Genomic DNA, 72,089 nt, shown 5'->3' with positions numbered 1-72,089 from the left:
ACGATGAGGTGAATATCACTCTTCTGAGCAAAACCTGGCGGAGTTGGCATATGAATGCAACAATGACTGTAAGTGCACTCTAGAAATAGGGTGAAGAATGTAAACTGGTGGGAGTGGAGATTGGTGCAGCCACTATGAAGACCAGAATGGAGGTTCCTCAAAAAATTAAAAAATAGAACTACCATGCGATCCTGGCATACACCCAGACAAAAATTCTAATTAAAAAAGGTATATGCACTCCTGTGTTCACTGGAACATGATTCATAATAGCCAAGACATGGAATCAACCTAAATGTCTATCAACAGATGACTGTATAAAGAAGATTTGGGATATATATATATATATATAAAAAATGGAATATTACTCAGCCATAAAAAGAATGAAATAATGCCCTTTGCAGCAACATGGATGGATGTGGAGATGATCAAACTTAGTGAAATAGATCAGAAGGAGAAAGACAAATACCATATGATATCACTTGTATGTGGAACCTAATCTATTGCACAAATGAACCTGCCTGTGAAACACAGACTCAGGGACATGGAGAACAGACTTGTGCTTAACAAAGGGGGAGGGGCTTGGGGAGGGATGGAGTGGGAGCGTAGGGTTATCACGTATAAGGTGTAACATAGAGAATGGATGAACAAGGCCCCACTAACTCTCTTCAGTGTCCTGTGATAAACCATAATGGAAAAGAATATGAAAAAGAATGTGTATATATATGTGTAACTGAGTCACTTTGCTGTACAACAGAAATTACCACAATGTTGTAAATCAACTCTAGTAAAATTAAGGAAGGGAAATGGGGGAGGAAAGATGGGATAAGAGCAGTTGGGAGCTTAGTTTTCGCTCAGACAGCACCCTTGGGAGACAGGCTGAGTGGGGCAAGTCGCCTAGCTGCAGCCAGCGTTTATGCTCCAGGAAGGCGTTCAGTCCGTTAGAGCTTCCTTGCTTCTAAGGACAGATGTTACCCAGAACTGAATATGCACTCTCATTGTTGACGTGGTTCTGGTTAGAAGGTGCACGATATACTCTCATTTCTGGGAAGGGTAAAAAGATGCCTTTTTAGTGGACTAGTGCTTGTGTCTTACATATTTAAAAAGAAAAGGGAGGGAGAAAACCAAAATGTTCCACTTTTTAATAATTAAAAATCGGTGGGAAAGGCTTGGCCTCATTTCGGAGCAATGAATTTAACTCACAAAATACATAAACAACAGAGGAGAGAAACCAAAAAAATGCTAATTGATGATTCCAGGAGAGAAGTTCAATATCTTTTGGCTATATGGCAAAAGCTTACATTCTCAAGAGTCAACATTTCTAATGAAGTTTAAAGACTACAGGGCAAAAAGAAAATGGACTAGTGAAGACTTTTTAATAATCCACAGTAGCTGGGGAGAAACAAAGATGGTTTTAATGCTTGACGTATGCCATGCTGACTCCACTGGTTGAAGAATGAAAAATTCAGCCTAAATGTTAGATTGTTCTTTCTGCTCCAGAGCAAGTAACTTTCTTTAAATGATGTTTTTCTGCTCAACATTCAGTATACAGCTGTAGTTTCAGTTCGGTTCAGTTCAGTCGCTTCAGTCGTGTCCTACTTTTTGCGACCCCATGAATCGTAGCACGCCAGGCCTCCCTGTCCATCACCAACTCCTGGAGTTCACTCAAACTCATGTCCGTTGAGTTGGTGATGCCATCCAGCCATCTCATCCTCTGTCATCCCCTTCTTCTCCTGCCCCCAATCCCTCCCAGCTTCAGGGTCTTTTCCAATGAGTCAACTCTTCGCATGAGGTGGCCAAAGTATTGGAGTTTGAGCTTTAGCATCAGTCCTTCCAGTGAACACCCAGGACCCATCTCCTTGCAGTCCAAGGGACTCTCAAGAGTCTTCTCCAACACCACAATTCAAAAGCATCAATTCTTCGGCGCTCAGCCTTCTTCACAGTCCAACTCTCACATTCATACATGACCACTGGAAAAACCATACCCTTGACTAGACGGACATTTGTTGGCAAAGTAACATCTCTGCTTTTGAATATGTTATCTAAGTTGGTCATAACTTTCCTTCCAAGGAGTAAGCGTCTTTTAATTTCATGGCTTCAGTTACCATCTGCAGGGATTTTGGAGCCCCCCAAAATAAAGTCTGACACTGTTTCCACTCTTTCCCCAACTATTTCCCATGAAGTGATGGCACCAGATGCCATGAGCTTAGTTTTCTGAATGTTGAGCTTTAAGCCAACTTTTTCACTCTCTTTCACTTTCATCAAGAGGCTTTTTAGTTCCTCTTCACTTTCTGCCATAAGGGTGGTGTCATCTGCATATCTGAGGTTATTGATATTTCTCCTGGCAATCTTGGTTCCAGCTTGTGCTTCATCCAGCTCAGCATTCCTCATGATATACTTTGCATAGAAGTTAAATAAGTAGGGTGACAGTATACGGGCTTGATGTACTCCTTTTTCTATTTGGAACTGTGGTTCCGTGTCCAGTTCTAACTGTTGCTTCCTGACGTGCATATAGGTTTCCCAAGAGGCAGGTCAGGTGGTCTGGTATTCCATCTCTTTCAGAATTTTCCACAGTTTATTGTGATCCACACAGTCAAAGGCTTTGCAATAGTCAATACAGCAGAAATAGATGTTTTTCTGGAACTCTCTTGCCTTTTTGATTATCCAGTGGATGTTGGCAATTTGATCTCTGGTTCTTCTGCCTTTTCTAAAACCAGCTTGAACATCAGGAAGTTCACGGTTCACGTATTGCTGAAGCCTGGCTTGGAGAATTTTGAGTATTGCTTTACTAGCATGTGAGAGGAGTGCAATTGTGTGGTAGTTTGAGCATTCTTTGGCATTGCCTTTCTTTGGGATTGGAATGAAAACTGCCCTTTTCCAGTCCTGTGGCCACTGCTGAGTTTTCCAAATTTGCTGGCATATTGAGTGCAGCACTTTCACAGCATCATCTTTCAGGATTTGAAACAGCTCCACTGGAATTCCATCACCTCCACTAGCTTTGTTCATAGTGACGCTTTCTAAGGCCCACTTGACTTCACATTCCAGGATGTCTGGCTCTAGGTGAGTGATCACACCATCGTGATTATCTGGGTCATGAAGATCTTTTTTGTACAGTTCTTCTGTGTATTCTTGCCACGTCTTCTTAATATCTTCTGCTTCTGTTAGGTCCAGACCATTTCTGTCCTTTATCGAGCCCATCTTTGCATGAAATGTTCCCTTGGTATCTCTAATTGTCTTGAAGAGATCTTTAGTCTTTCCCATTCTGTTGTTTTCCTCTATTTCTTTGCTTTGATCACTGAGGAAAGCTTTCTTATCTCTCCTTGCTAATCTTTGGAACTGTGCATTCAGGTGCTTATATCTTTCCTTTTGTCCTTTGCTCTTCACGTCTCTTCTTTTCACAGTTATTTATAAGCCCTCCCCAGACAGCCATTTTGCTTTTTTGCATTTCTTTTCCATGGGGATGGTCTTGATCCCTGTCTCCTGTACAATGTCACAAACCTCTGTCAGTGTCTGGAAATTCATTATCAGGGAGAGGAAATCTGAAATCTCTAAGACATGAGATGGACTTCAGTGCAGGCCACAGTTGGACAAAAGAGAAGGAATCGGGTCATGTTCGTGTGTGGAACTGGAGATCGTGGAGCTCTGATGCTCAGAGCAGACACTGAGTGTCCCCAGACCCATTGAGGGACCACTGGCTGCCACCTGCAGGTGTGGCTATGGTTAGATTAATACAGGAGGAAGCAGCACAGAACATGTGCTAGGGGCTGGTGCACGGTGATGACCCAGAGAGATGTTATGGGGAGGGAGGTGGGAGGGGGGTTCATGTTTGGGAACGCATGTACACCCGTGGTGGATTCATGTCAATGTATGGCAAAACCAATACAGTATTGTAAAATAAAATAAAGTAAAAATGAAAGAAAAAAAAAATAAAAAAGAGAATGACTCAGGAACCCACTTCTAGAAAGGAGCTCGTTAAAAAGAAAAAATGCTGAATGGATATAGGAAGGAACATGGGAAGACAGAAAAGCCTTCCTTGCTCCTGTGTGTAGTTTTAGTACTGCTGGGGCCATGATGGTGAATGGGAGCAGAAGCAAAAACATCCTGGAGGTTGGATGAATGATGCCTCCCAGCAGTGCTGGAAACCTGTTAGTGTGTGAGCCCCCAAATGACAGACATATCAACAGGCACATTTGATTTTAGACAAGAAGAGTTGGAGTCTAGGAGAGAAGGAGCCATCCCCAAAACAATGGCTGACATTTACAGACTCCTTACTCTCTGCCAGGCACTTGTTCAGTGCTTTTTGATGTATCATCTCGTAATTCTCACTACAGTCTTATGAAGTAGGGGAGGTGGTACAGATGTTACCTTTAAGAGGTTCATCAATTTGCCTGTGATCCCACCAGTAAGAAGCAGACTTGGTGTGTGCTGTCTGCAGACACCACAGACTGAGTAGCGTGAACTATAGACATTTATGTCTCAGTTCTGGAGCTGAGACGTCCAAGATCAAGGTCCCTAGTGGGGGCTCCATCCTGACTTCTGGACAGATGCCTTCTTGCTGTGTGCTCACACTACCGTCCTCAGTGTGTGCACAAAGGAAGAGGTTTCTCTCTTCCTCTTCATTATAAGGACACTAATCTCCTTACAAGGGCCCCACCCTCATGACCTTGTCCAAATCTAATCACCTCCCACAGGTCCACCACAGTGAGAGTTAGGACTTCAGCACACAGATTTGGGAAACACAAGCACTCAGTCCATTACACTTGGTTTGGAACCCAGACCTTTTGAGCTTAGAGCCATGCCCTGAATCCCTCTGTTACTATTATGTGTTATTGCTGCTGCTGTTACAATAGTATAAGTAAATTTTCCATTCCATAAACAGGAATTTTACCCAGGCAAGGAGGAAGGATCTGTTTCTTTTTCACATCAACAAAATAAACTAATAAATAAAAATTAAAATAAGCCATGTAATTTCTGAGTACTTAATGAAGGCTAGGTAATGTGCTTTACATGTATCATCTCACTAAATTTTGTTATCCACCTTGGGTTGTATTAAGTAAAATGATTAAGGAGACAAGTCAGCTTCCGGCAGGCTGGGTCTCAGTCCCAGCCCTGTTGTTGACTGTCTGGGTGTACTTGGCAAGTCTTTTAATTTCACTGAAACTCAAGTTTCCCATCTGTAAAATGGCAACAGTAAACCACCGTCATCAAGTGGTGACGCTGAAGTTGCGAATCGGAATATGTCTGGAACTACTCACTGCTTAAATGTTAACGTCTAAAATTATTCCAGTTATTCCAGTCTCTAAGTGATTGCGATTACCTCTCTGAGATTCTGGTAACTTCTCTGAGAAGTTAAATAACTTACCGGGGGAGCGGTACATCTGTAGTGGAGCTGGGATTTTAATCTCTGTATGTTTCCATCTTTGGTCTTCAGCCTCCACTGTAACACTCTCCCTGGGGTTCAGGCTCATGGCTCTGTTTCTAAATGTTGTTCAGGGAGCTTTTCCCCCTAAGTTCAACTTCAGCTTGGACTGTTTGTCAACAGGTTGCCTGGAGTGCCTGGGCAGGTGAAGGTTAAGACAATGAATAAATTAGAAAGTTGACACAGTTGCCAGTGATCCATTTTAAAAGACTGAATTCCAAAGCCCTTTGCCTTCAAAGGAAACTGGATTAAGTGGAACTGCCCTGTGTTGCTAAAACACAATCTATTTGAAGGAGCGTGTAGAATATTTTCTTCCTAATGGTGACTTGTTTGTAAATGTGTAACTTTAAAGAGGGAAGCAGAGCTTTTAGTTTTATTGACTTTGAAATTAAAGCAGCACAGACAGTGCCGTAATCTATATCCAAATTGCCGAGTAGCATAAAGGCACACATAAGGCGGGTCTTGACTTGGTAGCTTCAGGGGAATCTCTTTGTAAGGTACAATTAAAAGGTGATGTAATGAGCTCATTATAGGTTAACTGTATCACCTTAGGCTTATATTATTTGCACTTAAAAAAATGTTGTGGAAAGCCATGGGCTTTCAGGACCTTGAGCTGTGTAATTGTGTGCATTTAACTCAGAGGAAAGAATCTAGCTTGTCCAGTAGCAGTGTCCCAGTTTCCAGCCCCAGACCTGCTGAAGAGCTCATTGCAGGAGGGCATGCATTTTGTGAATTTGGCACCTTCTCGACCCACTCCCAGTGGCTCAGCACATCCATTTGTCCGGGCATTGTCTGTTTCTTCTCTGGGCTAGGCTTTCACAGACTCGGACGCTAATATGTAAAACCAGAGCACCAGCTGATGAATGGACAGTGAGCCCCACCTGTCAGAGGGGTTGAAGCATGCCAACCAGCAGCCCACCAAATCCCTGAAGGAGCGGACGGCAAACTAGTCAGCTGGTTGCCCAGGAAACTGCACCAGCCAAGATGAATGAACTGCATGATTTAAATATTCAGTTGATTACATCAATTCCACGAAAGAGTGGGACCTGCCGCCAGGACCGGATACCTTACATGGTGCTTGTGTGGGCGCTGCCTGCTGCAATTGCTCCCTGTGACCCCGCGCTTGCCTCGCTGTACTCCACATTCCCTACAAATGAGAAAGGATGAGTGGATGGCTTAGCAAAGCTGCTGGCCTGTGCGAAGCCCTTGCCATTCGTACTATCCAGGCTTCAGTTGTCCAGGAGCTTGCTTCTTCACAGAAAAGTCATCCTGTTCCTTTAACGTGATCTCACTCATCTCTGGTTTTCAGTTTTACTTGCTGAGGAAAACATTCTCCTCGATTTCTAAGTTCTCGCTGGTTCCAAGTAGAGCAAGCAATGATAATGGGACTCTTTTATTTGTTTTTAAAGATGTCTGTGTAACCCAGTTTCAAATCATTTCAACTCTGTTCATGTTGATAAAGCATACAGCATTTTGCCAATGACTATAGAAAGGGGCCCTGTGAATGTAAACCATCTGTTTAACTTCCACAACACTGGAGTAGCCTCTGACATTGTGGGGTTGATTTTTCTTTTCCTTAAATATTTGTATGAAGGTAAAAACCGTAAACATCACCTTTCCTTGAGTCTGCCACAAATAGATGTCAGTTTCCTATGGAAGGGAGGATGGGACCAGCTGGCTGCTCCTCTAACGTAAATATCAGGGAACACAGGAGGGGGAGCTTCCCAGGTGGCTCAGTGGTAAAGAATCCTCCTGCCAATGCAGAAGATGCAGGGGATGCAGGTTTGATCACCAGGTCAGGAAGATCCCCTGCAGGAGGGCATGGCAACCCACTCCAGTATTCTTGCCTGGAGAATCCCCGTGGACAGAGGAGCCTGGCGGGCGACAGTCCATGGGGTCGCAGAGAGTCAGGCACGACTGAGTCACTGATGAGCAGGCACACACAGTGTGGGGTCAGCTGGCCTTGGTGACACAGGAACACCGATGCATGGTAACCACACCTGTCTGAGAAGGTCCCCCCACAGGCGCTGTTTAAAGCAGCTGCCTCTTGGCTTTAGCTTTTTATTAGAAAACATCCTTTGCATCTCTCTGCAGATCTTCTTCCTCTTTTCCCTCGTGGTCTCTGCCTTAGCATCCCTGATCCCCTATTTGGGGTCAGATGTTAGCTGGAGAAGGCTGTGATCTCATCTCTTTGAGGAATAGAAAAGCTGTTACCTACCCTGCTGTGGAGTTAGACCCAGAGTTTAGAATTTTAGTTTCCGAACCATTGGCCATCATTTCCTCGTTTTCATTCAAATCGAGGCATTTGAGTTTCAAAGGAAATAATTTTCCTGTTATGTGTCTAGACTTCCCAGTGTTTCCCAGGACGTTTCTGGAAACCTGTTATCCTGGATTAGTACAGAGTCAGGCGCCGGTGCCTTGGTATTAAATATCACACAGCTGTATTCCCTTTTTATGGCTGAAGCTGAGCTGCAAATCATCATGCATGGATTTGGAGAGGATTGTTTCTGATGGGTGGGTTCTGATGACCGGCTTTTTATCTACTTTCCTAGAGTTGGGCTGATCGGATTATGTGTTTTAGGCCTATAAACCTGAATTATAAAGAAGAGAAATGTGTTCTCATTGCCAGCAGTTCTTTGTCGGTGATGGTGTACCTGGGTGAGTTTTTAAGCTATTGAAATATGCCCTGGATGATCAGGAAGGGTGTCTCTTTCTCGAGTCCCTGGGATGCTGATATACCTATCTCTAGAAAGAAGTGGAATAGGATGGCCTTGCCAGGGCTGTCTGTAGTCGATGGGATGGCCAGTGCCATCAAATCTCAGCTGCACTGAATGTGATTAGGAGTTGTCACAATACATTTAGCCCTCATCGGTTAGAGAGGGAACTGGGTCAAAGGTCACCTCCACAGCAAAGTGGGCATTTAGTGCTTTGATTGGCACTAATGGTAAATGATAGTTAATGAAAATCATTTATAAACCTTGTCCAAACCAGTGTTTCTCTACTGAAAACGGTGGCCGGCTGCCTCTCGGAAGAGCTGTAATTGCAACACAGTTGGTGCCACAGGGTGGTAATTGGGCTTACAGCTTAATGAACTTCGTGTCGGTGACTCATTTCCCCACAGCTGGACCACCCCTGCCCCGACCCCGCCATGGGAATGCTCCTCCCGCTCAGGTGCCCTCCTTACCTTGCCCTTGGGAAACAGCACCACCTTTGAGCTGTTGTGCCCCTTGTGAGGGCTTAGAGTTTTGGATCGTGGTTGACACAGACCCTAATGATGAGAAATAGCCTTTTCAAGTCTACTCGTTGTTTTAAAGGTCATTTAATTTTCACGCAGCAGCTTAATTGAAATTTTACCCTTCTTATATACCTGACATTCATTTTGAGGGGAAAAGATATGTCATGGTGAGTTGATGAGAAATGATTTATTTGGCATTTCTTGTCTTTCCTCAGATTTCCATTTGACTCTTAAATTTTCTACTTAAACACTTCTTTCCCAATAGTGATGGTGAAATTTCTTCAGGTGAAACCCAGTGTTTGAAGTTTCTTGGGCTGATTCCATGTCATTGGTCAACTGTTGGGAAGCCATGCCTGGCCACTCTTTCTGACTTTCCTTTAAATCATGGTTGACTGAGCTAGACAACTGTTACCTACCTGAAGGATGGTATTAGAATGAAAACACCTCTGTGGAAGACTCAAAATTCTGAACAATTTATATAGAACAGCCAATAGTAACTAATATTTATTAAATACTTACTATGTGCCAAACCAGGGCCCAGGTCTCGGACATTAATGAACTCATTTAACTTTTGAAAAAATCCTGTAAGGTCCAGAGGGTTGCCCTATAATGCAGATGAGGGAAATGGAAAGAAAGTGAATTAACTCACCCAGAGACGGGCATCTGATAAGCTGGGCTGCCCCCACCTGTGTGACTCTGGGCACAAATCAGTGAAAGGCTCCCATTCTTGCGATGGCTTGGCTCCAGGACACAGCATGTATTTCGGCCTCTGCTTGGGTTCCCTGCCAGGAGTCCTTGCATTTAACACAGTCCATGCAGGCTGTGCGGCACCCGGCTGGTGAATGACAGATCTTCTGTGGCAATGGAGCAGTGCTTTCTGAAGGAAATACAATGCAATTTTAACTTTCCTGGTGGCTATGCTTAAAAAGAAACAGGCAAAAACATTTTTAAGAATGCAGTTTATTTAACCTGATAAATCCAAAAATTATTTTAACGTGTAATCAGTAGCAACATTATTGAGCTATTTTACATTCTTTGAATTTTTTGTTATCTAATCCTTGAGATCCGCCAAGCATCTGACACTCCTGCTACTTCTAACTTGGACTTGGCCGTGGTTTAAGTCCTCAGTGACCACACATGCCTTGTGGTTTGGACAGTGCAGTTCTAGAGTCCCAGTTCATAACCACCTCCCCCTGTATGGGTTCTGAAAGGGTAGACTGAATTCTCTCAGATCATCCTTGATTAAGAAAACCTCACTGGAAACAATCAGGTGGATTAGAAATTCCAAACATGGTTCTGTCTGGCTGCTCTCAGAGTAATTATGAAAGCTTCACTTCTGCATACAAAGGGCACGTCAGCATGATTACTGATATAGCCGCCTTTTGGTGATGCAGAGCCTGAATGTGTATATTAATAGATTACCAAGTTCTGTGGATTATTTAGTTGTCTTTTCACTGTTGTTGCTTCTCTCCTTAGAATTTCAGCCAAGCGTGGACAAAGACCTCGAGAGGCAATAAGACCCAAAGAGCTTTTAGAAACAGCTTCTTTGTCTGGTTGCGCTGGGTCTTAGCTGCAGCACGTGAGATCTTGGATGCAGCATGCAGACTTCTCAGCACACAGGCTTGGTTGCTCCACGGCATGTGGGATCTTAGTTCCCCTTCTAGGGACCGAATCTATGGCCCCTATGTTGGAAGGCAGATTCTTAACCACTGGACCACCAGAGAAGTCCTGCAAACCAAATACATTTTAAACTTCTCATCAGTTCTGGATAAGAGTCATGCAGTCCAGAAGCTTAGAGACATTTGTGGGTGACTGGTTCAAGGCCTTTCAATAATGTTTATGCTCTGCAGAGTTAGACCAAGTTACCAGAGGCACAAAAATACAGGCTGAGCCCAGTTTCTCATCTTCTTGCAGTGCCTGCTAGCATGCGTTAATGAATTCAATTTAATTTATATAAGTTTTTCTTAAATAATCCACTTCATTCTTTTTGGTAATAAGGTATGAATCACACTGAATGTCATCAGTCTATAACTGGTCGTATCGTTTTGGAGAACATTCAAGGTTCTTTTGAAACTCTCCGGGAAGTGATGACATCACTTGAAAGGGTTTGTAGAGCTTTAATTACCAGCTGATTATGACAATTGCCATCTGGGCAACCTGCCATGTAATTCTGCTTGGGGGGTGTGGTATAGTTTCCTTGGAGCCGGGCAGCTGTGAGTGGTACCATATTTGGGGAAGAAGACAGGCCCTCTTTAGCTCTGATTTCTCTTAGTTTTCTCATCAGTAACTTCGGCGAGTGGCCTCTGCTCTCTGTGATCATCATGGGAACTGCTGACAACCTGGGTGAAGCAGCCCGCTTTCTGCCTGGCAGAAAGGAGAGGGTCTTTCCTCTCCTCATTTGTCTTTCCTTCTTAGAAGGAAATGGATTAGGTTGGTTGGAGGTTTGGGCTTGAGGTTTTGTGATTATAAAAGTAACTCACACTTGGTCATGGTGTATGATCTTTTTAATGTGTTGTTGGATTCTGATTGCTAGAATTTTGTTAAGGATTTTTGCGTCTATGTTCATCAGTGATATTGGCCTGTAGTTTTCTTTTTTTGTGGCATCTTTGTCAGGTTTTGGTATTAGGGTGATGGTCGCCTCATAGGATGAGTTTGGAAGTTTACCTTCCTCTGCAATTTTCTGGAAGAGTTTGAGTAGGATAGGTGTTAGCTCTTCTCTAAATTTTTGGTAGAATTCAGCTGTGAAGCCATCTGGACCTGGGCTTTTGTTTGCTGGAAGAGTTCTGATTACAGTTTCAATTTCTGTGCTTGTGATGGGTCTGTTAAGATTTTCTATTTCTTCCTGGTTCCATTTTGGAAAGTTGTACTTTTCTAAGAATTTGTCCATTTCTTCTAAGTTGTCCATTTTATTGGCATATAATGGCTGATAGTATTCTCTTATGATCCTTTGTATTTCTGTGTTGTCTGTTGTGATCTTTCCATTTTCATTTCTAATTTTATTGATTGGATTTTTCTCCCTTTGTTTCTTGATGAGTCTGGCTAATGGTTTGTCAATTTTATTTATCCTCTCAAAGAACCAGCTTTTGGCTTTGTTGATTTTTACTATGGTCTCTTTTGTTTCTTTTGCATTTATTTCTGCCCTAATTTTTTTTTAAAATTTTGAATTTTACTTTATTTTACTTTACAATACTGTATTGGTTTTGCCATACATTGACATGAATCCATCACAGGTGTACATGCATTCCCAAATATGAACCCCCCTCCCGCCTCCCTCCCCATAACATCTCTCTGGGTCATCCCTGTGCACTAGCCCCAAGCATGCTGTATCCTGCATCGGACATAGACTGTATTTCTGCCCTAATTTTTAAGAGTTATTTCTTTTTACTAACCCTGGGGTTCTCCATTTCTTCCTTTTCTAGTTGCTTTAGGTGTACAGTTAGGTTGTTTATTTGACTTTTTTCTTGTTTCTTGAGGTGTGCCTGTATTGCTATGAACCTTCCCCTTAGCACTGCTTTTACAGTGTCCCACAGGTTTTGGGTTGTTATCTTTTCATTTTCATTCATTTCTATGCATATTTTGATTTCTTTTTTGATTTCTTCTGTGATTTGTTGGTTATTCAGCAGCATGTTGTTCAGCCACCATATGTTTGAACCATGACCAAGTGAGTGGGCTTTATCCCAGGGATGCAAGGATTCTTCAATATCCACAAATCAATCAATGTAATACACCACATTAACAAATTGAAAAATAAAAGCCATATGATTATCTCAATAGATGCAGAGAAAGCCTTTGACAAAATTCAACATTCATTTATGATAAAAACTCTCCAGAAAGCAGGAACAGAAGGAATATTCCTCAACATAATAAAAGCTATATATGACAAACCCACAGCAGACATTATCCTCAGTGGTGAAAAATTGTTAAAGCATTTCCCCTAAAGTCAGGAACAAGACAATGGTGCCCATTTTCACCACTACTATTCAACATAGTTTTGGAAGTTCTGGCCACAACAGTCAGAGCAGAGAAAGAAATAAAAGGAATCCAAATTGGAAAAGAAGAAGTAAAACTCTCACTGTTTGCAGATGACATGATCCTCTACATAGAAAACCCTAAAGACTCCACCAGAAAATTACTAGAGCTAATCAATGAATATAGTAAAGTTGCAGGATAGAAAATCACCACACAGAAATTCCTTGCATTCCTATACACTAATAATGAGAAAATAGAAAGAGAAATTAAGGAAACAATTCCATTCACCATTGTAATGAAAAGAATAAAATACTTAGGAATATATCTACCTAAAGAAACTAAAGACCTATATATAGAAAATTATAAAACACTGGTGAAAGAAATCAAAGAGGACACTAATAGATGGAGAAATATACCATGTTCATGGATCGGAAGAATCAATATAGTGAAAATGAGTATACTACCCAAAGCAATCTATAGATTCAATGCAATCCCTATCAAGCTACCAGCAGTATTTTTCACAGAGCTAGAACAAATAATTTTACAATTTGTATGGAAATACAAAAAACTTCGAATTGCCAAAGCAATCTTGAGAAAGAAGAATGGAACTGGAGGAATCCACCTGCCTGACTTCAGGCTCTACTACAAAGTCACAGTCATCAAGACAGTATGGTACCGGCACAAAGACAGAAAAATAGATCAATGGAACAAAATAGAAAGCCCAGAGATAAATCCACACACCTATGGACACCTTATCTTCAACAAAGGAGGCAAGAATATACAATGTAGAAAAGACAATCTCTTTGACAAGTGGTGCTGGGAAAACTGGTCAACCACTTGTAAAAGAATGAAACTAGAATACTTTCTAACACCATACACCAAAATAAACTCAAAATGGATTAAAGATCTAAATGTAAGACCAGAAACTATAAAACTCCTAGAGGAGAACATAGGCAAAACACTCTCCGACATACATCACAACAGGATCTTCTGTGATCCACCTCCCAGAATTCTGGAAATAAAAGAAAAAATAAACAAATGGGACCTAATTAAAATCTTCTGCACAACAAAGGAAACTCTAAGCAAGGTGAAAAGACAGCCTTCAGAATGGGAGAAAATAATAGCAAATGAAGCAACTGACAAAGGGCTAATCTCAAAAATATATAAGCAGCTCCTGCAGGTCAAGTCCAGAAAAATAAATGACCCAATCAAAAAATGGGCCAAAGAACTAAACAGACATTTCTCCAGAGAAGACATACAGATGCCTAACAAACACATGAAAAGATGTTCAACATCACTCGTTATCAGAGAAATGCAAATCAAAACCACAATGAGATACCATTTCACGCTAGTCAGAATGGCTGCTATCCAAAAGTCTACAAGCAGTAAATGCTGGTGAGGGTGTGGAGAAAAGGGAACCCTCTTACACTGTTGGTTGGAATGCAAACTAGTACAGCCACCATGGAGAACAGTGTGGAGATTCCTTAAAAAACTGGGAATAGAACTGCCTATGACCCAGCAATCCTACTGCTGGGCATACACACCAAGGAAACCAGAATTGAAAGAGACACGTGTACCCATGTTCATCACAGCACTGTTTATAATAGCCAGGACATGGAAGCAACCTAGATGTCCATTAGCAGATGAAGGGATAAGAAAGCTGTGGTACATATAGACAATGAAGTATTACTCAGCCATTACAAAGAATACATTTGAATCAGTTCTAATGAGGTGGATGAAACTGGAGCCTATTATACAGAGTGAAGTAAGCCAGAAAGAAAAACACCAATACTGTATACTAACACATATATATGGAGTTGAGAAAGATGGTAACGTTAACCCTGTATGTGAGGCAGCAAAAGAGACACAGATGTATAGAACAGTCTTTTGGACTCTGTGGGAGAGGGAGAGTGTGGGATGATTTGGGAGAATGGCATTGAAACATGTATAATATCATATATGAAATGAGTCTCCAGTCCAGGTTCAATGCATGATATAGGATGCTCGGGGCTGGTGCACTGGGATGACCCAGAGGGATGGTACGGGGAGGGAGGAGGGAGGGGGTTTCAGGATGGGGAACACGTGTACATCTGTGATGGATTCATGTTGATGCATGGCAAAACAAATACAATATTGTAATTAACCTCCAATTAAAATAAATAAATTTATATTAAAAAAAAGTAACTCACATACATTGCAGCCATCAGCATTAGAGATAGAATGTGTTGGCATATCTCTTTGAGTTGGGTCTACTTGTTTTTTTTTTCTCTGTCAGAATATAGCTATTAACATTTATGGTTTAATGTTAACAAAAATTAACATGACTGTTGGTTGCTCAGTCATGTCTGATTCTTTGCGTCCCCATGGAACTGTAGCCTTCCAGGCTCCTCTGTCCATGGAATTCTCCAGGCAAGAATACTGGAGCAGGTTGCCATGCCCTCCTCCAGAGGATCTTTCTGATCTGGTGATTGAACCTGCCTGACATGTGTCTCCTGCATTGGCAGGAGGATGCTTTACCACTGAGCCACCTGGGAAGCTGCCAAAACTAGGGCTGCCCTCTTAAACTCCCTGACAGAAAGTGAAAAGTGTTGGTCACTCAGTTGTGTCAGACTCCTTGCGACCCCCTGGACTGTAGCCTGCTAGGCTCCTCTGTCCATGGGGTTTTCCAGGCGGGAATACTGGAGTGGGTTTCCATTTCCTTCTCCAGGGGGTCTTCCTGACTCAGGATTGAACGGTGGTCTTCTGCATTGTAAGCAGATTCTTTACTGTCTGAGCCACCAGGAAAGCCCATTAACAAAACCTCTCTTTTAATACTCATGGTCATGATCTTACTATATAGTTTGTGCCATTAGGAACCTAATAGTGTCTTTCCCAGAAAAAAAAAAAAATGAATTGAGACGTTACCAGGATAAATGAAGATAAAGGGGACACTAATTAGTAGAATTATTTAGATAAAAAGTAGAACTTTTTGATATCACAGGACTGAAAGATTGCTAAAAATAATCAAGAACATGTATACATTGTCTCTGCAAAGTAGTATTAAAAGATACAATGATCCCTTTCCTTTCTTCCTTCTTTTGTTTCTTCCCTCCTCCTCTCCCTTTTCTGCTCTTTTTCCCTTCCCTTCCCTCTCTTAACCTTCTTTCATTTGTCTTTCCTTCTTAGAAGGAAATGGGTTAGGTTGGTTGGAGGTTTGGGCTTGAGGTTTTGTGATTATAAAAGTAACTCACAGATCATGGTGATATGTGTGGATCATGGCTATGGGAATATTTTTAGTCAAAAAACCAATTACTCTGAGCCACCAAGATCTGGATAATGGGTCCATACCCTACAAATGCTCCTAATTTTTATCATATCTGTTATTGAGCTGGCAGCAACTGTTCGGTTTGGCTACCAATTACCTTTAAAAGAATGCTTCACATCTTAGAGTAAGAGTCAAAGAAATGCAAACACTGAGGTGCAGATGGACACTTCTTCAGTTAAGAAACTTCTCAGTGAGCAACAGATTCCGATCCTGTCCAAGGTAAAGTTTGAAAAGGGCATTTAGGGGCGGGATACTGAATGGATGGCAGGATGGATGGTAGACTTGAGGGATGATGCTTGGTGACAGGTGAGGAACAGGCAGTTGCGGGCATCCAGTGGCAGGGTCTACCTCACTGGTCTGTCATTTGCCATCTTGGGCCACGTTGCTGAGATTGAGTCACAGTAAAGTGTACAGTAGCTCGGCAGTCCCCAGCCTTTCTTGGCACCAGGAGCCAGTTTCGTAGAAGACAGTTTTTCCACGGTTGGAGGTAGGTGATGGTTTGGGAATGATTCAAGTGCAGTAGGGTTTGAGCTCTGTGAGAATCTAACACTGCTGCTGACCTGACAGGAGGCAGAGCTCAGGCAGGAGTGTGAGCACGATGGGGAGTGGCTGTAAATACAGATGAGGCTTTGCTTGGTCCCTCTCATCCCTGCTGTGCAGGATGTTTCCTAATAGGCCGCGTCTGAAGACCGGCTCATGGCCTCAGGGTTGGGAACACCGTGCAATAGCTGAAGCTTGATTACGTGACTGGCTTTTGGGATGAGTTGGGGTGTGCCTGGCTTTGTCATTCTACCAAGATGGAAGAGTACATCTGGGTGCTCAGTAGCCAAAGTATCTACCGCAGATACAGTTTTCACTTAGAAACAACAGCTGCTAACAGCTGCTTCCAGTTGTCCTGATTTTCTTTGGATTCTCAATAATCCTGATAGTCTCATTCAGTGTGCTTCCTTCCATGGAGTTGGAACTTCCTCAGTGGCACAGCCAACTGCCATGTCTCTGGTGCTTTGGTGTTCCAAAGCTTGACCTCCTTATGGTGGGCTATAATCTCAGCAGCTGTTGAAAATTTCTCAGTGGAATGGTGATCTTTTTCCTTACAGTGTTTCTGCTCTCTGCCTCTTATATGCCCCCAGAGCAAGAAGAGAGACAAGAAAGAACAAATCACAGTCATTCCTAGGTATCTGCAGGGCCAGTACTAACCTCCAGGGACCCTGGGTGGGTACTAACATCCAAAGATGCCCAAGTGTCATGTTAAATGGCTAGGTATTTGCATACAACCTATACACATCTGCTTAAATGTGTTAAATCATCTACAGGTTACTTATAACACCTAGCATAATGTAAGTGTAATGTAAACAGTTGCTGGTGCACAGCTTAGTCAAGTTTTGCTTTTTGAAACTTTCTGGAATTATTCTTTTCAAATATTTTCAATCTGTACTTGGTTGAATCTGCAGATGCAGAGCCATTGGGTATGGAGGATGCCGCAGTTTAAGTCTAAATCTGTAAAAAAGAATAAAACATGGTTCATAATGGTCTGTATACACTGTTAGTATCTTAATCTTAGCCCTCTTTTCTTATTTTTTGCATTTGACAGTTACCTGTAATACAGACACACATATATATACAGTGACACAATTATAAAACTGTCACTGTTATTCAGTCGCTAAGTCGTGTTCCACTCTTTGAGACCCTATGGACAGCAGCATACCAGGCTTCCCTGTCCGTCACTATCCCCTGGAATTTACCCAAGTTAATGTCCATTGAGTTGGTGATTCTATCCAACCACCTCATCCTCTGTCATCCCCTTCTTCTGCCCTCATTATTTCCCAGCACCAGAGTCTTTTCCAGTCAATCAACTCTTTGCATCAGCTGGCCAAAGTATTGAAGCTTCAGCATCAGTCCTTCCAATGAATATTCAGGGTTGATTTCCTTTAGGATGGACTGGTTGGATCTCCTTGCAGTCCAAGGGACTCCCAAGAGTCCTCTCCAGCACCACAATTTGAAGGCATCAGTTCTTCAGCGCTCAGCTTAATGGTCCAACTCCCACATCCATACATGACTACTGGAAGAACCATAGCTTTGACTGTAAAGCTGTCATGGAGGTGTTTTTTTTTCTTTCTAACAACGGAATCTGATTGCTGCCTGTGTAAGTCAGTGCCCATGGCTGGTGTTGCACACGACTGTGCGGTCTGTGGACATGGTGGAGCCTGGCATGGTTTCCCACATGTCATTTTGGGCTGCAGAGATAGCTTTGACATTTCAGTACAGTGTCAATACACTTGATAATTCAGAGAGCACTTTGCATGATGCTAGGCATGAACTAGAAGGTCAGTAAATCTGTGTTGCCAATGGATGGGTAAGGCGCCTTAGAGTATAATTATTCATCCTTCAAGGCAGTGATTGGGCTCCAGTTGGTCACAGGAGCTTTGAAATCCCTTAATGTGGTGAGAGCTGTTCCTTTGTTTCTTTTCCTCTGGAAGAGAGTGCCGTTTTTAGACTCATTTAGCCAGAGCAGTGCGCATAGGAGAGTCTGAGGAGAATATGAGGCAAACCTGTGTCTTCTGACACAGGTTCTGTTACACGGTCAGGTCCAAACAGTACCACCGTCCAAGGAAAACAGGCCAGACCCTCCACTACAGCAGGAATTCCTGCGCACATTCCCAGACTTTGGTTAGGAACTGTGGAGCATTACTGTGGTTTTCTAGTCCATCAGCTGTTTACCTTTCCTCATGATTTTTCTTTAGGAACTCTTGTGCTAATTTTCAGGCAATACTGTGTGAATCCACATCTCCAGAAATGGGTCCCTCATAGGTTCAAGCTAAGAAAATGGAAACTACTAGTGAAAAAGAGATACTGATTACTGGAAAACTAACTGCATGGAGGTTATTTTTAATTTTTTAAAATCTATTGAAGTGGAGTTGACTTACCATCTTGTGTCAGTTTCAGGTATACAGCAAAGTGATTAATAATTATGATCAATTATTAATATAATTAATATGATACTAATAAGTGATACAGAATTATAATTATATAAGATTATATACATATATAATCTTATATAAATATAATCTTATTAATAGAGAGTCCCTTGGACTGCAAGGAGATCCAACCAGTCCATCCTAATGGAGATCAGTCCTGGGTGTTCATTGGAAGGACTGATGCTGAAGCTGAAACTCCGATACTTTGGCCACCTCATGCGAAGAGTTGACTCATTGGCAAAGACCCTGATGCTGGGAGGGATTGGGGGCAGGAGGAGAAGGGGACGACAGAGGATGAGATGGCTGGATGGCATCACCAGCTCGATGGACATGAGTTTGGGTGAACTCCAAGAGTTGGTGATGGACAGGGAGGCCTGGCGTACTGTGATTCATGGGGTCGCAAAGAGTCGAATACGACTGAGTGACTGAACTGAACTGAATCTTTTATATGTATATATAACCTTCTTCAGATTCTTTTCCCATATAGGTTATTATAAGACATTGAGTATAGTTTCCTGTGCTATACAGTAGGACCTTGTTGTTTATCTACTTTATATATAGTGGTGTGTATCTGTTAATCCCCAATTCCTAATTTATCTCTCTACCTCACTGTCCCCTTTGGTAACATAAGTTTGTTTTTGAAGTCTGTGACTCTGTTTATGTTTTAAAAATAAGTTGATTTTAATCACATTTTTAGATTCCACATATGTGGTATCATACAACATTTGTCTTTCTCTTTCTAACTTCCTTCACTCAGTATGATAATCTCCAAGTCCTGCAAATGGCATTATTTCATTCTTTTTATGGCTGAGTGATATTCCATTGTGTATCTGTACCACATCTTTATCCATTCATCTGTTGATGGGCATTTAGGTTGCTTCCATGTCTTGGTTATTGTGAATAGTGCTGCTGTGAACACTGGGGTGCATGTATCTTATCAAATTATGGTTTTATCCACATATATGCCCAGGAGTGGGATTGCTGGATCGTGTGGTAGCTCTATTTTTAGTTTTTAAGGAACATCCAAACTGTTCTCCATAGTGGCTGTTACCAATTTACTTTCCCACCAGCCCTGTAGGAGGGTTCCCTTTTCTTTATGAAGGTTATTTTCATCCCTTGCCCGCAAACGAATCTGGGAGTGCTTTCAGATGCTAATGTTGGAAAACCCAACATGATCAATTCAAGAGGAATGAAGTACATTGGCTCACGTAGCTCGGCACTTCTGGGGCAAGACTGGCTTCAGGCTCGATTGGCTTCAGTCTCAAATTAGAATTGAGTTTCTCCTTATTTCTTGGCTCTGCTTCTAGCGCCTCTGCTCTGTTCTCACAGAGTCTCCCTTCCTGGCCACGGATGGCTGCCAAGTGTGGCCCTGAGCCAGTCAGGAGGAGTGAGCTTCCGTTTTTGGAAGTCCCGGCAGTCTAACTGGCTCTGCATGGGCCATGTGCCCTTCCCTGGGTGATTCGCTGTGGCCACCGAGCAGGTCAGATTAATTGGCTTGGATCTAGGTTGTGTGCCTCATGCCTGGGGTCTGGAGGTGTATTCACTCCCAGACTACCCAAAGCATATTCCTATTGGCCCAGTGTACATACAGTATTCTTTTTTTAAAAAAAGATAGTTGTTTTGATTTATTTTTTATTGAAGTATATTTGATATATAATATTGTGCTTGTTTCAGGAAGTATAGCAAAGTGATGTAGCATTTTTTGCAGATTATATTCCATTAAAGGTTATTAGAAGATCATGGGTATAATTCTTTGTGCTATATAGTATATCCTTGTTGTTTATCTATTTTGCATATGGCAGTTTGTATCTCTTAATCTTATACCCTTAATTTGTCCCTCTCTTTTTAATATAAAATATTAAATAGATAAATAAAAGGACATAAGAAAACATGAATGATAGCCATCTCTGGCACTGGTATTGTAAGTGATTTCAGCATTTTTTCTTTTGTTTTTACTCCTTTTGTGGCTTCTGAATTTTTAGATGTGAGGGTGTAAAATTTTTATAAGTAGAAAAATTATAATTGCATTTATACCTGAGTCATAAAAGAACTTTAGAACTACATTCTTTAAGAAAATAATTTAAGATCTTTTTCCTCCTACCTTTTCCTTTGTATATTTTCTTAGAAAATCTTTCTCTGAAATAAGTTAAATATTTGCCTATGCTCTATCATTTATACATTATTTCTTCAATCTATTTGGAATTTCTTTGGGTCTGTGGTATAAGGTGAGATTCTAATTTGATTTTCTTTTACCAAATTAATGAATTTTTAGGCAATGTTGGTTGAAATTTTAATTTCTTCTCATTGATTTGGAAGGTTTGTTTTCTTGTGCTTTAAAAAAAAAAAGACATCCTTGCCAAATTTCTTCTAGGCAAATTTTCTGTTGTTAATTTGTCAGCTAACTGCACGTGGGTAATAGAGAGAGAAAGAGAATGTGAAGACTAGGAGAACAGGAAAGAAAGCAAATGCTCCTGTGTGGAGAGCTACATGGTTCTTGGAGGCGTACCATTTCCAAAAACGAAAGCTCTATAATCATGTGACAGTCCTGTTGTTTTTCTTTCCCAAATCTCTCCTACTGTCACACCTGTTAATGTAGGAAGAATTGGCTAATCAAACAGGAGAAGTTATTTGCAAGCCCTCTGGAATAATCAGCAAACAGCCCAGCCAAATTCACTTCTTGTCCCACATGGCAAACTTTACAGACAGAGAATATTTCCGAGGGAAATATTCATTATTGTACAAAGTGGCCCTCATTTGTGCATAAACAAGACATTTATTGGAAATGTGTTTTAATCATACATATATTTGCAGAGTACCTGTTTTAATTTTACCAATAAAATTTTATGTTTCAACAACTGTCAGTTGGCACAGGTTTTTATATAGTCTTAAAATGAAAGGTTTAAATATGATACAGATATGAAATTGTATGAATGATTGAAAAGAAACTTTCCTAGCATCTCCCATAATAGTGATCCCTGAGAGAAAATTGCAATGAATATATACTGCTGTTCAGGGAAAATTTTTTAAAGGCATGACTGTCTTTTGGTGAGTTTGTTAAAATCATACATGAATGCATCCCTGAGGTTATTTCAAATTTAGAAGTTCCATGGAAGTCAATGGGAGTCTTGCTTGGGAAAGATTACATTTTCAGAGATAATGATGGATATTTTGTACTCACACAAGTCAAGAATACTATGATTTTGGCAATAAAAGATTGTAGAATTTTGTATATTTCAAAATCTTATTGCCACAGCTGCATTCAGACTAGCTTCTAACACAGCTTCCTTTAGCCGCTTCACACGAATATCGGTGCTGCTCCTTTTAAAAGCCCGGCTGCATTCAGTGCCATGTCCCCATCCCTTGGTAGGAGACACAGTTTCCTGAATGGGCTTGAGTTTTCTCTCTTGAGAGTTTTGGACTGAATGAGACCATCTGTGTAGATATGTTTAGCATTGATTTGGATGTTTTTAGAGTCTCTTTAATTGATAATCTGGTCTCAAGCCTGTTGATTCACAACTTTGTTTCTCTTTTAGGGAACTGTGTTTCCCATGCTAAAAAGCAAAATTCCCAATGCCAAATCTCAGAACTCTTTGTAAATTGTATACTTAAAGTCAGTTGTCATATTTAGTTTGAGTCTTTGTGATAAAATCAGATGCTGACTCCCCACAAGAACTGGAAATTTCAGATCTTAGATAAAACACTGGAGTGAATTCATGGTCATGGACCAAGTGGGCTTCATGGTTATGAACCTGAAGATGAGTCAGTGTATAGGGCTGTTAAAATTATTTTAAAAATACACCACCCTTCTTTGTTTTTGGGGCTCAGCCATGCTACCATGGTTGTTACCTCCATGTTGAATTTTCTTCTTGCTCTCCTATTGTTTCAAGTGGGAACAGTGAAAACACTTTGGATTCTGCTAATTCTCAAATTATTTTTTATTTGGCATAAGGTGCTATATGCTTATAAAAACAAAGTCACTGTATTATAATGAAAGATTGCTTGTTATAAGCACTTAATAAAAATGCCACAAAATGCATTATTTGGGTCAAAATTATTTAATGTATATTAATGTATATCTTTTGGAGAAGAAAATGACAACCCACTCCACTATTCTTGCCTGGAGAATCTCATGGACAAAGGAGCTGGGTGGGCTACAGTCCATGGGGTCGCAAAGAGTCGGACACGACTGGGCGACTAACACACACACAATATATATCTCTGCCCGTCAGTAACAACATTCATTTCTTTGTTTTCTCCTTGTGAGTCAGAATTGTCATAATTTCTGTAACCCCAGTACAATACTCAGGACATTTAAGTACTTGTTATTGGAGCAGCAGGTGAATAAGAGGGCAATTAAGAGGTGGGACAAAGCACGATAATGAAGGGAGAATCTTTGGGTGGAGAAGGGAAGAAGATGTGATCATTTGGGTGGGAAGATATTTTTCACTCTTAGGATATGTCATGGTTGACTTTGTTTTTAAAGCTGTCTGCTACATTTAAAAAGTCTCAAAGGGAGTCATCCATCTGACTGGGTTGATGGGGAAGAGTTGCCACAAATCCAAACTCTTCAGGGGCTGCTGTTATCAGAGACCCCTGAGAGCTGGGGTCAAGGGGCACTGTTTTAGGAAACTCAAGGAGGCAGAGCACTACAGAAAGAAGCTTATTCTAGAATGGAGGCCTGACCTCAGTGACAGGAAGCTTTCCAAAATAATTATACAAGTGAATTTTGCAGAAGCGATATAAAGAACAAATTCCTATTAATATGGAACTTCAGCTATCTATATATATATTTTTCCTAAATGTCTTAGGCTTGTCATGTTAAGAAACAGGATATGTCCCTAGTACAAAAATGACTATGCCACATTTATTTATATATTAAACTAAATGCAAATCTGCTTTTTTTTTGTTAAAATAAGTATGTATCCTGGACTTGGATCAAGATGGTGGAGTAGGAGGACACAAAGCTCACCTCCCTCCACAAATGCACCAAAAATACATCTACGTGAAGAACAGTTCTCACTGAAAACTAACTGGAGACAGGCAGAGGGACTCCTGCACAACCGAGGCTGTGAAAAGATACACGTGTAATCAGTTAGAAAGGGACAAAGAGCAGTTGGGTCAGGACCTGTGCCCCCAGGAGGGGACTGAGAGGAGAAGGGAGATGATACAGGTAGAGACCTTCCCTTAGGAGTGAGTGGTTTGAGTCACATGTCAGGCATCCCAGTCTTGGGTCTGAAACAGGGAAGACAAACCCCCCTTGGCTGATAGGACTGACAGGAGGGCTGTGGGAAGCCTGAATTCTACTGAGAGGACCCCACAAATGCTGGTTCACTCCTGCAGCAGAATGGAGATGGTGGACTGACCAGAAGGGTGGTTCGCTGGTTTCCTACAGCCACCCTGGTGTGCACCCCGGCCTGAACCAAGTGGGCATTCTTAACTCTGACTCCTTGTCTCACGTCACAGTTCCACATAGGAGCGAGGGCTGCCAGGGAAAGAGTGTGGACGTGAGCTGCCATGGTGGCTCAAACCCTCATGGGTGTCTGAGCAGAGAGGGGGCAACCTTTACTGAGGATTTCACTGACGGTGCATCAGAGGTGGATTGCCTCTCTGACTGTGGACACTTTGCCACATCCAGTAGCCTGACCCGCACCAAATACCCACGCCAGCACCACTCCCCTCTGGGAATGAGAGTAAGGGTGCTGGGAGGGGAAGAGCACACACTTAAAGAGAACTGTGCCAGCTTGCACCCAACCCTCAGGGCTTCTATTCTAGCAATTTGACACTTGCCCCTGCCTTCAGTAGAGTGATGTTGGCTACTGAACACAGGAGATTAAAAGATGCTTGCTCCTTGGAAGAAAAGCTATGACCAACCTAGATAGCATATTTAAAAGCAGAGACATTACTTTGCCAACAAAGGTCCATATAGTCAAACCTGTGGCTTTTCCAGTGGTCATATACAGATGTGAAAGAAGTGAAAGCTGAGCACCGAAGAACTGATGCTTTTGAATTGTGGTGTTGGAGAAGACTCGTAAGAGTCCCTTGGACTGCAAGGAGATCCAACCAGTCCATCCTAAAGGAAGTCAGTCCTGAGTATTCATTGGAAGGACTGATACTGACGCTGAAACTCCAATCCTCTGGCAACCTGATATGAAGGACTGACTCATTTGAAAAGACCCTGATCCTGGGAAAGATTGAAAGCAGGAGGAGAAGGAGTTGACAGAGGATGAGATGGTTGGACGGCATCACCGACTTGATGGACATGAGTTTGAGCAAGCTCCAGGTGTTGGTGATAGACAGGGAAGCCTGACTTGCTGCAGTCCATGGGGTCACAAAGAGTCGGACACAACTGAGTGATTGAACTGAACTGAACACAGAGGAAGCCCTGACTTACACCTGGCTCCAGCCCCTCTGTCTCCAGTTCCACCTGCTACTGAGGTAGGAGCACACCTGATATGACTTGTGTTCACGTTAGATCCAGCCCTCCCACCAAAGCCACTGGGTTCATGCAGACTGCATAGAGATGCTCCCACACAAGGGCATACCTTAACAACCAGAAGCGGTCTGTTTTCCCTTGATTTTATAGAGACAGGGAAAGATAAGCAAATGAGGAGACAGAGGAATTTGCCCCAATTGAAAGGGCAAGAGAAAACTTCTGAATAAACAACTAATGAAACAAAAGCCAACAATTTACTAGCTAAAGAATTCAAAGAATTAATAATAAGGATGCCAACCTAGTTAGGTCAAAGAATAGATGAACACAGTGAGAATATTAGCAAGGAACTAGAAAATATAAAAAAGAGCCAGTCAGAACTGAATAATGCAATAACTAAAATGAAAAATACACTAGAAGAAGTGAACAGCAGATTAAGTGAAGCAGAAGAATGCATACATGATATGGAAGATAGAGTAATGGAAATCACCCAATCAGAACAGCAGAAAGAAAAAAAAAGAAATTTAAGGATTCTCTAGGGTAGCATTGTATATACCAACAGTCATAGGGATTCCAGAGGGAGAGGAGAGAGAGAGGAGGTGGAAAATGTATTTAATGAAATTCTGACTGAAAAAAATCCTGAACCTGAAGAAGGAGATAGACATGCAGTTACAGGAAGTACAGAGAACCCCAGACAAGATGAACCCAAACAGACCCACACCAAGACATATTATAATTAAAACAGCAAAAGTTAAAGAGGATTCTAAAGGCAGCAGTAGAAACACAGAGTCATATACAAGGGAACCCTTATAAAGCTATCAGCTGACTTTGCAGAAACCCTGAAGGCCAGAAGGGAGTAGTGATATGATATATTTAAAGTGCTGAAAGGGAAACACTGTCAACCTAGGATACTCTACCCAGCAAGGTTATCACTTAGAATAGAAGGAAAGAGAAAGAACTTCTCAGGCAGGCAAAAACTAAGAGTTCATCAATGCTAAATAAATCCTAAAAGAAAAACTGAAGGGTCTTCTCTAAGTGGAAAGAAAAGGAAAAATCATACCAGTAAAGGAAAAATATATAAATATGTATAAAATATTTTATAAATATATAAAAAATACTTTATAAATATATAAAAGTATGTAAAGCCTGAAGATCAACTGCTTAAAGAAGCTAATATGAAGTTTAAAAGACAAAAAATTTATAAATCAAGTATAACTAAAATAATCTGTGAAAGGGTAAACATGAAGATGTAAAACATGACATCAAAAACACAAATTATGTGGGAAGGGAGTAAAAATGTAGATCTTTTGGAATTTGCTTGAACTTAAAGGACTCCCTATTTAAAACATAGATAAATTTACAGGTCAGCAAACAAACAATAGAGACCAAAGAAACCAAGAGCTTTTTTGTTGGAAATATTTTTAAAAGTTAATAAGCCTTTAGCTAGGCTTCTTAAGATAAAAAAGAGAGAGACCCAAATAAATAAGAAATAAGAAGAAATTACAATCGATATCATAGATAATCATCAGAGAATACTGTTAACCATTTTATGCCACAGATTGTACAGCCCCAAAGAAATGGGAAAATGTCTGGGAAAAAATAACCTTTTAAGACTGAATTAGGAAGAAGTAGGCAACCCGAACAGACCAATCACTAGTAGTGCACTTGTATTAGTAATTAAAAAAAAATAATTCTGTCCAAGACCAGTTTCACAGGGGAATTTTACCGAAGATTTAAAGAAGAGCTAATACCTGTTCTTTGCAAACTATTCCAAATAATTGAGGAGGGGGGAAAGATTTGTTTTAGGAGACTGCTATCTCCCTGATACCAAAGCCAGACAAAGACACTACAAAAACTAGAGAGGAATATCTCTGATGACTATATATGCAAAAATTCCTCAACAAAATATTAGCAAATCAAACTCAACAGTATATAGAAGGATCATACACCATGATCAAGAAGGATTTTTCTATTCCAGTGATGAAAGGATGGTTCAGTATTCTCAAACCAACCCACATAAGACAGCACATCAATAAATGGAAAAATAAAAATCATGTGATTATCTCCAAAGACACAGAAAGAGCGTTTAACAAAATTAAATACTCATCTATGACAAACCCACAGCTAGCATCATAGTTGGTGGAGAAAAGCTGAAAGCCTTTTTCCTAAAATCTGGAACAAGACGTGGATGCCACAACAGAACAGCATTGCATCGTTAACTTAGGGTCTACAGCTCAGACTTTTCCATCTCTATAGGACAGTGGTGTAACTGGCCAGTGCCATCAGAGGAAAAATCAGGACCTTGAGTGCAGTTTGGAGGAGGCTGTTAGCAGCTTACTGGTCAGACAGGGCTCTGGCATGGACCCACTCAAACAGCCAGCCCTTCTGTGTCAAGTGCTTGTGGGGTCCCAGCAGCATGAAAAAATGCATGGAAAAATCTGAAGAATATTGTTATGGTGTGTGAAAGCGGCGTGACACTAACGTTTCCGTGTCTGTAGGTAAAGTCTCGTCTATATACTTTCGGCCATGGCTGCTTTCTACCCTGAGACAGCAGAACTGGGAGAAACCCTTTGGCCCAAAAAACCTATAGCATCTGCTATCTGACCCATTATTGAGAAAAAAGGCTGATCCCTCGCTTTCACCCCAAGATTCCTTGCCCTCTTGTTCTTGTTGAGCATGGCCAATGGGGAGCAGCTGCTGGAGGCCAGGGGCAGAGGAGGGTGGGCTTTGGGGCATTACTCCCTGCCTGTCCCTCCTTGAATCTCTGTGGGTAGGCTGAACCAGCTTCTGAAGGTCACAGCTCCTGCCAGGTGGTCCTCAGAATGCAAAACCCTTTTCTCTTCCAAGAGCCACCATCTGCGCCCCCCTGTCACCCAGGCTTCACACCCTCCTGTCCCTTGGCCTGGGGACCGCGCCATGCTGCGGTTTCCCACAGTCTGCCTCTGCCTGTGGAAGAAGCCCCTTTGGTAACTGACGCTTCAGCTCCCTGATTTGTTTTGTAGTATCTGTCTCCTGCTTGGACCCAAATGGATAAAACAAAGAAAGCAATAGATGGTGAAAATAAAATACTAAAAAGAAAACAGTCAGTTGATAACAGATTGGAGGAGAAGTTTGAATGCTAAGAAGAAAAGAACAAGGAAGTGATGCAGGGAAATGCCTTTTCGTGAGGAAGAGTAAGCTGGTGCAGACTTCCTGTGCACCAGTGTTTGCATCACAGAAGGGTCCCTGCAGGCTGACTGGCAGGGATAAGGTGAGGGGTTTATATGTGGCCTTGTAGACACGTGGTAATGGTTTCATTACAGATGCAACAGGAATGTTTAAACAAGGATGCTGTAATCTAATGTGTGATTTTAAAAAATCACTCTGGCCATTGTTTGCAGAGGGAGTAGCTTGGCAGTGGGTATTGCAGTGATGGTGCAGAAAACTGTGGCTGAGTGCTGTTCTGGTATCTTCCAGTGGAACTCTGAGGAAGTCACTGGACTCAGGTCTGGTTTGAAGCCATGCTAGAGTTGGCAGGGGAGCCCATGAAGATTGGAATTAGGTTTCATGAAACCTCTGGTGTATCAGCTGGATTTGACACCAAGAGCACATTGCATTTCTTTAGGGGTTAATGTCTCATTTTCTGCATTTTAAACTTTAGAAAGTTTTACAGGTTTAAAAGCTATAATCTACCCTCTCTTCAGACAGTCAAGGATAAACCCTAGTTTGGGGGTATATTTTTCTATCAGGCTTCTAAGAGATTTGAACAGGGAAAATCAGGCGTAAGTCTAAGCAGCTTGTGATTGCGCTGTGACTGGCTAATTGCTGTTGACTGTGTTCTCTGTATGGCTCTGGATTGTTCCTTTGGGTTTCTTGGTCCAGGCACCATGGTTAACTTTCATGTTCTATTTGTAGTGTTTTAGCCACATTGATTTACAGCCCACATTTTATAAAGGCTGATATTCATTTTCCCTGCCTCCACCTCCCCACCTCTAAACACACACACACTCTCTCTCTCTCTCTCTTTCTCTCTGTCTCTCAAAGCAGTTGTAAAGTCAGATCCTTTCTCGCCTCTTATGATCTCATTCCCAGTGTCCTAGGAGATGTTTTTGGCTGCTCAGGAAATCTTGACAGAACTCTTCAGCCACCTGCCTTTGAGCATTTCGGATTTCCTTTTCTCCCAGCTTCTGTGTTTCGTTTAGGCTTGCCTGTCTCCCACGATATGTGTGGTTAACCTCTTTTGGTAGGGGCTGTGCGGAGCTTAAGACAGAACCGTAAGCATATGTATGTGTTATTGATTTATTTAGCAAACATTTGCTGGCAGGCCCTGTGCAAGTGAGTGGAGAGTCTTTGTCTTCAAGGAACACATGGCGCCCTGGGGAGCTTACGCATCTAAGCCGGTCTTTATAATTCAGTATGGCAAGTGAAATAGAAAGGTGACGGCTATCACAGGAGGAGTGAAGCACAGTGGTTGACAGTCCAGATGCTGGAGCCGGACAGCCTTGGTTCATATCCCAGGCACACTGCTAATTATCTTTGTGTCTCTGGGCAAATTACTTACACAGTTTGTATCTTATTTTCCTTATGAGGGAAAATGAAATGTTGCAAGGGTTAGGAGAGTTAATATGTCCAAACAGCCATAGAGTGCTGGGCATATAGTAAGGGACAACTATTGTATACTGTTATTAAGGGGCTTCCCTGGTGGCTCAGATTGTAAAGAAGCTGCCTGCAATGTGGGAGACCTGGGTTCGATCCCTGGGTTGGGAAGATCCCTTGGAAAAGGGAATGGCTACCAATTCCAGTATTCTTTTCTGGAGAATCCCATGGACAGAGGAGCCCAGCAGGTTGCAGTCCGTGGGGTTGCAGAGAGTTGGGCATGACTGAGTGACTAAGCGCACACGCATTGTTAATAATATCCCTCAGAATCCTCACAGGATTATACTTTGAAAAGGAGTATAGAACTTAATTTGGGCTGGTGACCACTTGAAAACTGAAGGATTTTTCAAAGCAGTTAACAGGAAGCCAGTTTCTTGTTCATGAGATTACCTTCAGTAAGTAGAAATACAGCACTTTTGGTTATACTCAGAGATATCCTTGCAAAATGTTTCTACCTTTGCATTCACACTTTCAAGTTAAGCCATCCTTACCTGGCTTGCTATGTTGCATGAAGACATGAACATTTTCTGTTTATTAATAGAGCCAGGTGTGCACTAATTGTAGGGAACATTTTTCATCATGCAAATTTGGACTCTGATGCCTATCACTTTTCTTCCTCTGGGCTTTCTAAGGAAATGGGTGACTGCAAAAGTGGGTCCGTTTATTTTAATTCCCGTTTTTCAGTGTTGCTCCTTCCAAGGGTAAAATATAGATAGGGCCTTCAGACATGCCTGTGAGTATGAGGTCAAGAATTCATAGGCCTAGCTATCAGTAGCCTTCCCACCCACCAGTAATCTCAACCTTCTGGCATTCTTCTGAAATCATTTCACCTGCTAAGTGCTTGTTGGCACATCCTTCTCCTTGGCACCTTGAGGCACTGTTTTCTGAGATGCCCTTGAATCCTCATTAACTGGCACATATTAACTGCTCAATCATTTTTGAATAAACAAATGAGTAAATGACTTTAGTGTCTGAGTCTGTCATAAAATACATTTAACTTCTACTCACTTAAGCACTGATTTCTCTCTCTGACATAAATTGCATCAATGTTTTCTTAGGTCAATCTCCCAAAGCAATAAAAATAAAAGCAAAAATAAACAAATGGGACCTAATCAAACTTATAAGCTTTTGCACAGTAAAGAAAACCATAAACAAAATGAAAGGATGACCTATGGACTGGGAGAAAATGTTGCAAATGATACAGCCAACAAGGGCTTAGTCTCCAAAATATACGAACATTTCATACAATTCAGTAACAGAAAACCCAACAATCTAGTCAAAAAAGGGGCAGAAGACCTAAACAGACATTTCTCCAAAGAAGACATATAGATGACCAATAAGCATATGAAAAGATATTCAAGATCACTAATTATTAGAGGAATGCAAATCAAAACTCCAATGAAGTACAACCTCACACTGGTCAGACTGGTCATCATTAAAAAGTCTACAAATCATAAATGTTGGAGAGGGTGTGGAGAAAAGGGAACCTTCTTACCCTGTTGGTGGGAATATAAATTGGTGCAGCCACTCAATAAAACAGTATTGAGGTTCCTCAAAAAACTACAGAGTTACATATGATCCTGCAATCCCACTCCCAGACAAAACTATAATTCAAAAAGATACATGCACCCCTATGTGCATAGCAGCACTATTTAGAATTGCCAAGACATGGAAACAACCTAAATGTCAATCAACAGATGAGTGGATAAAGAAGATGTTACAAACATATATACCATGGAATAGTACTCAGCCATGAAAAAGAATGAAAGAATGCTATGTGAAGCAAGAAGAATGCAACTGGAGATGATCGTACTAAGCGAAGTAAGAAAGAGAAAGACAGACACCATATGTGTCACGTATGTGTGGAGCCTAAAATAAGACACAAAGCGAACATGTCCACCACACAGAAGCAGACTCACAAACGTAGGGAACAGACTTGTGACTGCCCAGGGGGAGGAGTATAGGGGAGGGGTGGATCGGGAGTTTGGGATTAGCAGAGGCAAACTAGTTTATATAGGATGGATAAACAACAAGGTCCTACTGTATAGCACAGGAAACTATATTCCACATCCTGTGATTAAACCATGACGGAAAAGAATATTTATTTGTATAGCTGAGTCACATTGCTGTACAGCAGAAAGAAACACAACTTTGTAAATCAATTTGTACTTCAGTGCAATTAAGAAAAAAATTAAGAAGAACTGACATCTCCCTCTCCTTCCTTTTCCTTTATTTTATTTGTAGACAAGAAACTATAACATTTGATCCCCCAGGCATGACTGCTGAAGACACGGGTGCAGGTTTACTTTTGCACATTTTGCATAGATTCATCCAGATGAGGACGGCTTGGCCCCGAGTTTCAGTCTGACTCACTAAGCCATGGCAGGGAGCTCTGTTTAATCAGAGGTGGGGCTGCCTTTTCTGGGCACTCCCAGTGTCTGTGGGGCTTTACTCCGCTGTGTATGAACCCCCAGCAGCCCCCTCCCCCTGCCAACAGCTTCCTCGCGCCTCACTTTTCTGCTCAGGGGCCAGTTGTGGGGGGATGCTGTGTCTAATTTGTGAACAGGCACCACATACATAGTCTGCTAGTGGCCATGGTAGTAAATTCAGGATTTCATCACCCTGCCTCATGACTACCAACAGCTGAAGCAGTGTAAGAAGAACAAATGAATTCCTTGTTTCATTAAGCCTGTTGTCCCAAATAACGATCTGTCATAGTACAAATAGCAGCTTCCTCTTGTCACCCACCCCCCAGTGCAGTCTACATTTCAGAGTGGTTGGCTGTTATTTTCAAGTGGCTTCATAATCATATAGATAACTCATGACAGTCCTTTCCTCTCTACCAGAATATTAACTTTAAAGCATCTCCTACTAATGATGACTTTATTAGCTCCTACTGTACATAGGTGAGCTGGAAGAAATTGAAAAGTGAAGGCCTCACATAATCCTGAATTGCCAAGATCTTTCAATTCCTGAGCCATGGAATCTGTTTTGAGAACTGCTGATAGAAAGCATGAAGAGTTTGTTTGTATTTTTTCCCTGTAACTCCACTTTGGCTTTAGTGACGAGTGTCTGGGCTGGAGAGCAGGAGGGTGAACATCGGCCAGGCCCTCGGTCAGCTCCTGCCTCCTCGGGGCCCACCCAGCCTGTGGCCGAGAGCTTCACACAACTATCCTTACTTCTCTCGTGGCTGGTGGTGGGATTTCAAAGCCACTTTTAAAATCCCTTAACACAAGAAGGAAGCTGGTGCAATAAAGGATGTGGTGCAGATGAGGACAGGTGGACACTCGCTTCTAAAAGAAGCAGTAGCCAGCCCCGCTTCTGGGGTGCTGCTGCTGCTGCTGCTAAGTCGCTCAGTCATGTCCAACTCTGTGCGACCCCACAGATGGCAGCCCAGGCTCCTCCGTCCCTGGAATTCTCCAGGAAAGAACACTGGAGTGGGTTGCCATTTCCTTCTCCAATACCTCTGGGGTGTTTCTGGATATTTCAGTATTTTCAGAGGAAACTGGAAGAGCTAGTTTTTGATGTGAAATGTAATGAATTTTTAAATGTTGTCATGTGAATGTGAAAGTGTTAGCTGCTCAGTCGAGTCTGACTCTTTGCAACCCCATGGTCTGTAGCCTACCAGGCTCTTCTGTCCTAGGAATTCCCCAGGCAAGAATGCTGGAGTAGGTAGCCAGGCCCTCCTCCAGGGGAATCTTCCTGACCCAGGAATTGAACTTTTGTCTCCTGCATTGAAGGCAGATTCTTTACTGTCTGAGCCACCAGGGAAGCTCCTAAATGTTGGCTTGAATTCCTTTAAAGAAATATAGGACAAATAAAGCACTTTCACAATGGGATCCAGCTCCCGCTGAGAGTTCCAGACCTCTGGATTACTGGAAGGTGTGCAAGGCAATGACCCAGATCATTGTATTTTACGATAAGTCCCACCAGGCCCTCCGCATACGCTCTGTTGGGTGAGTGCAGTCATAGTCTTGGGAGACTGGGAATCATAAGGCTAAGGGTTGATGGAGGGGACTCTCCCATGAGAAAAGGTGTAATGAGAAAGGACCAGGGATACTTGCTCATAGAACAGAACCCCAGAATCTCTTCCAGGAGCTGGCCCCATGCTGTGCTGTGTATCACCCCAAACTGCAGAGCAGTGAAGAGTTGACTAGACCCACGCCATGAGGAGGAGGGACCCAGGGTAAGAGGCAGGGTTCTCCAGGGAGACAGGGGCAAGGAGGTGTACCTATGTATGCGCATGTATATGTGTGTGTATACTGAATGTTTTTTTATTATTATTATCTTTTAAAATTTAAATGTATTTATTTTAATTGGAGGCTAATTACTTTACAATATTGTATTGGTTTTGCCATACATCAACATGAATCTGCCACGGGTGTACATGTGTTGCCCATCCTGAACCCCCCTCCCTCCTCCCTCCCCGTACCATCCCTCTGGGTCATCTCAGTGCACCAGCCCCGAGCATCCTGTATCATGCATTGAACCTGGACTGGAGATTCATTTCATATATGATATTATACATGTTTCAATGCCATTCTCCCAAATCATCCCACCCTCTCCGTCTCCCACAGAGTCCAAATGATTGTTCTATACATCTGTGTCTCTTTTGCTATCTCTCATACAGGGTTATTGTTACCATCTTTCTAAATTCCATATATATGTGTTAGTATACTGTATTGGTGTTTTTCTTTCTGGCTTACTTCACTCTGTATAATAGGCTCCAGTTTCATCCACCTTATTAGAACTGATTCAAATGTATTCTTTTTAATGGCTTACACTGAATATTTATGTAACATTTATAAGTACATACATTTGTGCATATGGGAAAGATTATATACACACACGTGTATAAATACACAGATATATGATTTATTTTAAGGAATTGGGTCATGCAGTTGTGGGGCTGGAAAGTGTGAGATCCATTGAGCAGGCCTGCAGGTTGCAAATTCAGGCAGGATTTCTGTGTTACAGTTTTGAGGCAGAATTGATGTCTAGAGAGTCCCCATTTCTGCTCCTAAGTCCTTCAACTGATTGGATGAGGTCCGTCTGCATCATGGGGCTTCCCTGGTGGGTCAGACGGTAAAGAGTCCACCTACAATGCAGGAGACCCAAGTTCGATCCCTGGGTTGGGAAGATCCTCTGGAGAAGGGAATGGCAACCCACTCCAGCATTCTTGCCTGGAGAATTCCTTGGACAAAGGAAGCTGGTGGGCTACAGTTCACGGGGTCGCAAAAAGTTGGACAGGACTGGGTGACTAACACACACACATCGAGGGTGATACCCTCTAAGCTCACCACATCTACTTAATACCTCCCCAGCAACACCAAAATAAAGTACAGTTTGATTCAGTGACTGAGTACGGGAGCCCAGACAAGTTGACATATAAAACTGACCATCAGGGCTCCTGGTGTTGGGAGACTGGGAGCATGAGGGTGGGTGGATATTTCCAGAATCATGGTCTGTAGGCATGGAGCACAGGCCACACACACTTCACAACATGGTATTTGAATGGTGTGTGCTGTGCTCACTGCCTCAGTCCTGTCCCACTCTTTTGTGATTCCATGGACTATAGCCCACCACGCTCCTCTGTCCATTGAGTTTTCCAGGCAAGAATACTGGAATGGGTTGCCAGGAATCGAACTTGCGTCTCTTGCATCTCCTGCTTTGGCAGGAGCATTCTTTACCACTGTACCACGTGGAAAGCCCTTGAATGCAGTAGGTCACATCTAATCCCAGCCAAAGGAGGAGCAGTCTTACAGGGAATAAAGTTAAAGCTTCAAATCTGCTCACATGCAAGAGTCCTGTCCTTCCAACATACTATACCTCCTTCTGTGTTCGAAACATTGAATTCTTGTTCTTGGTTGTCACTTACTATATGAGCTCCAGATTCCTCAATACCTGACTTGCTTCAGTCGGCTCTACTACTATTTCTGCGTGCCCTGCAGCCAGCCTCTCTGTCTTTCTGAGCCTCAGTTGCTCCATTTGTAAGTTGAGCAAAGGAATCCTAACCATCTTCTGGAATCCTTCTCAAGGATAAGAGGCTGTGCCATTGTGAACATACATAAGATTGAAATGCTTTCTCCTAGTTTCTGCTCCTCAAAAATGTTCTAATATTAGTGTCTATTAGCTAAAAACGTAGCACCAACTTCCTGTACTTGATAAAACAGGTCATTTAAAGTGTGAGAATGTACAATGCTCCATCTCCAAGGAGCATAAAGAGCTATTTTCATTTCAAACAGCTAGCTTTCCAAATGCCTCATATCGGAAATGCAGGGAACATCGTCAGCCGTGTCTGTGGTACTCAGAGCCCCTTCCTGGGTGTTGCGGGGCCTGGCCTGGGCTGAGGGTCTCAGAGCCTGCATCTCAGCCTGTTCCCTGTGGCAGCAGTGTGGTGCGTGTCAGCATTCCATTTTTCCAGGTGAGGGAACCAAAGCACAGAGAGGTTAGGTTCCACTTACTCCAGGTCACATAAGCAGCACAGTTGAGATTCAAACCCTCTGGGGTACTGCTCTGTTAGCTGGTCTGGAGGCAGAGAGGAAGCCTGGAACCTTGAGGAGAGTATTTGCTGATGGCAGCAGGCAATTTACCAGGGAGACTCAGGTCCTGAGTCTTCCCTGCTGGGAAGATGAAATCCTCTTCTGCCTCTCAGGGAACCACCTCAGGGCCACTCTGGATGGCTGTGTAGGGTGCGAACTGCCCAAGGCTCTTGATCCTAAGCAAGGGAAGGCTGTTGTCTACAGAGGCCCAGAGAGGAGCCTTTTTTCCCCACTCACAGGTCATCCTGTAGGGCTGGGGCCCTGGCTGGCCTGCATGGAATTCTTCCCATTCTTTGTACAAGTCCCTCCCTCACATCATTTAACATGCTCGTCCCTGGTCCTTTCTACACGTTTGAGTCTTGCTGATTTCATGGGCCATCTGCTTTGTGCAAATCCTTCCAACCTTCGGGCTCACTCTGCAGCTACACTTCGTTTGTTCATTCATCTACACACATGTATGAATTATTTACTAGGCACCCAGAACTGTTCCAGGAGTTAGAGAAATGGGTAAACTCAGAAGTGAGTGAGAAAGAGGCCTCTCCATAGGAAGTTCAAATTCATGGAGGGACATGAGTTTCAGAAAATGTTCATGATGATAATAAATTTGTATTGCATGATTTAAGTGTTTGACTTTCATTAATTCATTTGAACCTTCCAGTGATCCTGGAAATGTTGATATGACCATGTCCCCATTATTTATTAAATGTGAGGTTGCTGTAATGATTGCTGTAGGTCAGAGTAGCCATAAACCGGCTGTTTAATAAGGCTCAGTCTAAGAGACATGTGGTAACACACCCAGCGCGCTCCATAGTCAATGATGGAGCCAAGGTCTGGACCAGGAGCCCACACACCCTGCCTAGTGTCGAGCTGTCTGGACGTTCCTGCTCAGAGGAGGGGCTCTGTGTGGAGCATGGGGATGGCTCCGCTGAGGTACCCCTGTGCTTATTTCCAGCATCTGACATTTTGAATGAACCTACATTCCAGGCTTTAGGGCAGAACCTCCGTATCTGCTCACCTCCTACATCACAGCACCTGGTATGGGGCTGTGCTCTCAGGATGGACTCCATAAAAAATGTTTGCTTGAGGAGTGCTTTTACTGCAAGTGTGTCTAAGTTTTCTGAGAGAGGAACGTGTGGAAAAAGAGGAGCACAGGGTGTGACGAAATTCCCTTGCAGAGCAGGAATACTTGCAGAGCAGGAATAGAGGCGCAGACGCAGAGAACAGGTTTGTGAATATGGGGGTGGGGGTGAGTTGGGAGAGTAGCACTCACATACACACACCCGTGTGTAAACTAGAAGCTAGGGGGAGGCGGCTGCCAGCACGGGGGCTCAGCTGAGTGCTCTGCGATGACCTCGAGGGGTGGGATGGGGGCAGTGAGAGGGGACTCCTCCCAAGGGAGGGCATATATGCATACATACAGCTGATTTACACTGTTGTGTGGCCGAAACGGACACAACATTGTCAATCAGTTATGCTTCCTTTAAAAGATAAGCCGCGCTCTGTGGCCACCTGCAGCGAGGGAGTTGGGAGGGCGGTGGGAGGGGGTTTCAGGAGGGGAGGACGCAAGTATGCCTGTGGCGGGTTCATGGTGATGTATGGCAGAGGCCATCACAATAGTGTAAAGTAATTATCCTCCGGTTAAAATAAATTACATTTATTACTTTATTAGTTAATTTATAAATAAATAAAATAAACCCTCCAATTCAATAAATTTTTAAAATAAATGAAAAGATAATAAATTTGAAAAAGTCAAATAAACTTGAAAAAAAGAAGAGTACAGGGTGGAAAATAAAAATTCAGGCTTTAGAAAGAGGGAGAGAAAAAAATTTGACAAGTAACCCAAATAGCTAAAAGTTTCTCTGCTGCTGCTGCTGCTGCTAAGTCGCTTCAGTCGTGTCCGACTCTATGCGACCCCATAGACGGCAGCCCACCAGGCTCCCCTGTCCCTGGGATTCTCTAGGCAAGAACACTGGAATGGGTTGCCATTTCCTTCTCCAGTGCATGAAAGTGAAAAGTGAAAGTGAAGTTGCTCAGTTGTGTCCAACTCTTAGCAACCTCATGGACTGCAGCCTACCAGGCTCCTCCGTCCATTGGATTTTCCAGGCAAGAGTACTGGAGTGGGTTGCCATTGCCTTCTCCAACGTTTCTCTGAATCAATAGTAATTAATAATAACTGATGATGAATATTATAATAATTTAAACTGAAAAGTTTTGATAGGTGAGGATTAGATGTTTAGCATATAAAAATCAAGGGAACATGATTTGTGAAGGAATACAATTTTTTAGCATCTTGAAAGATGCCCCTGAATGATGTAAAGGTCTGAAGGCAAAAGTCTCAGAAGGTGCTTAGGGTCTAAAGTGTATATTAGAGCTGAAAAAATTATCTAAAAAAAAAAAAAAAAAGAGATAGAGATTAGAGCAAGAGAATCAAGATTTAAATATATTTCCATGGAATAATTTTGGGGCAGTAACCCTTTTATTCACACTTAGTGGCTGTTTTCACCAAACAGAGCACTCTTATGTGCTTATAATGGAGAATCCATTGATGATATATAGGTACGCTCATTCTGACATAACCTACATCTGCTAATTATGCAGTGGTTTGTGTTGGTAACAGGATTTTATACTTCTGCCTTCTAGCCTAGTCCTACTTTTCTTGCCAGCTGTGGAAACACAAAGGAATGACTGAAACTTTCTGTAAAATTTATGAGATGGTCTTATTTTTATGATAAAAGACTTACCCTTCAACACACCCTCTGGTAAATTTTACATTTTCCTCAAATTAGGTTAAATCACAGCAGACAACTAAAAAGCATGTCGTTATTCTCTTTAAATTCAATTCTAAGCAAGTTCACTGAGGTTTATGAAGTCCCCAGTGACAGTCTATAATATCCAGACTTTGAAATATCCCATGTGTGGTCAAAATGCTGCAAAGTATGTGGTTCTCAAATGTGGGTGGGGTGGTTTGCCCTCGTCCTTACACATTTCTGGTGGCCAGAGCCGCAGGACTGGAGGCTGCTGGTGGAATGTAGAAGGTAGGGCCTGGGATGCTAGTAAACGTCATATGATGGACAGGAACATTGCCCACAACAATGAGTTAGCGAGCCCAAATGCCACAGTGCCAGGGTGGAGAAGCCTGTCTGTCCTGCTCAGTTCAGTTCAGTTCAGCTCAGTTCAGTCGCTCAGTCGTGTCCGACTCTTTGCGATCCCATGAATCGCAGCACGCCAGGCCTCCCTGTCCATCACCAACTCCTGGAGTTCACTCACACTCATGTCCATCGAGTCAGTAATGCCATCCAGCCATCTCATCCTCTGTCGTCCCCTTTTCCTCCTGTCTCCAATCCCTCCCAGCATCAGAGTCTTTTCCAATGAGTCAACTCTTCCCATGAGATGGCCAAAGTATTGGAGTTTCAGCTTTAGCATCAGTCCCTCCAATGAACACCCAGGACTGATCTCCATTAGAATGGACTGGTTGGATCTCCTTGAAGTCCAAGGGACTCTCAAGAGTCTTCTCCAACACCACAGTTCAAAAGCGTCAATTCTTCAGCACTCAGCCTTCTTCACAGTCCAACTCTCACATCCATACATGACCACTGGAAAAACCATAGCCTTGACTAGATGGACCTTTATTGGCAAAGTGATATCTCTGCTTTTCAATATGCTGTCTAGGTTAGTCATAACTTTCCTTCCAAGGAATAAGCGTCTTTTAATTTCATGGCTGCAATCACCATCTGAAGTGATTTTGGAGCCCCCAAAAATAAAGTCTGACAGTTTCCACTGTTTTCTTATCTATTTCCCATGAAGTGATGGGACCAGATGCCATGAGCTTAGTTTTCTGAATGTTGAGCTTTAAGCCAACTTTTTCGCTCTCTTCTTTCACTTTCATCAAGAAGCTCTTTAGTTCCTCTTTACTTTCTGCCATAAGGGTGGTGTCATCTGGATATCTGAGGTTATTGATATTTCTCCCGGCAATCTTGATTCCAGCTTGTGCTTCTTCCAGCCCAACATTTCTCATGATGTACTCTGCATATAAGTTAAATAAGCGGGGTGACAATATACAGCCTTGATGTACTCCTTTTCCTATTTGGAACCGCTCTTTTGTTCCATGTCCAGTTCTAACTGTTGCTTCCTGACGTGCATATAGGTTTCTCAAGAGGCAGTCAGGTGTTCTGATATTCCCATCTCTTTCAGAATTTTCCACAGTTTATTGTGATTCACACAGTCAAAGGCTTTGGCATAGTCAATAAAGCAGAAATAGATGTTTTTCTGGAACTCTCTTGCTTTTTCCATGATCCAGCAGATGTTGGCAATTTGATCTCTGGTTCCTCTGCCTTAACTAAAACCAGCTTGAACATCTGGAAGTTCATGGTTCATGTACTGCTGAAGCCTGGGTTGGAGAATTTTGAGCATTCCTTTACTAGCGTGTGAGATGAGTGCAGTTGTGTGGTAGTTTGAGCATTCTTTGGCATTGCCTTTCTTTGGGATTGGAATGAAAAGTGATCTTTTCTAGTTCTGTGGCCGCTGCTGAGTTTTCCAAATTTGCTGGCATATTGAGTGCAGCACTTTCACAGCATCATCTTTCAGGATTTGAAATAGCTCAACTGGAATTCCATCACCTCCGCTAGCTTTGTTTGTAGTGATGTTTCCTAAGGCCCACTTGACTTCACATTCCAGGATGTCTGGCTCCAGGTGAGTGATCACACCATCATGATTATCTGGGTTGTGAAGATCTTTTTTGTACAGTTCTTCTGTGTATTCTTGCCACCTCTTCTTAATATCTTGTGCTTCTGTTAGGTCCATACCATTTCTGTCCTTTCTTGAGCCCATCTTTGCATGAAATGTTCCCTTGGTGTCTCTTTTTCTTGAAGAGATCTCTAGTGTTTTCCATTCTGTTGTTTTCCTCTATGTCTGTCCTAGATCATTGCAAAAGAAAGCGCTCTGATGGGCAATGTAAATATATGAGGACTTCATCATTGAATGGAGGGAGGAATATGTAGAAAAAGGTTAACTTACTTATGCAAGCTGAAACTTGCTTTTGACACGCATGCCTGTGTACTCTGTCACCCGGCCGTGTCTCCTTGCGACCCCATGAACTGTGGTTGGTGAGGCTCCTCTGTCCATGCGATTCTCCAGGCAAGAATACTGGAGAGGGTTGCCCTGTCCTCCTCCAGGGGACCTTTCCAACCCAGGGGTCAAACCCGCGTCTCCTGCTTGACAGGCAGATTTTTTACCACTGGGCCACCTGTGAAGCTGATAACTGTACATCAGCATGCAAAAAAAAAAAACGATCACTTCCTTTTTATAAACTAAAAAATATAACTCACTTGTTTGAAATCATGTTAGACTTTTGGCCCCAGTTTTTTGATCTCAAGAGTTTCACCTCTCTTCTTGGAACGCTATTCTTAGAACTCATGAACAAGAGATGAACTGGGGACTAGGAAGTTTTAAAGTATACATATATTTTTTGCTGAGTCAGTAAATGTCTTACCCTTTAGATCCTCATAAAATTCCTAGGAGCCTTTCTGAACAATCCAGTCTGTTTTCTGGACAAGAGGCCTTTGGGAGCAGTTTGCACCTTTTGTTTAAACCTCTCTGTTCATTTTTTCTCACACTGCACTGTCTAGCCTCTAAGAACGCACTTTCTTACGTGTCTCCTCTGCCTGGAGTGCCTTGTTCTCTGTGCACAGAGAGGCATGCCCACTGGAAGCATCTTTTTCTTCTCCCAATAGGTAAGGCTTATAATCTGTAGGGTTCTGGCTCATGATGTGTGAGTGTTGAACTTCACCATGGACGGCCGTGCTTTGCTTTCTGAAGGTGATCAAGGATCATTTGGACATGGCCTTGTTCGGGCCCCTACCACTGGGTTTTTAGCTGTAGTTCTGCCAAGGCCTGTAGCCGGATGCATGAGTGCAGAAGACACCACCACTGCCCTGCGTCTGGTGCCTGCCTCTGGGGGCCTTGCCCTTCACCATCTTGTCTGTGCTGAGCATGTTTGGACCAGTGAGGTGGCCCTGGTCAATAGGATAAGGTGTGGGATGGTCTGCCAAGCCATCCTTCCTGCTGGTTTTTGGAAACTGTTGAATCTGGAATGACCATCACACCCTCTTTCTTTACATTTAATTTTTTATTAGAGTATAACTGATTTACAGTGTTGTGTTAGTCTCAGATATACACCAAGTGAGTCAGTTGTATGTATAGATATATCTGGTTTTTTTCAGATTCTTTTGTCCATTAAAACTTGTGCCTGTTAAAAATTTAAGGTCGTTTTGTGCATATCTGTGCATAGATGGATGTGGATTTTTTTTTTACCAGAATAAACAGCATAGTGTTATTCAGCTTATTTTACTAAAAATATAGTAATCATTAATTCATATCCTTAGGTGGTTTGGGTAACACTTATTTTGAAACAACAGATCTTTATTAATGTTAATTTTTTAAGCTGTAGCAATGGGTAGGTTCTATTATAATCAAACCTAATGCAGTAGGTTGATTTCTTTAATTACTCCAATTCTTCACCTTTGCCTGCATCTACACAATCTTCCATGCAGCTTTCTACTTGTCACCCTATCTATACCTAGACTTCTTTTGAAAAATCAGCTTTATAGAGTTATCATTTATATACAATAAAAGTCACCCATTTAAAAATGAATAGACTGTTACAGAGTATGGTATTCTCTGTACACTGCAGTTCAGTTCAGTTCAGTTGCTCAGTTGTGTCTGTCTCTTTGTGACCCCATGGACTGCAGCATGCCAGGCTTCCCTGTCCATCACCAACTCCTGGAGCTTGCAAAAACTCATGTCCATTGAGTTGGTGATGCCATCCAACCATCTCATCCTCTGTCGTCTCCTTCTTCTCCTGCCTTCAGTCTTTCCTAGCATCCCAGGGTCTTTTCAAATGAGTCCTTTGCATCAGGCTAAGCTAAAGCTAAGTCACTTCAGTCGTGTCTGACTCTGTGCGATCCCATAGACGGCAGCCCACCAGGCTCCCCCGTCCCTGGGATTCTCCAGGCAAGAACACTGGAGTGGGTTGCCATCTCCTTCTCCAATGCAAGAAAGTGAAAAGTTAAAGTGAAGTCGCTCAGTCGTGTCCAACCCTCAGCGACCCCATGGACTGCAGCCTACCAGGCTCCTCCGTCCATGGGATTTTCCAGGCAAGAGTACTGGAGTGGGGTGCCATTGCCTTCTCCGTTGCATCAGGTGGCCATAGTATTAGAGTTCAGCTTCAACATCAGTCCTTCCAATGAATATTCAGGTCTGATTTACTTTACAATGGACTGGTTGGATCTCCTTGCTGTCCAAGGGACTTTTTAAGAGTCTTCTTCAACACCATGGTTCAAAAGCATCAATTCTTTGGTGCTCAGCTTTCTTTATAGTCCAATTTCACATCCATACATGACTACTGGAAAAACCATAGCCTTGATTAGACGGACCTTTGTTAACAAAGCAATGTCTCTGATTTTTAATATGCTGTCTCAGTTGGTCATAACTTTTCTTTCAAGAGGCAAGCGTCTTTTAATTTCATGGCTGCAATTATCATCTGCAGGGATTTTGGAGCCCAAAATAAAGTCTGTCACTGTTTCCATTGTTTCCCCATCTATTTGCCATGAAGTGATGGGACCGGATGCCATGATCTTAGTTTTCCGAATGTTGAGCTTTAAGTCAACTTTTTCACACTGCTCTTTCACTTTCATCAAGAGGCTTTTTAGTTCTTCTTCACTTTCTGCCATAAGGGTGGTATCATCTATATATCTGAGGTTACTGATATTTCTCCCAGCAGTCTAGATTCCAGCTTGCGCTTCATCCAGCTCAGCATTTTTCATGATATACTCTGCATATAAGTTAAATATATGGGGCAGTATACAGCCTTGACGTATATAGAGGATGACAATATACAGCCTTGACGTACTCCTTTCTTGTTGATTATCTCTAGTGGTGTGTATACATTAATCCCAACTCACTAATTTATCCCTCCCTCCACTTTCCCCTTTGGTAGCCATAAATTTGTTTCTGTGAGTCTGTTTCCTTTGTCTAAATAAGCTCACTTGCATTATTTTGTTAGATTCCACATATACATGATATGTGATGCTTGTCTTTCTGCCTCACTTACTTCGCGTGGTCTGATCATCTCTGGCTGCATCCATGTTGCTGCAAACGGCATTGTTCCATTCTTGTTTTATGTCTAGGTAATATTCCATCGTATGTATGTACCATGTCTTCTTTATCCGTTTATCTGGTGGCGTACTTTCAGGTTGCTTCCCACTCCCTTTTTGATAGATACCATAACGGTCTTTCTTTGCTGGCAACATGATCTAGCTATTATTCTGTATTTGTGTGTTTTCCAATGATTCCCTCCTGGTTTACCAAGAATTTCCAAGCACTTGGTCCTCAATACAATCTGATTTTTGCCCCTGTATCAGTTGTGTCACTTGGAGGAAGCCTTTTCACTGACACTTGACCAGATTCTAGCGTGCCTCTTGAGCTTGGGACAGATCCCCTACTGGGACACTTCCAAAACACTTCAAATTTATTATTTCTTTAGAATTTAGGAGGAATATGTGTTTATTCTAGATAAATATTGGACAATAACGTATGTAATATAAAGGTTGGAAATTGCTTATAATTTTATACTGCTGCCGCTGCTGCTAAGTCACTTCAGTCATGTCTGACTCTGTGCGACCCCATAGACAGCAGCCCACCAGGCTCCCCCGTCCCTGGGATTCTCCAGGCAAGAACATTGGAGTGGGTTGCCATTTCCTTCTCCAAGGCACAAAAGTGAAAAGTTAGGCGCATTGTTTTATGCATGTCTGTGCATAGATGGATGTGGTTTTTTTTTTTTTTAACCAGAATAAAGAGCATAGTATTATTCAGTTTATTTTACTTAAAGTATAGTAAATATTAATTCATATCCTTATGTAGTTTGGGTGACATTTATTTTGAAGCAACAGATTATTTATTAATGGCAATTTTTAAAGCTCCAGCAGTGGGTAGGTTCTATTATAATCAAACCTAATACAGTAGGTTGATTTCATTAATTACTCCAATTCTTCACCTTTGCCTGCATCTACAAAATTTTCCATGCAACTTTCCACTTGTCACTCTAATGGGAAGCCCTATCTATACCTAGAGTCCTTTTGAAAAATTGGCTTTATAAAGTTACAATTTATATACAATGAAATTCACTCATTAAGAATGTATAGCTTATCAGTGTGTTTAATGTACACAGTTGTGTAACTACCACCACAATCAAGATATAGAACTTTTCCATCATTGAAATATACTCTGCCCCTTTGCAGTCAATTTCTTTTGCATTGGGTGGCATTTTTAATGGCTGCTTACTGTTAACACATAGCTGGCACACACACATACATTCCTTTACAGTTGCTTTTGTTCTGTGTTTACACCTGTCTCATCTACCATTTTGATAGGCCCTTAGATGTATGTGCACACCTCTGGTGGCTTATCTCAGAGGATAAAATCTTAGACATGGAAATGTTTAGTTAAAGGCCTTTTGATATGTGTTGCCAACAACCTCCAAAACATGTTTGCCACTTACTTCATTTTCTTATTCTGAATTGCCTAACACTTCTAACCTTCATCTTTCTTTTTTTCCCAATCTTCCTTTCAATCAGGTTTCTTTAAACTCTCAGTATTAAGAAGTAGCAACTATTACAATTTGAAAAGTATTTTAATTGAGAATGACTGCTGAATTTTATCAGGTGCCTTTGGGGCATCTGTTTGTGTTATCTTATCATTTCTATCACTTGATTTATGCACCTGAGGGATCCTGTTCATGAGTCATCCTTACCTTCCTTGCCCTTTGGGTTTCCAAGGCTTCTCCTCTTTTGGAGGGTGTAGGCCTCCTGTGTGTGAGAAGGGAGGTGCAGCGATGCTCTAGGCTTGGGACTTATGGAAGAGGGACCACGCACTGCATCCTAGCCCCGCTGGCTGTTCGCGAAGCTCATTGTCCCCAGGTTCATTGATGGCACCTGGAGTGTGTTTCCTGATTAAGGATCTATGGCCCGAATGCTGTGGTTGGAAGGAGGGATGACTTGATTCCAAGTGGGGTTTCCTATCTTTCTTGGGACTTCCTTACTCACTTTCTCACTGGAGCCTTATACTTGAGAGATGCTGGTGACACATTTTAGCACCTCCTCAAATTCTGGTTACACTGCACCACTTCCTCGGAAGCTAAGTTCATGACCAATGTTGCTATCTTCTTTTAGCTCCAAGGAGATCATTTATGGTACTGGGACTTACCTGTAGCTCAAACGGTAAAGAATCTGCCTGCGAGGCAGGAGACCAGGATTCAATCCCTGGATTGGGACGTTCCTCTGGAGAAGGGAATGGCAACCCACTCCAGTATTCTTGCCCAGAGAATTCCATGGACAGAAGAGCCTGGAGGGCTACAGTCCATGGGGTTGCACAGAGTCAGACACGACTAACACACGTGGCTTCAGGTTTATGCTGGAAACGTGGGACCAGTGCCTGGTTTCAGTGTTGTTGATGATGATGATGATGTATCATTCATTGTTGATTTGATTTGATTTTGCTCCTTTTCTTTTTTTGTTGTTATTCATTTATTTTTTTTTGAAGTGTAATTGATTCACAGTGTTGTATTAATTGATTTTATTAATTTTCATCACTGATTAGGAGAATGATTTTATAAGCCTATATGTATGTGTGAGACAGCACAGTACACTTGGATAAAGATATAAGGAAAAAAAATAGTATGTTTCTTGTACAGTCTCAAACATGTATGGGATAATGCAAAAGCCTTAGAAAACTATTTCTGTTGTTAGTGTTTAGAATTCACTGATATGGAGATAAAATTGTAATATATCTGAATGGGGGCTTTCCAGGTGGCACAGTGGTTAAAAATCCACCTTCCAATGCAAGAGATGCAAGAGATGTGAGTTTGATCCCTGGGGTTGGGGAGATTCCCCTAGGGTAGGAAATGGCAACCCACTGTAGTATTCTTGTCTGAAAAATTCCATGTACAGAAGAGCCTGGTGGGCCATGTTCCATGGGGTCACAGAGTTGGACACGACTGACCGACTGAGCACACACACAAGGTATCTGAATAGAGCCATTGGTGCATGACAGTGAATGTGCTACCATGCTAATCCATACTGGCCCTATCTGAGAAAGGGTAATTAAGTTAAATTTAAAAATGGTAATTTCTATTTCAATCACTATCTGAGGCTGGATATAATTTTATGAAAACTAGATTTAAATATTACATGATTTACCTTCTTAGAAGTATAAAAAGAATAAAATTGGATGACAGGATTTAGAACTTTCTGTAAACTAGTCTGTGTGCAGTTCTGAATTTTAAGCTGAGTTCATAGTAGAAATTTGGTGTCCATGGTTGACATATACCCAGAGATTTCAGTAGTTCCAGGCATCTCCATAAATCTATGAAAATGTACATGGGAAATCTTGTGAGTACATGCAGTGAACTTGTAGACACGTGTTCCTTTGTGGTGAAAAAAAATATCATTTGAAACCTATGGTGCATTAAACAGTTAAACACAGGAAGCCAAAACCACTGTGATGTAATGAAAAACAAATCTGAGTGTTTGGAACAACTCCAGCACATCCCGGGCGGTGGAAGTTATCAAACAAGGCGTGATCTGAGGACAGTCTCTGTGGATGTGGGGGAAATAGCTGAATGTTGACAGTGAACACAGGTTTCAACAGTCAGCTTCACTAAAGCCCTTTATTTGCCATAGTCCTCAGGGAGTTTGATCACACTTCTGATAATGCTTGTGAATCTGTGTTTCAGAACTGCTCTAAAGGTGAGAAACCATTCACAAAGTACTCATTTTCACTCATAAGCTTTAAGGGGTGTCATAATGGATTGATGGCCTCATTCAAAAAAATACTGAAAAGTGTATATTGATTGAAGTATAAGCAGTGACTGTTTCAAGTTTCTTAAGGTGGTTATCTCACATAATTTCATCCTCTCCAGTGTGATAGTGTGGGAGCTGCAGTTCGAGCACCTCCTTTTGTACCTTCGATGAATATATCACTATAAAGCAGTGTATAAACCACGAATTGGTTGAATCGATTTAGATCTATTAGAGGATCTCACTGTGTGAAAGAATCCATTTGGGAAAGACTTTATGGACTGACGTGTCATCTCCTAGTTTATAATGTTTCTGTGTGGATTTCTCAAACTTGTTTAAAATGTGCATTTGTGGTTAACCACTCTGACATCTCTGCATATAAGTTAAATAAGCAGGGTGACAATAAACAGCCTTGACGTACTCCTTTTCCTATTTGGAAGCAGTCTGTTTTTCCATGTCCAGTTCTAACTGTTGCTTCGTGACTTGCATATAGGTTTCTCAAGAGGCAGGTCAGGTGGTCTGGTATTCCCATCTCTTTCAGAATTTTCCACAGTTTATTGTGATCCACATAGTCAAAGGCTTTGGCATAGTCAATAAAGCAGAAATGCTTGTTTAACTTATGCAGAGTACATCATGAAAAACGCTGGGCTGGAAGAAGCACAAGCTGGAGTCAAGACTGCCGGGAGAAATATCAATAACCTCAGATGTGCAGAGGACACCACCCTTATGGCAGAAAGTGAAGAGGAACTAAAGAGCCTTTTGATGAAAGTGAAAGAGGAGAGTGAAAAAATTGGCTTAAAGCTCAACATTCAGAAAACGAAGATCATGGCATCCGGTCCTATCAGTTCATGGCAAATAGATGGGGAAACAGTGGAAACAGTGTCAGACTTTATTTTGGGGGGCTCCAAAATCACTGCAGATGGTGACTGCAGCCATGAAATTAAAAGATGCTTATTCCTTGGAAGAAAAGTTATGGCTAACCTAGATAGCATATTGAAAAGCAGAGATATCACTTTGCCAACAAAGGTCCATCTAGTCAAGGCTATGGTTTTTCCAGTGGTCACGTATGGATGTGAGAGTTGGACTGTAAAGAAAACTGAGCGCCGAAGAATTGATGCTTTTGAACTGTGGTGTTGGAGAAGACTCTTGAGTCCCTTGGACTGCAACGAGATCCAACCAGTCCATTCTAAAGGAGATCAGTCCTGGGTGTTCATTGGAAGGACTGATGCTGAAGCTGAAACTCCAATACATTGGCCATCTCATGCGAAGAGTTGACTCATTGGAAAAGACTCTGATGCTGGGCGGGATTGGGGGCAGGAGGAGAAGGGGACGACAGAGGATGAGATGGCTGGATGGTATCACTGACTCAATGGCCATGAGTCTGAGTGAACTCTGGGAGTTGGTGGTGGACAGGGAGGCCTGGCGTGCTGCGATTCATGGGGTTGCAAAGAGTCGGATATGACTGAGTGACCGAACTGAACTGAACTGAACTCTGACATCATGACGTGACTTACCCTTGTAAAGTGAAAGCAAAACTGAACATGGAGTTAGCAGTTTAGGAGAGGGAACAGATTCCTCCCTATGTATTTTATTTTTGTCTGATTTTTTATTTTTTCAAGGTTACATGTAATTTTAAAGTCACTCAGTTGTATAGAACTCATTGTGCAGACAGTAGCCCTCTCCACTCCATTCCCAGACCCCAGAGCAACTGCGTCCAGTTTTTGGAGCTGTTTCTTCTGTTTTACCTCTGTATTTCCAAAAATCAAGTTTGTACTCCCATTTCTTTTTTAAAATACCACTGAAGTAGAGTTGATTTTCAGCATTGTGTTTATTTCAGATAGAACTGAAGCAACTTAGCATGCATGCAAACATGCATATATATATATATATGTGCTTTCTTTTCAAAATATTCTTTTCTGTTATGGCTTATCACAGAATGTTGAATTTAGTTCCCTGTGCTATAGAGTAGGACCTTGTTGTTTATCCATCCTATGCATAACAGTTTGCATCTGCTAATCCCAAACTCCCAGTCCTTCCCTTCCCCACTCTCCTCCCCACTGGCGACCACAACTCTGTTCTCTGTGCCTGTGTATCTGTTTCTGGGCACCGATGGGTTTGTGTCACATTCTAGATTCCACATGTAAGTGATATCATATGGTATTTGTCTTTCTCTAACTTACTTCATTTAATATGATCATAGGTCCATCTATGTTGCTGCAAATGGCATTCTTTCTTTTTATGGCTGAATAGTATTCCATTGTGTGTGGGTGTATATGTGTGTGTGTGTGTGTGTGTGTGTGTGTGTATGTGTGTGTGTGTGTGTGTGTACCACATCTTTATCCATTCATCTTTCGGTATACACTCCCATCTCTTGATGTATTTTTTAGTTTTGGGCATTATTGATTGAGGGATTTCCTGTTGGTCCAGTGGCTGAGATTCCGAGCTCCCAATGCAGGCGGCCTGAGTTTGATCCCTGGTCAGGGAACTAGATCCCACATACTGCAACCAAGACCTGTTGCAGCCAAATAAATATATATTTGGACTTCCCTGGTGGCTTAGACAATAAAGAATCTTCCTGCAATGCAGGAGACTCAGGTTTGCTCTCTGGCGTGGAAAGATCCTCTGGAGAAGGAAATGACAACCCATTCCAATATTCTTGCCTGGAGAATCCCATGGACAGAGGAGCCTAGAGGGCTACAATCCATAGGGTCACAAAGAGCCAGACGTGACTGAGTGAGTAACACTTTCATTATCTATTGATGTTCTCCCTTGCAAAATAAGGATTTAGCTCTTTGCTTCACCCCAAGTCAGACACTTCCCCTATTACAGGTGTGTCACGATGTTTCTAAGAACCAGTATTTAGCCTTATAATATTTGATTATGTAAGTGTGATAGGATATTAAATTCTGTTTCACCCAAGTTGCTAGGTAGCAAAAGACAGAAAATTCTACTTCAGCTATAAGACTGAAATGAGTGTCTGCAGACCAGCTGTGCAGGGCAGTGAAGAATAAAATGTTTCCAGGGGATGCTGCAGTGCGAAAGTAAAGATCCAATTAAATAGGAGGATAAAGCCCAGGTTTGATGGGATCTGGACTTCCCTGGTGGCTCAGATGGTATAAAATCTGCCCTCAGTGTGGGAGATCTGGGTTTGATCCCTGGGTCAGAAAAATCCCCTGGAGAAGTGAATGGCAAGCCACTTCAGTATTCTTGCCTGAAAAATCCCATGGACAGAGGAGCCTGGTGGCCTACAGTCCATGGGATCGTAAGGAGTTGGACACGACTGGCCGAGTTTCACTTTGGTATGGTTAAGACTGCATAGCTGTGTTCTGTGAACATTTGGGGCTCCAAGAGGTGGGCAGGCCTGGAGCTCTTGTTACTCCTGCCAAGAAAATGCCCTTGGGTGTGTGAGATAGGGTGAAAGCATAAAGGATTTGATGGAGGGAGCCTGGGTGATCTGGTTGTTTTTTGGATTTCAGCTATTTCCTTGTTCTCTGCCTACCAACATCTTTCATTCATAACCATTGTCCCCCATCCTGAGCCATTTGGGAGCTCATGATATAATCCTCTTGGAGAAGGTTTCCTCACTGCTGAAACATTTCCTCTCGTCTGCTCATTTCTGTTCCTCTCCAGCTTTCAAAATTTAATTGTTGTTCTTCTCTTCTTTGGTTTTGTTTGCCTTAAATCTTTTTCTCCTGTTATGATTTGTGGGATTTTGAGCCAGAGTGGGGATTAAAAAACCTATGTGTTCTATAGGCAGTATTAGCTAGAATCTCAAAATTTATTCAAATATAAAGGTGTGTGAAGGCAGTCCATTGGGTGAGAAGGCAAATATGTAATTACTTAACTTTTGCGGAAACAGAAATATTTGAACATTTGTACTTTTCTCTTTTGTTCTGTCTTTGACCTTGAGCTGGCTGTTTCGTCCTTCCTGAAGGTTGGAGGGAAGCTGAATGATTGTATCCTGAGTGGGCAGCCACCCTCTTCAGTGAAGTCAGTGCCATCGTAAGCAGTGGTCGCCATGAAGTAATATTACATGTTATTCTGGTACAAATTCAGCTATACCAACTGAGCAGAAGAAGAACTTACAAAAGATGTCCCTTTGCCCCATGGGGTTCCATGTATGCCCTCCTTCAAAGATTTTTTAAAACACAAAGCAAAATGAAACCTAAAAGAATCAATTCTTGGCTTTTGTGCTTTCAAGGAAATAAGTGCAAGAAATTTATAGATGAGTTAAGAGATTCTTCAAGGGTCATTTTGTCTGGGCCTAATTTTTGTTTTAAAATATCATCTTAGGCCTTATTTGTCTACTGTAATCATCTTAGTTTACTACCCAGAGCCAAAAGATTGAATGTTTCCTTATTCTGTGGCTGTATGGTATTATGAAAGAAGTTGAGTCTTGTAATTCATACAACCTTGGGTTCAAGTTCTAATTATACCCTAGTGTACAGATGATACAAATTTCCTGAATCTTTGATTTACTTGCCTCTATGGAAATGGCACCCCACTCCAGTATTTCTGCCTGGAGAATCCCAGGGACAGGGGAGCCTGGTGGGCTGCCGTCTATGGGGTCACATGGAGTCAGACACGACTGAAGCAACTTAGCATGCATGCATGCACTGGAGAAGGCAATGGCAACCCCCTCCAGTGTTCTTGCCTGGAGAATCCCAGGGACAGGGGAGCCTGGTGGGCTGCCGTCTATGGGGTCACATGGAGTCAGACACGACTGAAGCAACTTAGCATGCATTGGAGAAGGCAATGGCACCCCCCTCCAGTGTTCTTGCCTGGAGAATCCCAGGGACGGGGAGCCTGGTGGGCTGCTGTCTATGGGGTCACATGGAGTCAGACACGACTGAAGCAACCTAGCATGCATTGGAGAAGGCAATGGCACCCCCCTCCAGTGTTCTTGCCTGGAGAATCCCAGGGACGGGGAGCCTGGTGGGCTGCCATCTATGGGGTCACATGGAGTCAGACACGACTGAAGCAACCTAGCATGCACTGGAGAAGGCAATGGCACCCCCCTCCAGTGTTCTTGCCTGGAGAATCCCAGGGACGGGGAGCCTGGTGGGCTGCCGTCTATGGGGTCACATGGAGTCAGACACGACTGAAGCAGCTTAGCAGCAGCAGCATGGCATCCTTGGTGGCTCGGATGGTAAAGAACCCGCCTGCAATGTGGGAGACCTGGGTTTGATCCCTGGGTTGGGGAAGATACCCTGGAGGAGGCCAAGGCAACCCACTCCAGTATTCTTACCTGGAGAATCCTCATGGACAGAGGAGCCTGGCGGGCTCCATGGGATCACAAAGAGTTGGAAACAACTGAGCGACTAAGCACAGCACGGCACAGGTTGATTACAGTTGGATCTTCCTGACCCAGGGATTGAACCCAGGTCTCCCACATTGCAAGCAGATTCTTTACCATCTGGGCCCCCAGGGAAGCCTCTGATTACAGTTATAAGCTACTTAAGCACTGTGAAGTGCTACAAAAACCGTAGATTCTTAAAAGATTAATTTGTTGGGCCTATAGCTGAAAGGTCACTTATTATTTTTCATGGATCGTGTATCTCATTATTTTCAGGATTTTGATGTAGGCCCAAGAGTATTAGTTCACATTTGTTACTTTATATCATTCTAAATTTTTATAGGTGTTGATTTGTTTAATTCTCAGAAACACTCTAAGTTAGTTACAGTTTATTATCCTTATTTGTTTCAATGAACAACTTTTAAAATATTCATTATTTATTTATTTGGCAGGACTGGGTGGGTCTTAGTTGCAGTATACAGGATTTTTTTTTTTTTTTTAGTTGCAACATGCAAATTCTTGCTTGCAGCACGTGGGATCTAATTTCCCAACCAGGGATCAAACCCAGGTCCCTTGCATTGGGAGTATGGAGTCTTAGCCACTGGTCCCCTAGGGAAGTCCATGTCATCCTTACTTTATAGATAAGTAAAATGAGGCCCAGAGAGGTTATATAACATACCCAAGGTCACTACACTGCTAAGATTAGAGCTAGAATTTGAATGCAAAATAATCATGGCATTTCCCAGGCTGATTTAAGGGAAAAGATGAGCTCTACCTTTTTCTTATGGAAAACTGTGGAAAATTTGTACTTACTTCTCATATTAGCATAATGGAAAACTTATAAGAAAGTTCTTCTGGGAAGAATTTGAAATACATAGCTTGCATTCTGGGACTACTTTAAAACTAATTTAGTCGAAGGAGGGATTTATGGGAACTTAAAGAGTGGCTCAGACAGTAAAGAATCTGCCTGCAGTGCAGGAGATCTGGGTTTGATCCTGGGGTCGGGAAGATTCCCTGGAGAAGGGAATGACAACCCACTTCAGCATTCCTGCCTGGAGAATCCCATGGACAGAGGAACCTGGCAGACTACAGTCCATGGGGTCCCCAAAAGTTGGATACGACTGAATGACTCTCACTTTCACTTTCGAGGAATGGTTAGCCCCGCAAACTGTCGGAAGGGCAGCCATGCATCTGGGCTCAGGAGCTGCTGGCACCAGGGAACTGGGGCCCCCGGAACTTACCTCCATGCTTCCTTTCTTTGCACATTGACAGTTACGTTTCTGACTGTAGACACGACTCAGTGCAAAAATCAATGCTGTTGGTGACCCAGCTTTAACATTTGTAAGACTTTAGCCATGTGAGAGGACTGATTTTCCTTTTTAGATTCAGTTTAAAAAATCCCAGGAAGGAATTTGAACAGTTAACAGTAGCCTGAGGGTCAAGGCATGAAGAACATAGCTTTTCCTGAGGCATCCTTATAGACTTGGTGTTATGGAGGCAGGTGAGTTAGTTAGGAATGCTTTTGGCTGCAGGTGACAGTAATATAAACTAATGGAGGCTTCGCACTTACTATTACAGCAAAAATGTGGAGTTAGGGTTGAACCTTTATTTCAAAGACAGCATTAGTGGCCTTCTGTCTTCTCATTCTGTCTTCCCTATATGGGCTTTTCATATTCTTGCTTGTTTTCTCTTCGTCATAAGATTGCTGCCAACAAAGTCCAAGGTTCATGTACGTATTCAAGACAAGAAGAGATGTGTTTGTGTGGTTAGCAGAGTTGCTTCTTTCTCCTACCTCTTTCACCTACTTGGTTAAATTTATTCCTAAATATTTTATTCTTTTTGATATTACTATAAATGGGATTGCTTTCTTAATTTCTTTTTCAGATAGCTTGTTTTCAGTGTATAGAAACACAACTGATTTCTATATGTTGATTTTGCATCCTGCAACTTGACTGAGTTTATTAGTTTTAACCAATATTTAGTGGTGTCTTCAGGGTTTTCTATATATGAGGTCATGTATTCTACAGCCAAGAGACAATTGTAATTCTTCCTTTCTGAAATGAATACCTTTTTATTTATTTTTCTTGCCTAATTGTTCTGTCTACGACTTTCTCTACCATAGTGAATAGAAATAAAGAGAGCAGGCACCCTGAGATCGAGTTATGATCTTAAAGGAAAAGCTTTGAGCTTTTCACCATCGAGTGAGTTACACGTGGGCCTATCATTACATTTCTTTTGTTAAGCTGTGGTACAATCCCTTTTTATCTAATTCATTGAGAATTTTTACTACAAAATGATGCTCAATTTTGCCAAATACTTTCTCTGCACTGATTACGATTATGTGATTTTTATCCTTCACTTTGTTAATGTATTGTATCAACATTTATTCATTTGTATATGTTGAAACATCCTTGCATCCCAGGGATAAATCCCATTTGATTATGATATATGATCTTTTGATGTGCTGCTGAAAAGACATTATTGATTAGCTAAAGTAATAGTCATTCCCACCTTTCCATGCTACCCAGACAGGGGTCCATACAGAATTATTCTGGATTCCCCTTGTAACTTAAAGGGGAGGAGTCCTTGATGTCCTGCAAATGAAGGAACAGGATGTCCTCAGATTCCTTGCAGCAGGAACCCACTTATGTGGCACCTACCTTGGCTCCCAAAGGGAACAGTGCGTCTACAAAAGGGAGCATGGTGGCATCTCCATCACGAATCTGAAGAGAACCTGGGGGAAGCTTCTGTTGGCAGCTTGTGCCATTTTTGCCGCTGAAAGTCCAGCTGATGCCGTGTCATATCCTCCAGGATGCTGCTGCCGCTGGAGCTACTCCTTTTGCTGGCTGCTTCACTCCCAGAACCTTCACTAACCAGATTCAGACAGCCTACCAGGAGCCAAGACTTCTGATCCCAGCCTTACTGATCCCAGGGCTCTCCACCAGCCTCTCACAGAAACCTCCATGTTAGCCTGCCTACCTACTACTGTGTAACTCTGACTTTCCTCGGCACTCCCTGGACGTGGCCATCCTGTGCAGCAACAAGGGAGCGCCCTCAGTGGGGCTGATGTGGTGGATGCTTGCCTGGGAAGTTCTGCACATGTATGGCACCATCTCTCATGAGCACCCACGGAAGGTCATGCCTGATCTCTGCTTCTACGGAGATCCTGAAGAGATTGAAAGGGAAGAGCAGACGGCAGCTGAGAAGGCAGTGACCGATGAGGAATTTCAGAGTTAATGCACCGCTCCAGCTCTGAGGTGTACTCAGTCTGAGGTAGCAGATTGGTCTGAAGGCATGCAGTGCTCTCTGTGCCTGAAGAAAGCAAAATGTTGACAGAAAAAAAAAAAAAAAAACCCACAACAAGAAAGCACAAAGAAAGAAAAAGCTATCACATACTCATGGTTTGGAAGAATTAATATTGTTAAAATGTCCATACTACCCAGAGTGATTTACAGATTCAACTCAACCTCTATGAAAATTCTAATTGCATTTTTCACAGAAATAGGAAAATGGTTTTAAGATTTATACAGAACCACAAAAATACTCCAAATAGCTAAAGCAATCTTGATTAAGAACAAAGCTGGAGTATCACATGTCCTGATTTCAAACTGTATTAGAGGGCTGTAGTAATCGAGACAGTATGGTACTGTCACAAAAACAGACACATAGATCATGGAAACAGAATCAAGAGCCCAGATGTATACCCGTGCAGATACAGTCAACTGACTTTCAACAAAATTATTGGGAGTACACAATATGAAAAATAATCTCTTCAATAAATAGTGTTGGAAAGCTGAATATCCACAGGTAAAAAAATAAAATTGGACCTTCATTTCACACCATACACAAAAGTCAACTCAAAATGGATTAAAAGACTTAAATGTAGGCTCTGAATTTATAAAACACTTGGAAGAAAACATTGGGGAAAATCTCCTTAACATTGGTCTTGGCAATGATTTGTTTAGATGTAACACCCAAAACACAGGCAACAAAAGCAAAAATAAACAAGTGGGACTACATGAAATGGAAATGTTTCTACATAGCAAAAGAATCAGTCAAGATGAAAAGGCAACCTATGGAATGGGTTTGAAACCATGTATCTGATAAAATGTTAATATTACTCTTACACCTAAATAGCAAAAACAAACAAACAAAAACCAAAACTCAATTAAAAAATAGGCAAAGGATGTGATTAGACTTTTCCCAAAGAAGAGATACAGTTGGCTAACAGATACAAAAAAAGGTGCTCAACACCATTAATCATCAAGGAAATGCAAATCACACCTTTTAGGATGGCATTTATCAGAAAGACTAGAAATAACAAGTCTTGGCAAGGACAGAAAAAAGAATCCCTTTTGCAGTGTTGATGAGAATGTGAATTGGTACAAGCGGGGTGAATTGGTTACCAATGAGAAACAGTATGGAGGTTCTGCAAAAAAGAATTTTTTTAAAAGAACTGCCATCAGATCAGATCAGTCGCTCAGTTGTGTCCCACTCTTTGTGACCCCTTGAATCGCAGCACGCCAGGCCTCCCTGTCCATCACCAACTCCCGGAGTTCACTCAGACTCACGTCCATTGAGTCAGTGATGCCTTCCAGCCATCTCATCCTCGGTCGTCCCCTTCTCCTCCTGCCCCCAATCCCTCCCAGCATCAGAGTCTTTTCCAATGAGTCAACTCTTCACATGAGGTGGCCAAAGTACTGGAGCTTCAGCTTTAGCATCATTCCTTCCAAAGAACACCCAGGACTGATCTCCTTTAGAATGGACTGGTTGGATCTCCTTGCAGTCCAAGGGACTCTCAATCTTCTCCAACACCACAGTTCAAAAGCATCAATTCTTCGGCGCTCTGCCTTCTTCACAGTCCAACTCTCACATCCATACATGACCACTGGAAAAACCATAGCCTTGACTAGACGGACCTTTGTTGGCAAAGTAATATCTCTGCTTTTGAATATGCTATCTAGGTTGGTCATAACTTTCCTCCCATGCAGTAAGTGTCTTTTAAATTAAAAGAACTGCCATACAATCTAGCAATTCTACTTCTGGGTCTATATCCAGAGGAAATAAAATCACTACCTCAAAGAAATGTCTGCTCTCACATGTCCATTGCAGCACTATTGACAGTAGCCAAGATATGGAAACAATCTGTCGGTCGATGGATGAACATATAAAGACAATATGGTATCACACACAGACACACACACAGTGGGATATTGTAGTCTTAGAAGAAAATTTGGAGAAGGAAATGGCAACCCACTCCAGTGTTCTTGCCTGGAGAATCCCAGGGGCGGGGGAGCCTGGTGGGCTGCCATCTATGGGGTCGCACAGAGTTGGACACGACTGAAGTGACTTAGCAGCAGAAGAAAATTGTTCCATTAGTGACAACATGGATGAACCTGGAGGACATTATACCCAGTGAAATAAACCAGACAGAGAAAGACAAATATTGCATGATCTTATAAGTAAAGTTTTACCGAAAAAAGGAAAGAAAGGCCAAAGTCACAGTAACAGAGAGTAGAATGGTGGTTCCTAGAGGCTGGGGCACAGAGGAAAAATGGTAGACGTTTTGTTGTAAAGGAGAAAGAAAGTGGAATGGTGGTTGCCAGTGGCTGGGTGGAGGGGGGTGAGAGTTATTGCTGAATGGGAACAAAATTTCAGTTTTGCAAGATGAAAGGAATCTGGAGATGAATGGTGGTGGTGTTTGCACAATAATATGAATGTACTTAATACCACTGAAATGTACACTTAAAAATGACTGGGAGGGTCCATTGTAAGCAGCAAAAAGAAAAGAAAAAGGAGAAGAGGTGGGTAAACTTGTCCATTGCCACGAGCCTGAGAAGAAGGGTATTAGGCAGATGTTCCCATAGATGTATAATGTGACCGTAGATACAATCATCCTAATATATAAAAAGTCCTGGGCCTAGACCAGAGCAGCTGTGAACTGGCCTCAGGGAGCTGCCGAGCCCGCTGCTCTTGTCTGCTTCCCTGGAGGATTCGAGCCTTTCTGCCTTCAGCCTCCATACCTGTGACTTCTCCGGTTCTTCTGTTCTTTCTTCCCCTGCAAAGATGCAAGAAATTGTAACCTCATGTCAAGGCCCATTTCAGTCTGCCAAGTTCATGGTGCCATCCTGTCCACTTAAGTTCATACCATGTCTGATTACACAACCATGAGTTATGTCATGTACTACTGGAGACAACTTACATTTTGCTGTTTTGCCCTGAAATTTAGCTTTTGACACCAAGGTGTCTGATGACTCTAATCAGACTGTAGCTTTCTGAAATTGAACAATACTTCCTCTATTACTTTGTAAAGATGTAGTAGAAAGCAGAGCACATAATTGGTACTCAATTAACTTATATTGGTTAATTCATCTTTATAAGACTATGTAATTAAAACCCTTTTTTTATCCATGAAGAATAATTTTAATCTCTGGCATGCCTCAACAGTGCTTTAGAAGAAAGAGCAGGGGAAGAATTCCTTTAACATACAGCTGTCTTGCCAGCTCACTTGTTTTACGACTTCTATTTAAATGACATCTTCTTCCTCAAAAACTCTCCTGGTTCATTATTGCACAGGTGATGATAAAGACTATTTTCTCCATTCCACGCTTCTTATAGGTTTGTATTATAGACCAAAGAGTGCTATGCTTCTCCTCTGTGCTATTTTGGTCCTGCCTGTTTTTGAAGAATTTTCAGTAATGCCCTGGTTGTCCAATTTTCCTTTCTGTGGAGTCAAGTGGCTATTATGCATGGGCAGAAAGGGAAAGAAAAGAATTTAATGTAAGCACTGCAGCTTTTCAAAAGAAGTCAGGTTCTGCTGCTCGGTGTGAAAGGTGAGACGCTGCAAACAGTGGGACCAGCTAGGGACTCTGTATTTGCTTAGTATTTGATGAATGAAAATGCTGTTTGTACGTGAAGATGATAGAATTTGAAATGGTCCTTTTCTAGCTTCATAATTTTCTTGAGAGTGTGGCTGCATTTTTTGGTATCAGTTTTTTTTCTTTTCATCTTTGATGTCCGGCTGGTATTTTGAGACAAGAGTGTGACTATGGAATTGGATTTGAAGGGCAGCGCTAAATCATTCTCACTTGGTACTTGACCTTCATCCTAAACAGAATAGATTTCATGGGAGAAATCAGGTTGGGAAGATATAATTTAATTCTGCCACGGGTCAAGCAGAAAGGTTAAGTCCGTTTAAGTTCCTCATTGTATGATACTGCCTGGTGAGCTTTCTGAGAAGGCAGTTTTTAGTCCTTGAATCCTTTTGTCCCTGCCCCATAGTTTTTATTTAATTACTTTAATATACAAACACATTGAAAGTAAGTTTTTCTTCCTAGTATTTCTTTCTGTATCTTTTAGGAAATGGTCAATTTTTCTGTTTTGTGAGTTAACTTGAAAAATGGTATCAATTCTCTATTGGCATGCTGGGAGCAACTACTTAGCATTTCAAACGCAAGGCTGTGATGTCATCATTCAAAACCATTATTGGAAATTGGATTTGTTTGTTTTACTCTCCCTCTGCATCTCAAAACAAGATGACAAGTAGGGACCATTCAGAATTTTCTTCTCTCTCACTCTCCCTAGGGGTTCCCATAACCTCCTGGTGGCGGTTCCACCCAGGAGATCCCAGGTCTCCTCTCTGCCAGCATGTCCCTTCAGGAAGAGTCTCTGTTGTCTGGCACTCAGATCTGCCGTGTCCACAACACGCTGCTAGTGGGTTGGTTTTTTTTTTCTCTTTTGAAGGAGAAATCTCGTCTCTGATGGGTGGACTTAGTAGCTGTTAAATGAGAATACTAACCTCCTCAAACTCTTGCTTTGCATAGTTTCTCTGTAGACGTAGCCCTCACTGCAGACTCTTCTCATTTCTTTAATTGATGAGTATTATTTTACCCTCTTCTCTGGGCATCATAGCCACTTCTTGCACCTTTGCCTTCTGTTGTGCCCCATCTCTGGACATGTTCATGAGAGAGAGCTCTGAACTACACACCACCTCCTAAGGAGATTTGGGTGTACTGATCTGATCCCTGAGCAGTACATTTCATGTAAATGGCAGCGTGGTGCTGACCCATTACAGATGTCCAGATGCTGGCCTTGGACTGGGCGATCACTCCACAAGTTCCGATTTGATGTGTTACCACTCATTTTTCACCCACGCTACTCTGTCTGGTTCAAAATGGTTTTTAGCTAACATTTCTCCATCTTTTACGTATTGGTTTGGAATGTTCTAATAACTACTCCCTTCAAATGTGACCTCATTTAACTTGGTGGGTAATCTTTTAAAAATATTTATTTATTTGGCTACAACAGTTCTTAGTTACCGCCCGTGGGATCTGCAGCATGCAACGCTTAGCTGCTGCACGTGGGATCTGGCTCCTTGACCAGGGATCCAACCTGGGCCCCTGCATCGGGAGCCTAGAGTCTTAGCCCCTGGACTACCAGGGAAGTCTTGGTGGGTAGACTTCTTTTGGGGATGATAATGGTCATGGCACCTTCCTTTAAAACTGCAGATTCTGTATCAAGTTCCTTAGTGAATATAAAGATTCACATTTTGGAGTGCTTACGAGCGAGATGTTATTAATTTTCTGGAAGGCCTGGGGTCACAAAAAGCCAGTAAGACTTGATCTGATTCTGGTATACAGTTTTCTTATAACGAAATAATGATGAACTAGGCATCTCTAAAGCATTTCTGGGCATGCGACTATAGATAAAGATTTAAAAAGGACCAGTGAAGGCTGATATGAAAGGCACAGTTCTCTAGTCAGGGCTTCACCATAGATCTCCTGACCCAGATACAACTCAGAGGCTCATATAAGCCAGCAATCTCAATGTTCCACAGACTAACTCAGTTTTTTAAGGCAGGTACCTGATTCTCTGCTCTCTCCTGTGGCACCTGGCACAATGCTGTGTCCCTGGGAGGCATTCTCAAAAACATGTCAAACGAAGTGATGAGTTCCGAGATAGGGTGGGCAGTAAATGAAGAGCAGTGTGGCTCTTACTGAGCACAGGGGGCAACGTGGCCCACGACACTGAGGTGGGAGGTAGACAGGCTCCAGGCTGGTCAGTTGCAGCTGGTTGACCTCCTGCTGATGCTTCGAGATGGGATACTGACAGGAGCATTTGGACGAGACTGCCTGTGTTCTTGTGGATGTCCCGGCCAGACACACACAGAGAAGGCCCTCAGCCCAGGGCAAGGGCAAAAGGAGGGAGAGGAGGCCAACTAGAATCCATGTTGGTTGAGAGATGCACACCCATAGAGATGACTGGCTAGGGGGAAAAAAAACAAACAGAAAATTGCCCCTATATAAACAACCTAAGTTGTCCTTACAGTGCTGAACTCACTCCAGTTTGGCCATATGATTTTTCACAGGTTCTATGCTTCTAATAAATGATTTTATCTCTTTCACAATCTTGGTGTCTTTGCTGAATTCTTTCTTCAAAGAAGATAAGAACTGAGGTCCATCTTCCAGCTTTTCACCACCAGAATCAACGTGGCTTGGACTGAAAGCCAGATCGAGTCCATTCTGACCCTCACTCCCCTGGATTGCAGCTCTACTCTGGCCTCATCCCCACTTGTGGGCCTTGAGCCCTCCCTGTGGTTTCTCTAGGGATGATAGTCTGGTTTGCAAAACTTGAACATCACGTACTAACTTCAAGGTGGAGCAGACTGCTGTCCCATGGTTGTAGGCTACACAGTGTCTTAAATCCATCTTGAAGAAGTAAACATTTCCAAGCGGTACAGCTATTGCACCTCCCATCTCCATGCTGTTACCTTGCATCACCATGACAACACACATCCCTAATGAGGCAGTTGGTGCCATTGTCAGGGTAGCCCTTAACTACATACTGTGGATATGGATGATTTTACTACTTTTGTCTTGTAACCTTCCTACCAGCTCTATAAGTGGTCGATCTGCTAGTTTTACTTTTGAGATTTGCCTCAAAAATGAGGTTTGCTTTTACCAATCAGAATTTTTCTTTCATAATTTTCTTATTTTAGTTGTGGTCTTTTCCTTTTCACCTAGATAAATCCGTTTAACATTTCTTATAGAGCTGGCTTAGTTCTGCTGAACTCTTAGCTTTTGCTTTTCTGTAAATTTCTTTATCTGTCCTTCAAATCTGAATGGTAGCCTTATGGAGTATTCTTCTTTTAGTTTATTTTCCCTCTCATCATTTTAAATATATTGTGACATTTCCTTCTGGCCTGCAAAATTTCTGCCAAAGCAACCTGATGATCTTATAGGAGTTCCCTTGTATGTAACTTGTTGCTTTTCACTTGCTGCTTTTAATATTCTCTTCATCTTTCATTGTGGCTGTTTTAATTATAATGCGTCTTCATGTATATCTTTTTTGGTTGATCTTGTTTGGGACTCTCTATGCTTCCTCTATGATTTCTACAACAGATCACCTTACCTGCCTCCTGAGAAATCTGTATGCAGGTAAAGAAGCAATAGCTAGAACCAGACATGGAACAATAGACTGGTTCCAAATAGGAAAAGGAGTATGTCAAGGCTGTATACTGTCACCCTGCTTATTTACCTTATATGCAGAGTACATCATATGAAATGATGGGCTGGATGAATCATTAGCTGGAAGCAAGATTGCCAGGAGAAATACCAATAACCTCAGATATGCAGAAGACATCACCCTTATGGCAGAGAGTGAAGAGGAACTAAAGAGCCTCTTGATGAAAGTGAAACAGGAGAGTCAAAACGCTGGCTTAAAACTCAACATTCATAAAATGAAGATCATGGCATCCGGTCCCATCACTTCATGGCAAATAAATGAGGAAACAATGGAAATAGTGAGAGACTTTAGTTTTTTGGGCTCCAAAATCACTGCAGATGGTGACTGCAGCCATGAAATTAGAAAATGCTTGCTCCTTGTAAGAAAAACTATGATAAACCTAGACAGTATATTCAAAAGCAGAGACATTACTTTGCCAACAAAGGTCTGTCTAATCAAAGCTATGGTTTTTCCAGCAGTCATTTATGGATGTGAGAGTTGGACCATAAAGAAAGCTGAACACTGAAGAATTGATGCTTTTGAACTGTGGTGTTGGAGAAGACTCTTGAGAGTCCCTTGGACAGCAAGGAGATCCAACCAGTCCATCCTAAAGGAAATCAGTCCTGAATTCATTGGAAGGATTGATGTTGAAGTAGAAGCTCCAATACTTTGGCCACCTGATGAGAAGAGCTGACTCATTTGAAAAAAAAACCCTTATGTTGGGAAAGATTGAAGGCAGGAGGAGAAGGGGATGACAGAGGATGAGATGGTTGGATGGCATCACCAACTCCATGGATATGAGTTTGAACAAGCTCTGGGAGTTGGTGATGGACAGGGAAGCCTGAGGTGCTACAGTCCATGGGGTCACAGAGTCGGACATGAGTGAGCGACTGAACTGATACTGATGCTAATGCTTCCTGGACCTGGATGTCTATTTCATTTTCTGAGTTAGGGAAGTTTTCAGCTACTATTGCTTCAAATACATTCTCTGCCCTTTCCTTTCATTTTCTTCTGGGACCCCTATATTACAAAATGTTAATATGGTTGATGTTGTCTCAGAGATCCTCTTCAACTGTCCTAATTAAAATAAAGAGAATTTCAATTCAGTTTGGTTAATTTCCATTAGTTTTCTTATAGTTTGCAGATTCATTCTTCTATTTTATCCAATCTATTATTGTTTTCTTCTAGTGTATTTTTTATTTCAATTTTATTCTTCAGATCTCTTTGGTTCTTCTTTATATTTTATAACCTTTTGTTAAACTTTTGACTGTGTTCATTCATTCTTCTTCCCAAGTTCTTAGAGCATCTCTACAATCTTTACCTTAAATTCTTTATTGGGTAGATTGCTTATCTCCCTTTCACTTAGTTCTTCCTCTAGGGTTTTATGTTGTTTCTTTATTTAGGACATATTCCTTTGTCACCTCATTTTGCCTAATTCTTTGTGTCTAGGTTAGTCACATTTCCCAGTCTTGGAGAAGTAGCCTTATGTAGGATACATTTGTGGGGATCCAGCAGCAAATGCCCCTCTTGTCATCAGAGTGATGTGATAGAGAGTGACATCTGTGTGGGCTGCACGGGTCCTTCTCTGATGGTGGGCAGCTACTGTAGACATGTGGTAGGTTGCTTGTCCTTGGCTGGTTGGCTGCGAGGCCCTGCCTCCTGTTTTTGCTGTGGAAACTCTTTTCTGCTGGTCTTCAGGTAAGTCCCAGCAACAGTTGCTCTGTAGGTAGGTGTGGTTTTGGGGCCTGAGGGAAGATTCAGGTTAAGTCCCAACAACAGTTGCTCTGTAGGTAGGTGTGGTTTTGGGGCCTGAGAGAGGAGGTAAGCTCTGGGGCTTCCTGCTCCTCCAATTTTGGCCACTTTTCCTGCATCCCTGATTCTGCATTTTAGTCATTCTTCATGTTGGATGAGATGGGAGAAGGCTGGGGCAGACCCCACATGTGAGGGTGTAAGGAAAAGACCCCAGAGAGGCTGAGACACGTGTGGCATTGAGTTGGTGTGAGCACACATTTAAGAATTAATCCCATCATAACATACCCTCACTACCATATGTAAAACAGATAATCAACAAGGACCTCCTGTATAGCACAGGGAACCCTACTCAATATTCTACAATAACCTAAATGAGAAAAGAATCTGAAAAAAGAGAAGATATATGTGTATGTGTAACTGAATCACTTCTCTGTACACCTGAAACTAACACAACATTGTAAATCAACTGTACTATAACCTAAAGCAAAAATTTAATTAAAAAAATTAAGTAGCAATAAAGGCTCTGCAAAAGAAAGAGTGAACTCCATTAAACACTGAAGAGGTACAAGAGAGCTGCATGCCAAGTGCATCTACTGACTTCAGTAGAAATTCCAAATGAGAAGGCCTAGGACCTCTGAAATAAGCACAGCCAACACAAACAATAAAAGCAGAGGAAAAGGCGGTCAGGGAAGCACAGGGTAGAGGGAGGGTGGTCCCTCATGCCTCGAGGCAGAGACTGCTTGTGTTCCCCGCACGGCATCTGTGGAACCAGAGCCATCACCTCACATCCTTTCACGTTGCCCACTTTTGTGGGAAATCCATTTCCGAGAGGAGGCTGTTTTGATCTGTTGAAAAATCACCCTCCAGGCAACTCATCTGGGAATTTTGAGGAGAAAGGCAGAGCTTTCAGGGAGACATTTTGAAATCCTTTGAGCTGTATATAATTAGTGTGAACTTTCCATGTATATTGACTGTACATTAAGAGCACTCTAAGCAGGAAAGACCTCAAAGACTCAAGTCCATTACAAGAACAAACATGAATTAAAAGTGATATATTTTCCCAGAGAAAAGAACCAGGAGACGCAAAGATGCCAGAGTTGGGACTTTTTTCCCTGTTCATTTGTGGGGGGGAGAAAATGTGCTTTTGGTTGATACCTATTGAAAAGTGTTCAGCATAGCATATTTTTGACATTCATGAATGTTCAGAATAGTGATTGAAAGTGTTTGGGGCAGTGCCTCAGGTCCTACGCCCACTCTCCTCATGGCCTGTTCATCTTTGTTTTTAGCAACAGGGCTGGGACTTTTTGTGAATGGGGGAAGGATGTGTGAAAGTCGGGAGCCATGGTGCAGCCCGGGCGCCTCTGCTTGCGTGGTTTTCTCTGGTGTTCTGGTGTATTTATAGGCATGTGAGGTTGCTTTAGTGAAAACCTCAGTTTGTGATTCAAGTCAGTGTACAAAAGGAAATGACTTCCCCCTACGTGTGCACATGTTTGTTTTCTTCCTGTTTGCACTTGATTTTTATAGTTGCACATTTTGCATTGGTGGCATTTGGTAGCAAGGCATTGCACAAAGGACATGGCACTGAGAACTATCAGGCCGTGACAACTTAATAACATCTCGGTAGTGTGTCCAGCTTGTATCTACTCAGATTCGTTTCAGCATAAATTCATACGTGACTTAGAAAATAAAAATAAGGAACAGCACCATTATACAGCAGACCGCTAATTTCAGGCTTCATTTACACACAAGTAATGCTCTACTGTTAAATAAACATTAAAGAGCCTTCTATTATACTCAGTTGTAGTTTAAAAACATTGGTCATATAAAAACCCAGGCAGTTAATATATTTGTGTTAAATTATATCACTTAATAAAAAGGAGTGTGTGATAAAAGTCAGAATACAGTATTGCCTAGTATGGCATTTTGTTACCTTTTTAAAATGTCCCATAGTATTTTGAGATCCTGTGCAATGTTCCACGGACATAGTTGCTAAACAGCATGACATTTAAAGCATGTTTGAATCCCTGAAGCCTGCATAGCCTTCTCTCTTACTTTGGTTTCTGTTTTACTATCAGAAACCTGAAGAATAGCGAATACTAATAACAATAAGCTGCCCTTCTTGGAGAGGTACCATTTGCCAGAGTGAGCTGGGGATTTTGTGTGTTAATAGCTCTGCTTCTCTCAGCAATATCATTCCCATTGTACAGGTTAGAAGACTGAGGCAGAGAATTTCAGTGATTTAGCGTAGAACTCATAGTGATCGAGAAGGGGCTCATAGTGTAGAACACCTCTAAGCAAACTGTGCTAGTGGCATGCCTGACCATTTGAGACCTGGGAGGCTCCTCTTGCAGTTGGATAGCTAATTTCCCAAAGATCTACAAAGAGCCATCAAAACCATAAATTGAAGAAGTGGTGTCAGTTTGTAAACAGTGATTGAAAAGGGGCTCAAATACAGGCCCATCTATCTCTAAATTTAAGGCCCCTTCTACTCAACCAGTTACATGCGAATCTGGAGTGGGGCCCAGCTATTAATATTCTTTAGAAGATCTTCTTAGAGGTTCTAACATTGGAGCTCTGCACGTATACCATTTTGTCTTTCTTACTTGAGAGCAAGTAAAGAAACCAACTTCGATGCTTTGTTTATTTGAGGATGCAGAGATGCAGACTGGGAAGAGAAAAAGTCATCGTTTCGCATTACCTTCAGCTTTCCATTTAAAGTTGCTTTGTTCCTTGTAAGGAGAAGAAGGGTTATATTGCATATGCAGATAAGTCTTTCTGTTTTTGTGTGTACATGGGATGGTTGCCATGCATAATCTCTGAGTCTTTAAGGATAGAAAGTTGTAGAATGGCAGATATATTAATGGAATATTTATATGGAAACGTATGTGTAAATGTTTAGTAAAGCTGTGTCCAGTGATAAAAAAGTGCCAAGGAAAAAGAATTGAAGATACCATTGATATGATTCACATGTGCTTGTCTGCACTTAGAGTTTGTTATTTTAAAGGCTTAAAATAAGAGTAGTTCAAAAGGGAGGGATTATGTGTATACCTATGGCTGATTCATGGTGAGGTTTTATAGAAAACAACAAAATTCTGTAAAGCAATTATCCTTCAATAAAACAATAAATTAATTTTTAAAAACTGGATGAAGATATCACAAGAAAAAAATACCTCATAGGCCAGTAGCTTTTGTGAATAGAAATGTAAAAATCTTCAAGAAAAATACTAGCAAATTGAATCTAGCAATATACCAAAAAAAAAGAATCTGACACGGTAGCTAAGTAGCATCCCAGTGGAGAAAGGAAGTGGCATCCCTTCTCCAGGGGATCTTCCCAACCCAGGGATCAAACCCAGGTCTCCCGCATTGCGGGCAGGTTCTTTACCAGCCGAGCCACAAGGGAAGCCCAAGAATACTGGAGTGGGTAGCCTATCCCTTCTCTGGGGGATCTGCCTGACCCAGGAATTGAACCGGGGTCTCCTGCATTGCAGGAAGATTCTTTACCAACTGAGCTATCAGGGAAGCACCCCCAGTGGTGCAAGACTGGTTAAATATGTGAAAGCCAATTAATGTGATACACGATATCAGTAGAATAAAGAACAGAAAACATATGATTACATCAATAGGGGCAGAAAAAGCATTTGACAAAGTTCAAAAGGTATTCATGATATGAAAAAAAAAAACAACAACCCCACTGTTAATTAGGAATAGAAGGGGGATTTTCCACTTGAGCAATATGGTGGGAAAACGTAATCTCTGTAATTACATTAAATGTAAGTGAACCATGCCCTCTAAATAAAAGATAGAGATTATCAGACTAGGGAGAACAGGAGAAGGATAAAGCTATGTATAATCTTTAAGAGATGTGTTTGAAATATAAAACCATAGATAAATTGAAATATGTAAGAACTACAGAAAAATAAAAGTCATTGTACTTGACAGTTAAATGTTTAATTTCCAGCTATCTGAGCAGAGATGGTAAAGGCTGTTTTGGAGGGAAATTGGTAAATGGTAGAGACTAAGAAGGAGTTCTTTTCTCATCTTCCGTCTTGCTATTTGAAGTTCAGATCAAATCTTACTGTCTAAGAAACTGGCCTCTCTCAACTGCGTCCAAGATCGTCATTTGAGGTGATTCCCCATCTGGAATGTGTCTCTTCTCTCTGATCCATGTGGTTTTCATAGTAATGGAAAGTCCTTTCCCATTTTTCCCTGCTGCCCAGCAGGGTAACGCTCCAAATAATGTTGCTTGTATCCTTGCTTAATATTCAATGTGGCTCCATTTCAGAGCCTGTCTACAGATCCCTTCCTCAATTTATGGTTTTGATGGTTCTTTGCAGATCTTTGGGAAATTAGCCATCCAACTGCAAGAGGAACCTTCCAAGTCTATACAGTCAGTCATGCCACTCGCACAGTTTGCTTCAGTTCAGTTCAGTTCAGTCGCTCAGTTGTGTCTGACTCTTTGCGAACCCCATGGACTGCAGCACGCCAGGCCTCCCTGTCCATCACTGTTATGCCCAGAGTCCGAGTCCCCAAAACTGAGAGAATAAGATGTCTACAGCAATGCAAAGCATAAGGGGTTTATTGCTAGCTCAAGTTAGGGCCCAGGTCTCATCCAGCACAGTGGAGTCCGACAAGAGCCCTGAGCTCTGAATCACATCTACTTTTTGTACAGACGGGTCTTTGTTTCTGTAACAGCATAGCTGATTGGTTAAACCATACGTGTGCGGGACTTTTAAACCTCGCATCCCTATCTGGGTTGACTCGGGTCTGGTGTGGGCAGGGGGCTAGGGGATTTTTCTGATTGGTGTAGCTACACTGCCTGCAGGAGTTCCCAGTGCCTCAGCTTTCCTAGAGACTAAACCTCAGGCCTAGCCTGCCCCTTAGAGCCTGTCCTGGCTCCAGTTTGGTCCTAACAATCACCAACTCCCAAAGTTTATTCAAACTCATGTCCATTGAGTTGGTGATGCCATCTAACCTTCTCATCCTCTGTCGTCCCCTTTTCTTCCACCTTCAATCTTTCTCAGCATCAGGGTCTTTTCAAAAGAGTCAGCTCTTGGCATCAGGTGGCCAAAGTATTGGAGTTTAGCTTCAAAGTCAGTCCTTCCAATGAATATTCAGAACTGATTTCCTTTAGGATTGACTGGTTGGATCTCCTTGCAGTCCTAGGGACTCTCAAGAGTCTTCTCCAACACCACACTTCAAAAGCATCAATTCTTTGGTGCTCAGCTTTCTTCACAGTCCAACTTTCACATCCATACATGACTTCTGGAAAAACCATAACCTTGACTAGATGGACCTTTGTTGGCAAAGTAATGTCTCTGCTTTTTATTGTGTTGTCTAGCTTGGTCATAACTTTTCTTCCCAGGAGTAAGCGTCTTTTAATTTCATGGCTGCAGTCACCATCTGCAGGGACTTTGGAGCCCAAAAAGATAAAGTCTGACACTGTTTACACTGTTTCCATATCTATTTCCCATGAAGTGATGGGACCAGATGCCATGATCTTCATTTTCTGAATGTTGAGCTTTCAGCCAACTTTCTCACTCTCCTCTTTCATTTTCATCAAGAGGCTTTTTAGTTCCTCGTCACTTTCTGCCATAGGGTGGTGTCATCTGCATATCTGAGGCTATTGATGTTTCTCCCAGAAATCTTGATTCCAGCTTGTGCTTCATCCAGTGAGCATTTCTCATGATGTACTCTGAATATGAGTTAAATAAGCAGGGTGACAATATACAGCCTTGATGGACTCCTTTTCCTATTTGGAACCAGTCTGTTGTTCCATGTCCAGTTCTAACTTTGCTTCCTGACCTGCATACAGATTTCTCAAGGGGCAGGTCAGGTGGTCTGGTATTCCCATCTCTTTAAGAATTTTCCTCAGTTTATTGTGATCCACACAGTCAAAGAGTATAAACATTGACATTTTAGGAATCAGCGAACTAAAATGGACTGGAATGGGTGAATTTAACCCAGATGACCAGTATATCTACTACTGTGGGCAAGAATCCCTTAGAAGAAATGGAGTAGCCGTAATAGTTAACAAAAGAGTCTGAAATGCAATACTTGAATGCAATCTCAAAAACAACAGAATGATCTCTGTTCATTTCTAAGGGAAATCATTCAATATCACAGTAATCCAAGTCTGTGCCATGACTGGTAATGCTGAAGGAGCTGAAGTTGAACAGTTCTATG

General features: G+C 42.0%; 1 pseudogene; it reads left to right on the top strand.

Moving 5' to 3' along the window:
- Positions 1–42,292: 42,292 nt before the first annotated feature.
- LOC128052009 (40S ribosomal protein SA-like) lies at positions 42,293–56,984 on the top strand (annotated as a pseudogene).
- Positions 56,985–72,089: the final 15,105 nt, after the last annotated feature.

The sequence above is a fragment of the Budorcas taxicolor genome, chromosome 1 (genome assembly GCF_023091745.1).
Source record: "Budorcas taxicolor isolate Tak-1 chromosome 1, Takin1.1, whole genome shotgun sequence".
In the NCBI taxonomy this organism is placed as follows: Eukaryota; Metazoa; Chordata; class Mammalia; order Artiodactyla; family Bovidae; genus Budorcas; species Budorcas taxicolor.
This window is presented reverse-complemented; position numbering and strand designations above follow the sequence as displayed.